The 72,089-nt window shown below is 40.3% G+C and overlaps 1 protein-coding gene and 1 pseudogene across 5 annotated transcripts; one reads left to right on the top strand and one right to left on the bottom strand.

The window, feature by feature from the left end:
- The first annotated feature begins 22,428 nt into the window (after positions 1-22,428).
- On the top strand, positions 22,429-70,927 carry YAE1 (YAE1 maturation factor of ABCE1). Of its 4 annotated transcripts, none has more exons than XM_003268968.3 (3): positions 22,429-22,594; positions 26,547-26,668; positions 28,324-28,928. In XM_003268968.3, exons 1-3 carry the CDS (start codon positions 22,466-22,468, stop codon positions 28,751-28,753), a joined length of 681 nt encoding a protein of 226 aa, XP_003269016.1. In that variant the 5' UTR covers positions 22,429-22,465; the 3' UTR covers positions 28,754-28,928. The 4 variants fall into 4 exon arrangements, 3 of the variants coding, with proteins under 3 accessions (XP_003269016.1, XP_012352143.1, XP_030652571.1); XM_012496689.2 differs by lacking the exon at positions 28,324-28,928 and adding an exon at positions 68,465-70,927 and having other exon boundaries at positions 22,435-22,594; XM_030796711.1 differs by lacking the exon at positions 22,429-22,594 and adding an exon at positions 23,085-23,461.
- LOC105737740 lies at positions 24,274-26,533 on the bottom strand (annotated as a pseudogene). Its single transcript, XR_001113432.2, has 2 exons — positions 26,518-26,533; positions 24,274-26,250 (listed from the first exon to the last, which is right to left on the bottom strand). The product of XR_001113432.2 is annotated as a thioredoxin-related transmembrane protein 1 pseudogene (transcript).
- Positions 70,928-72,089: the final 1,162 nt, after the last annotated feature.

Genomic DNA, 72,089 nt, shown 5'->3' with positions numbered 1-72,089 from the left:
GAGAGGGAAGGGTGCTCTGAGCTTGGGGAACAGCACAAGCAAAGGCCCTGGGGTGGGAGTAGGTATCATATGTGCTAAAAAGCAAGGAGGTCAGCATGGGTGAGCAAGTAAGGGGAAGACTCATAGAAGTTGGGTAGGTGGAGGCTGGGGTAGATCTGGCCAGGCATTGAAAGATGTTGGCTTTTACTCAGAATGATGAGAACTCCTGGAAAGGTTGTGCGCATAGGACAATTTTACGTCAGGGAATCCAGTTAAGTAAGAAAGATTTGCCAGAATCAGAGCGCACATGGTGAGAGCTCACACAAGGGGTGTGACAAGAGGTCAGAGATGTTTTGAAGGTAGCATTGACGACGTTTCCTAAGATTGGATGTAAAGACATCTCAGGTTTACGTAAATCACTAAGCAACAGAAGAGAGGTGTGTTGACTGTTGATCTCAGGAAGTGACCATCTATTCTGTGTGTTTTCCCATCACCCGCCTCCAGAAGTATTCATGTATCCAGGTGTTCTGTTCTGTACCAGTGCTCTCCAGCAGATCTTTCTGCCGTGGTGGAAAAGTTCATGTCTGTGCCATTCATTGTGATAGCCACCCACCACGTGTGGTTATCAAGCACTTGCAACATGGCCAGTGCAAATGAATAATTAAACTTCTAATGTCATTTAATTTTAATTAAGTTAAATTAATTTTAATTAAGTTAAATGTCCACATGTGACTAGTGGTTACTATTTTGGACAGTGTAAATATATATAATATCAAATGTCAAATTGTTCAATAATTGAATTAATATTTTGAAGGTCTTTTTTGTTCTTACATAAAACCTTAAAAAATATATTTCTTTTTGCTTTCCCAAATGATCTGGGTGCTCAGATAGGATTTCTCTGGGAGACTGTTCCTGCTGAGATCTTTTCCATACTTATGCTATGACACCAACCGAACTAAAGAACTGAAATAAATACCTACCTGATTCAAAAGGGAGAAGAAAAATCATTCAACAGAATAATAACGCAAAAGTTATGCCATGACCTAATGTATCAGTCACGGCTCTCTAGAGGGACAGGACTAATAGGATAGATGAATATATGAAGGGGAGTTTATAAGGACTATTGATTCACAAGATCATAAGGTGAAGTCCCACAATAGACCGTCTACAAGCTGAGGAGCAAGGAAGCCAGTTCAAGTCCTAAAACCTCAAAAGTAAGGAAGCCATCAGTGCAACCTTTAGTCTGTGGCCTAAGGCCCAAGAGCCCCTGGCAAACCACTGGTGTAGGTCCAAAAGTCCAAAAGCTAAAGAACATGGAGTCTGATGTTCAAGGGCAGGAAGGATCCAGCATGGGAGGAAAATGGAGGCCAGAAGACTCAGCCAGTCTAGTCCTTCCATGTTCCCCTGCCTGCTTTTATCCTAGCTGTGCTGGCAGCTGATTAGATGGTGCCCACCCAAATTAAGGGTGGGTCTGTCTCTCCCAGTCCACTGACTCAAATGTTAATCTCCTTGAAAACACTCTCACAGATACACCCAGGAACAATACTTTGCATCCTTTAATCCAATCGAGTTAACACTCAATATTAACCATCATACCTAAATTATAATATTTTTCTTTTTCAGGTTCACAGAGCATTTTTACCCTTGCTATCTTGAAAGATCTTCCAAACAACCCTATGAGGGGAGCAGATACTTCAGAGCAGAGAAAACTGGGGCAGAACTAAGGTGAGTGGACTGCCCAAAGCAAATGATGATCAGATGAGTACCAAGACCTCAGCTGCTGCCTTCTGCCTCCAGGCCTCACCCTCCCTCCCCAATGACATGTGCCGGCCCTCACTTCTCTTAGCTTGTGCTAAGACCTTTCCAAATGAGTTCCTGTGTTCTTTCAAACCAACTTACTGGTTCAGTTTGAAAACTACACTTTCCTCAGCCTTTTTATTTGTTTAATTTATCTAAAGGTTATTTTTGATGAAACTTACATTTGAGAAGCTGTCAATTGGATTTTATGGGGTTCTATCCCTAGCTTCAGTGTGCCTTAACTAATAAAAGAGGGAAAATTAAACATTATTCCACAGGAAGCAAAGAATTGAAACATGAGCTGGATAATTTTAAATATCAAACTAAATTAAGTTTAAAAATAAATAAATAAAAGTGGTCTCAAAATCAGGAGCTCAATGGAGCACATCCCTTGCTAAAAATAGATTGTTCTGCACTTTCAGGAATTGGTGATATCATTTCCATCAAAGGTTATTGTTCACACTTGGCAACATCTTCTTTAACCTTTCATCAGGATAAATGAACAAATTCATTCTAGATGATGAAAGGAAAGCATCTTTAGATCTTGAATGCATAATCTGGAAGAAAGGATTGGGGGTTAAGGTTAGAGATCCATACCTACACAAGCTCAACATCTAGTGAAGTGGGTCCCCTTCCAGTTCAAACTGGTTACAGCAGGTAGAGACATGGCCCACCTGTCGCCAATATTGGCCCACGGGTTTTCAATATGGTCTTCAATATTGGCCCATAGGTCTTCAATATTGAAATATAAAGGCGAGGAAGCGAATGCGAAACCAGAAGGGACATTTAATTATTCATCAAAATAGTGAGGCATAATTTTCAAATTCCTTTTGAAAGCAAAATATAGCTATTTAATTTTGAAATTACTTGCCAGAACATTCTAAATAATTTAAAATAAGACCTACTTTTGTTACTTCTAAATTAAAAGTAAGCTTGTCTATCACATTTCCTCCTTTAGCAGATATCAATAATTCTGTGCTGTCAGCCTCCTTTCTTTTTGCTTTGACTCTGAGCCTGACGTTGTCTCTGTTTGAAAGTATTCTTCACCAAAGTCATATATAAATAGGTTTGTTTTTTTTTTTTGAGACAAAGTCTCGCACTGTCGCCTGGGCTGGAGTGCAATGGAGCAATCTCGGCTCACTGCAACCTCCACCTCCCGGGTTCACATGATTCTCCTGCCTCAGCCTCCTGAGTAGCTGGAATTACAGGTGCACACCACCAAACCTGGCTAATTTTGTGTATTTTTAGTAGAGACAGGGTTTCACTATGTTGGCCAGACCGGTCTCAAACTCCTGACTTCGTGATCTGTCTGCCTCGGCCTCCCAAAGTGCTGGGATTACAGGCATGAGCCACAGTGCCCGGCCACACATAGGCTTTTTAAAAGTACACTGAGGCCAGGCACGGTGGCTCATGCCTGTAATCCCAGCACTTTGGGAGACTGAGGCAGGTAGATCATTTGAGGTCAGGAGTTTGAGACCAGACTGGCCAACATAGTGAAACCCCGTCTCTACTAAAAATACAAAAAAATTAGCTGGGCATGGTGGTACATCACTGTGGTCCCAGCTACTTGGGAGGCCGAGGCAGGAGAATCACTTGAACCTGGGGGCAGAGGTTGCAGTGAGCCGAGATTGTGCCACTATACTGCAGCCTGGGCAACAGAATGAGACTCTGTCTCAAAAAAAAAAAAAAAAATTACATTGAAAGAGTTCCCAGTCCAGTTACCTAACATTTGGCATCCATATACAACAGTTGAGATGGTGTTCTTACCACACTCCATAAATCAGCAAACTAAGGCAGGAAGAGATTAAATAACTACTGAATGACAAAATCAGAATTTGAGCCACATCTGTCTGACTCCAACTTATGTGTGTCTGTGTTTTAAATCTCTTTGGGTATAAAAGCTGGTTTCAGCATTATTTTCCCTAACTTTAAAAATATTTCCAATGTCTCAATAATGTACAATTGCCAATAAAAATCCCCCTAAGTCTCTGTTGTTCTTTGTAGGTAATTTGATTTTTCTCTCTGGTGACTTTCAGGATTTTCTCTTTATCCTTAATTCCCTGCCATCTCACCCTGCAGTTTCATTGTGATATGCCCTGTGGATTTTCAAATCCTACTCAGCACCCACAGGCCTTTTAAATACCTTGTTTTTTTTCCTTTCTTGAAAATGCTCAGTTATTGTATCTTTGAACAGTTCTTCTGCCATTCTCTTGACAATCTCACTCTGAAACTCCTATTAGACATATGTTGGAGCTTCTTATTCTGTATGTTTTGCCTGTGAATTCATCTTCCATGAAAATGTTGATCTGCGGAAGCTTTTTTCTTGAGTGCCTTAGACTGTAGAAGCCATGAGAGAGGCAGAAGGATTCTAAGTTTCCTCTGTCTGGGCCCTAGAGGATTTTTGAGACAAGGTCTTGCTCTGTTACCCAGGCTGGAGTGCACTGGCATGACCATGGCTCACTTCAGCCTTGACCTCCTAGACTCAATCAGTCCTCCCACCTCAGCCTCCCATGTAGCTGGGACTATAAGCACACACCACCATGCCTGGCTAATTTTTGTATTTTTAGTAGAGACAGGGTTTCGTCATGTTGCCCAGGCTGGTCTCAAACTCCTGGGCTCAAGCAACCTACCTGCCTCAGCCTCCCAATGTGCTGGGATTACAGGCATGAACCACTGGGCCTGGCCAGATTTGGTTTTTAATCTATCCTTCAGCTTGGGATTTCCACACTGCACCAGTGAGGACTCAGGGTTCCAATCTTTCAAATGACTTTTTCCATCCGTGTCTCAAGACAGACAGCAATCTTCTGGTCATAACTCAGTGCTGGGGGACAGGATATTCAGATGCCTTTTCACAAAAGATAACACATTTCTGCCTCCTGGTTCCATTAGGGAAATCCACTTCTGCTCATTCTGTGCAGGCCCTATATCCTCTCTTTTGATCCTTGCCTTTGTGTTGAAACTTCAACCCCTGGGGCCTACATTCAGTCCAGGTCCCTGTGCACCTCATGGTTTCTTCTGCCATTTACTACTGTGGGCTCCTTACCCACCCCTGAAACCTAAAGACTTTCCATATTGCTTTTGCACTTCACTTTTTTTTTAGTATTTTCATTTTTTAAACATAACTCATTAATGTACCTGGAATTTATTTTAGCATATAATAGGAACTCTTGATTTGTATTGATTTTTTCCACATAGCTAGATAAATTTCCCAAAACCATTAATTAATCTTTCTCAATGATATGTGATATTTCCTTTATCATATGTTAAGTTTTAAAGTTTGCTTCTAGGAAATATATTCCTTTCCATTGATCTATGGATCTATTCTTGAGCCACATTAACTAATTATTGTATTCTAAATATCCCGTAGAATTGGCCCTTCTCATTCCATTAATCTTCTCTTCATACTCTGCCCACTCTCTTTCTCATCTTTCTATTTTTGCAGGCAAGCTTTAGAATCAAAGGAGCAGTTCTCGACTTGCTGCTCCTTTGGGCTCTGCCTTAGTAGTAGTAGTAGTAGTAGTTATTTCCCCTTGACTGGAAATAAAGCCTATACCAGGTAACCACTTGGTAGGAAGGTGGGAGTGGAGAATCACTAAAAATAATTCTAAAGTTTCCTTCAATACTAGTTGTCTATTGACTACAAGGTTCCTTCTAACTCTACAGTTAGATTCTTGGCCAGTCAAGGTGGCTCACCCCTGTAATCCATACACTTTGGGAGGCCAAGGCAGGAGGATCACTTGAGCTCAGGAGTTCAAGACCAGCCTGGCCAACACGGCAAAACTCTGTCTCTACTAAAAATACAAAAATTAGCTGGGCATGGTGGCTCATGCCTATAATCCCAGCACTTTGGGAGGCCGAGGTGCCAGATCACCTGAGGTCAGGAGTTCAAGACCAGCCTGGCCAACATAGTGAAACCCTGTCTTTACTAAAGATATAAAAATTAGCTAGGCATGGTGGCACAAGCCTGTAGTCCCAGCTATTCAGGAGGCTGAGGCAGGAGAATCACTTGAACCCCGGGAGGTGGAGATTGCAGTGAACCAAGATCACGCCACTGCACTCCAGCCTGAGCAACAGAGTAAGACTCCATCTCAAAAAAAAAAAAAAAAAAAAAAAATTAGCCGGGCATGGTGGCTCATGCCTGTAATCCCAGCTACTCAGGTGGCTGAGGCACCCAGAGAATCACTTGAACTCAGGAGGCAGAGGTTGCAATGAGCTAAGATCGCACTGCTGCACCCCAGCCTGGGCGATAAAGTGAGACTCTATCTCAAAAAAAAAAAAAAAAAAAAAAAAAAGTGGCTGCACAGGACGATCACTCGAACCCAGGAGTCTGAGGCTACAGTGGGCTATGATCATGCCATTGTATTCCAGTCTGGGCAACAGAGTGAGAATCTGTCTCAAAATAAAATAAATAAAATCAGAGTTCCTTGAAACATTATTACCCACAACTATTTTGTTCTGTACTAGAGAGAGCAGAGGTTAGTGGTCAGATAGACTAATACACTGACCAATTAGTCAAATGACCTTAAGGAAGTAGTTTGACTTTTATGAACCTTACCTTCCTTATCTATAAAATGGAGAGGGTAAATCCAACCTCACAGGGCTGTCAGGAAAATTCAAAGAAATAATGGAGGTAAAGCACCCATGATGGGGCCCATACAGTGTTCTTGTTTTTTGTTTGTTTTCTTGTTTGTTTTTTTCTGAGATGGAATCTCACTCTGTCACCCAGGCTGGAGTGCAGTTGTGCGATCTCTGCTCACTGCAACACCTACTTCCCAGGTTCAAGTGATTCTCCTGCCTCAGCCTCCCAAGTAGCTGGGATTGCAGGCGCCCACCACCACACCCAGCTAATTTTTGTATATTCAGTACAGACAGGGTTTTGCCATGTTTGCCAGGCTGGTCTCAAACTCCTGGCCTCAGGTGATCTGCCTGCCTCGGCCTCCCAAAGTGCTGGGATTATAGGCTTGAGCCACCGCACCCAGCTTGGTGTTCTTTAACTGTTATCACCCAAGCCTTTTCCCTTTCAGGCAGCTTTCAGTCCTGAACTGCATCTTTGAAGGCATTAGGGTATCTTTGCAAAATAGATTCTAAGGTTAATTCCTTGGGGCTTCAAAGGATGTCTCACTGACTGGCCTCTTAGTCCTCTGTGAGAGGAAAGGAAAAGGTTAACCTTTAGTTTTGTGGAGTCCTGAGTTGGCATCTTTATTTGACTGTTCGGAGCATTCAGCTAAGTTTTTGCCTTCAAAGGTTCCTCTGCCAGCAGCAAAGAGAAAAGTGTGAACATTTTAAATGATTCAAGCCAGCTTGTCAGCATATTCTTCAAATCTTCCTTCACATATATTTACACTTTGTTAACAAGATGGATCATCCTTGGCCAGGCAGAGAAAGCAATTACTGTAGATGATTATCCCAGAATTGACACTAGCTTGGACTTAGCATAACTCCAATAGAAATTTTCTGTTAAAAAGAACAAGATATATATTTATGGTAAAGTGGTTTTCTCTTCTAACTTGCCTTCAGTTAAAGCCCAGACACCTCTAAGCAGGGCCAACATTGTGAAGCAGTCTTCAACAAAGTCACATCAACCCTGCCCCACCTCACCATCCCTGGCCTAAGTCCTCACCCTGTTCCAGAACAGCCACCAACCCATTCAACCTTGACCCCGTGTGTTATCTGTGGCTACCTCACAGCTCCACGCTGCTCCCACCACCATCACCCATGCCTGTGCTCGCTGTTGCCCTCCTTGGTAAAATTGTGAAGTAAATCGTTTCTGCCTCTGTGGTATAGTAAAACATAAATACAATTGACCTTCGAACTACATGGGTCTGACCTGTGCAGGTCCACTGATACACGGATTTTCTTCCACCTCTGCCACCCCTAAGATGCAAGACCAATAAACCCCCAACCCCCGCTTCCTCCTCTTCAGCCTACTGAATGTGAAGGGGATGAGGATGAAAACCTTTATGATGATCCACTTCCACTTAATGAAGAGTAAAGTCATTTCCTCTTCCTCATGATTTTCTTAGTAACATTTTCCTTCTCTAGCTGACTTTATTGTAAGAATGAAGCACATAATACATTTAACACACAAAATACTGGCTGGGCGAGGTGGCTCACACCTGTAATTGCAGCACTTTGGGAGGCTGAGGCGGGTGGATCACCTGAGGTCAGCAGTTTGAGACCAGCCTGGCAAACATGGCAAAACCCCATCTCTACTAAAAACACAAAAATTATCCAGGCGTGGTGGTGCGTGCCTGTAATTCCAGCTACTCAGGAGGCTGAGGCAAGAGAATCGTTTGAACCCAGGAGGCCAAGGTTGCAGTAAGCCGAGATCGCACCACTGCACTCCAGCCTGAGTGACAGAGAGACACTCTGTCTCAAAAAGAAAAGGAAGGAAGGAAGGAAGGAAGGAAGGAAGGAAGGAAGGAAGGAAGGAAGGAAGGAAGGAAGGAGAGAAAAGAAAACACACACAAAAAAATATATGTTAATCAACTATTATGTTATCAGTAAGGCTTTAGGTCAATAGTCAGCTATTGGTGGTTAAGTTTTGGGAGAGTTAAATGTTATACTCAGATTTTTTACTGCACAAGGGGTCAGTGCTCCTAACGCTTGCATTGTTCAAGGGTAAACTGTATTTGGTCTTTATACCCTGTTCCTGGCATAGAACTCCTAAAATCCCTGAAATTTATTGTCTTTCATATACTCATGAGCTGACCCACTGAAAGCTGGTCACCAGAAAAACCAGCCACATGAATGGAGGGTTAGAAATTTCAGTCTCCCTCCCCCACCTCATTCTGGGGAGTGGAGGAAGGCTGGAGATTGAGTTCGATCACCCATGGCAAATGATTAATCAATCATGCCTATGCATTGGCAATGAAACTTCCACAAAAACCACTAAATGACAAGATTTGAGGAGCTTCCAGGTTGGTGAGAACACGGGTGTGCTGGGAAGGTAGTACCTGGAGAGGATGTGGAAGCTCTGTACCCCCCAGCCCCAAACCTTGACTTAGGGATCTCTTCCATCTGGCCCTAAGTTGCATCCTTTATAATAAACTGTAATAGTAAGTAGAGTATTTTCTTGAGTTCATTCTAACAAATTATCTAGTTACCTTGGGCCATGCTAAGGCAAGGGTGAGGGTCATAGGAATCCCCAACTTTGTTGTCAGTTAGACAGAAGTGTGGGTCACTGGGGACCACACTGGTGGCTAGCAGCTGAAGTAGGGGCAGTCTTTTGGGACTGAGCCCTTTAACTTGTGGGATCTGACACTAACTCCAGGTAGATAGTGTCAGAATTGAACTGGACTATTGGATACCCAGTTGGTGTCAGAGAATTGGTGTGAAAAATATTCGGTGTCAATAAAAGACACACATTTGGTGTCAGAAGTGGTATCAGAAAACACTACACAGCCCCAGACTCCTTCCTCCTCCCCCTACCCCCTCCCCCCCTGCCCCCGAAGTGCCATCTATCCTTATTGTACTTCTTGGAGCCCCAAAAGTAGTTCATAAATCCCATAAGTCCTGGTTCCAAAATGGGCCTTAAACTACAGAATTGTCCCTTGCTCCTTCTCCCATCTCCTCCACCCACCACCACAAGAAATATAAACCTTCCTTGTCCAGTGTTTTTTCATGTTTATGTCTTTGTCCACCTGGAAAGTGTTTGCCTTCTGTTCCTATAAAGTTAAAGTTAAGCTCAAAAGCCTTCTCAAAGTCTTCTCTAATCTCTCCACCAAGCCTCATTTATCCCTGTTTAGAACAGTTCATCTCTACTTCTCTTTATCTGTATGCTTTATGGCATTTCAGTTTCTATCCATATTTTACTCTCGTGTTCATAATGTAGTTTCCCTACTAGACTCTAAACTCTTTGCTGGCAAGGAGGTCACAGTCAAATTAGAAAAATATGTTGTGATCCATGTTTGAATTATCTTTGTATTCACAACCTGGCATGGTATTTACAGAATGAATACATGAATGAATCAAGCAGTCCCACTACAGTGCTATGTGAAACCTACCAGCCTCAAGAGCAAAATTAATCCCTTAAGTGAACATGTGCAGAATCTGCTCAGTGAAGTAGAGCAGCTCCGTTCTTTTCTACACATGAGGTCATGGGGGAAATCGAACATATTTGACTGTGCTTGCCACCCAATTTCTTGTTTTGCCCAGAATCCTTGTTTCACCCAGAATCCTTGTTTCCAGGACCACAGCAATTTTTGAATTGGAATCAACCCACAAAGAATAAAAGAAATAGCTGGGGTCTTTCCTACTAATGAGATGAATATTGTTTAATACTGCTTTCCTGCCATTTGCTCCCAAATGTCAAAAGCCTCAGGCTGCCAGGTGCAGTGGTTCATGCCTGTAATCCCAGTACTTTGGGATTCAGAGGTAGGAGGATTGCTTGAGCCCAGGAGTTCAAGACCAGCCTGGGCAACAAAGTGAGACCCTATTCTCTACAGAAAAAAAAAAAATCAAACAATTAGCCGGGCATGGTGGCACATGCCTGTGGTCCCAGCTACACAGGAGGCTGAAGTGGGAAGATCACTTGGGCCTGGGAGGTCAAGGTGCAGTGAAACGTGTTTGTTCCACTGCACTCCAGCCTGGGTGACAGAGCCAGACCCTGTCATAAATAAATAAATAAATAAATAAACAAATAAATAAACAAACAAACAAACAAACAGCTTCGGGCCATTCAGAATTCTGAGAGTAATCATGAAGTGTTTTCTTGTACCTGCAAACCACAAACCAACTTGTGCAATTTAACAACTTCCATTATCCGATAGCTAATGATTTGGTAAGAAATAAAAACTTTGCCTTGACAATATTTTGTGATTTATTCTCTCCAAAAGAAGTTGAAAATAGAAAAATGTAGGTGCTTTCAAACAATAAAACGCTTGACAAGTTCTGCTCACACCTATCATTCTTGGAGATTGAAGGTAACCCCTCCCTTTCCCCACATGGAGAGCTGTTACAGCTCCAGGGAAATACTTTCCCCCAAACTCAACAGCTGATGAGAAACTAGAGATAAGAAACAAGAAGGAACCAAAAGGAAGAACTGAGCACTGATCTCCATTAAGCTGACTCAACTAAATAAATGGCGAGGCTCCACTGTTACACTTCACTTTGCTATGCAGGCGGACGCTTCCATTTTATTGCCATAGTAAATTCAGACCAGAAAGTGGCAGAACATTGGCATTTCAATCAAGGCAGTTCCAGATAGGCACGAAGCACAGACGCAGACTCAGGCAATCACACACTCACATACACTTTCCCTGCCCGGCCCACTCAGCTCTGTACGTTGAAAGCTTTATGAAAGAAAGGCTGGAGGATATCCAGAGATCGCTGACAAGATTCAAAGGGACGGAATTTTACAAATCCTTATAAAAGAACCAAGGGCCCTTCCTTGCCAATGGGAATTTGAAATACGTTCCTCTGCTTCTCTGGCTGTACAGAAGGAAAAAAAATCACAAACAACTTGCTGAGAATATACATTCCCACAGAATACATCACCCTCAAGCTAAATGCTCACTGTCCTCTCTTCTTCTTTAAGAACTAAGAATCAGTGATGTTACTGGGGTAATAGCAAGCTGTCTGGCACCTTCAATCATTTGGCAAATTGTAAAACAGGGCTATGTCACTTCAGCAACTGAAATAAGGAGGCAGACCGACATTATCAAATAAGCACGTGCAGTACAGGGTATAAGAAACAGAGCAATATTTCAAGCACTCAGGAAATGACAAATTTTATGTTGAGCCACATCTACTGCAAAGCATCATATGATATTTCTTCAGGTACAGACATTGCACAAGGGTAACCTGTTCTGTGCACATTTGTAAAGTATTTATAGTCCATCAGCTTTCTTGTCAGTAGAAAAATAATAGTGCTTCTTTGCACATATGCCAGATGAGTTTCATAATGGAAGCCATAGCTTGCTTCTAAGTAAATTATTAAATCATCAGCTCTTTAATGAAATGGAATTGTCTGCACTCATCTTTCAGATAAAAGATGCTCTTTTGTAGAAAACGACTGTCCCTAGAATAGAAAAAATAATTTAACCACAGGCTTCAGAAGATAGTGGAAAGGGAATGAAAGCAGCGTTTATTGAGAAAAGCCCCAGAAACTGAGTACGCACTTGCTATGTGATTTCACTAAATTCTAGTATTAACTTTACAAGAAAAGAACAATTATTCCCACATTAGAGATGAGCGCATTCAAAGAGGCTGGATCACTTGCCCAGCCATGAAATGCTAAGAAATGGTAAAAATATGATTTAAAAATGCAGCGCTTACTAAAACCTGAGCTTACTCATATATTGAATGCTAACTCTCAGTCTGGATAAAGTTGGCCTAGATACTCATGCCCTGGCTTTTCAAGCCAGAATTAAATATTCTGTTAATAAGTAAGCCAATTGGTCAACTAATATGTATTAAGATCCATATATGAGTAATTATATGTCACTCAACTATATTTCATATATATAGACTATGTGTCCTAATATAATTGCTGTTAGCAAAAAGGATTCACTAATCACAAGTATAGTCAGAACAATTTTTTAAAAGAGTTAAGTAGAGTGAAAACTAAGTCATCTAATCCATCCATCCATTAATTTATTCAACAAATATTTATTTGAGTGCTTATGTCCCATGTATTGTTCTAGACATTGGGGATACAGCAATGAACGAAACACATAGCATCTCTACTCTCATAGATTTTACATCCTAATGATGAAGACAGACAATAAGTAAGCAAATTGATAATATGTCATTAGTGCAATGATAAAAAAAATAAGGCAGGATTGAAAAGGGAGAGTGATTGGGGGTTCTGCTTTATATTAAAATAGGTAAAGCTCTCTCCGATAAGGCAACATTTGAACAGAGATCTGAAGGATGTGAGGGAGCAAGCCATGGGAGGAGGGAAAAATTGTTCCACAAAGAGAGAAGTACAAAGACCCTAGGGCAAGATCGTGCTCAGTATGTTCAAAGTCAGCAAGGAGGCAAGTGTAACTGGGGAGAAGGAAGTGAGGAGGAAAGACAATAGAATAAAAGAAACTAAAAAGACATGTCAGCTCCACATGTGTGGAGTGTTTAGGTTCTAATTCAAATAGAGGTAACTGAGACAATTAAGAAATTATTGGGGTGGGCAGAAATGGAGATGTAGGGGAAGGAAAGGGATGACAAATGCAGCGGGTGAAAGGGAAAGCGGTTAAGTTATTCAGGAGTCAAAAATCTCGGAGAGGACTCTGAAAATCCTTGAAGCATCTGATCTCAGCTCAGATAAAAGAAATAAACATAATTGCTAACATTTATTGAGCACTGCTTTTGTGTGGTTATTCTTTTAATCTTCTGATATCTATATTAAGGTAGTATTAGTAATATTCAATGTTACAGATGAGGAAACTGAGGCACAGACAGATCAAGTAACACACCCAAGACTACACAGTCAGTAAGTGGCAAAATAAACGTTCAAATCTATAAATTTGACCCCAGAGCCCTTGTTCCTAACCACTGGGCTCTACTTAGAGCATTTCTTACCAGATAATAATGTTTCCAAATAAATGTGAGATGAATATAATACTGTCCCTGACCACTAAGAGGCCATAAGTGAGTAGATTACTAGGTAGGTAAAATAGAGTTATGGGAGAATGTTAGTAAGCAGATGCAACCACAGAAGCAGGAACCCGTATGGGGGAGTAGGGAATGGCTCAGTCTCTGCAGAAAGGCAGGCAAAGGAATAGTCACAAAAATCCTCCTCCTCCAACAGAGGTGGGGTTTCCTTGAGGTTCCTAAGTAATGAAGAGAAGATCTGGCATGCAGAATCTGTCATGCAAGAAATGTTTATTGAGTCAACAAATATATTTTTAAATGTTCAACGTTACTAACCATCAGAGAAATGCAAATCAAAGCCACAGTGAGATGTCACTTCACCCAGTTAGAATGGCTGTTACCAAAAAGACGCAAAGTGCTGGTAAGAATTTAGAGAAAAGGGAACTCTTACATACTGTTACTGGGAATGTAAATTAGTACAGCCATTATGGAAAACAAAATAGGGGTTTCTCAAGAAAACTAAAAATAGATCTACCATATGATCCACCAATCCCACTACTGGATATTTATCCAAAGAAAAGAAGTCAGTATAATCAAAGGGATGCTTGCATTCCCATGTTTATCATAGCACTGTTCACAATAGCAAAGATAATGGAATCAACCTAAATGTCCCATCAACGGACAAAGAGAAAAAGAAAATGTTGTATACACAATGAAATACTATTCAGCCATTTAAAAAGAATGAAATCCTTCATTTGCAGTAACATGAGTGAGCTTGGAGGACATTATGTTAAGCAAAATAAGTCAGGCACCAAAAGATAAGAACCACATGTTTTCACTCATGTGAGAGCTAAGAAAAAAATTTTGAGCTTTTGGAAGTAGAGTGTAGGATTGTGGCTATTAGAGACTGAGAAGGGTAGGGACGAGGGGAAGATAGGGTGAGATTAGTTAAGAGATAAAATTACAGCTAGATAAGAAGAATGAATTCTGGTATTCTACAGCAATGTAGAGTGAATATGGTTAGCCATAATTTATTGTACATTTTCAAAAAGGTAGAAGAGAAGCTTTTGAATGAAAAAGGTAGAAGAGAAGCTTTTGAATGTTCACAACACAAATGATAAATGCTTGAGGTGATGGATATACTAATTAATCTATACGCACATGGAAATATCACTCAATATCCCATAAATGTGTACAATTATTACGTGTCAACTAAAAATAAAAGGGGCTGGGCCCAGTGATTCATGCCTGTAATCCCAGCACTTTGGGAGGCTGAGGCAGGAGGATTTCTTGAGTCCAGGAGTTTGATACCAGCCTAGGCAACATACTGAGATCTCATTATCTCATTTCAACAACAACAAAAATTTTTTAATTAGCTGGACATTGTGACATGCACCTGTAGTCCCAGCTACTTAGGAGGCTGAGGCAGGAGGATCATTTGAGCCTAGGAGGTCGAGGCTACAGTGAGCTATGATCATGCCACTGCACTCTGGACTGGGCAACAGAGCGAGAACTTGTCTCAAAAAATAACAATAATAAATACAAATAAAATAAAATAAAGGTAAAAAATCACCAAAAAAAGAAATATTTATTGGGTGTTCACTATGTGGCAGGGATTATGCTGAGAACTAGGGTTACAGAAGTAAGCAAGACAGTCAGGGAGGCACACAAGCAATTTTTAAAAATATAAACAAATAGATTAGCAAGATCTTTTTGTTTGTTTGTTTGTTTGTTTTTTGAGACGGAGTCTCGCTCTGTTGCCCAGGCTGGAGTGCTGTGGCACGATCTCAGCTCACTGCAACCTCAGCCTCCTGGATTCAAGCAATTCTCTCCTGCCTCAGCCTCCCAAAATGCTGGGATTACAGGCACCCGCCACCATGCCCAGCTAATTTGTGTGTGTGTGTGTGTGTGTGTGTGTGTGTGTGTGTGTGTGTGTGTGTGTGTGTGTGTTGAGACGGCGTTTCACCATGTTGGCAGGTCTGGTCTCAACCTCCTGACCTCAAGCTATCCGCCTGCCTCGGCCTCCCAAAGTGTTGGGATTACAGGCATGAGCCACCATGCCTGGCCAGCAAAATCCTTTTAAATATTTCTCTAAGTATCATTATACACGTAAAAAATAAAGGTACCTATAAATGGAGATGCTCCTTTAGGCTGAGTAGAAAGGGAAGCCCTCTTCAAGGAGATAGGATTTGTACTAAATGTATTAAAATCCACATGATTAAAAGGAGCCAATCGCTGGGCACTGTGGCTCACACCTGTAATCTCAGCTACTTGGGAGACTGAGGCAGTAGGATCACTTCAGTCCAAGCATCTGAGGCTGCAGTGAGCTGTGATCACACCACTGTACTTCCGTCTAGGTAACACAGCGAGACAAAAAAAAAAAAAAGGAGTCAGTCATGCTAATATCTGGAACAAAGCATTCTTGGCAGAAACATTAACTGCTGCAAATTGCTCTTGGGTGGGTACAACACTTATTGACCTTGTAAGGGGACACACCACCATTGACCTTGTAGAAGAAATCGTAGGCAACATACATGTGCTCCCCCAGCTTCTAGTGCAATAGCTAAAGTTCAACAAATAATTGTTGAATTATGCAAGTAAAACTCCACCAAAAAAATTTTTGATCTTTGGCAAGAGTATGAAATATTCTTCAGCTAAATCGAACTTAACAATGTCAAGGAAAATTTACAAAGAATAAAAACAATTTCAAATTCTTAAATTGGCTGGGTGCAGTGGCTCACACCTGTAATCCCAACACGCTGGGAGGCCAAAGTGAGAGAATCACTTGAACCCAGGAGTTCAAGACCAGCCTGGCCAACATAGCGAGACCCTTGTCTCTACAAAAAAAAAAAAAAGGTGTAATTAGCCAGATGTGGTGGTGTGCTAGTTACTCAGGAAGCTAAGGTGGGAGGATCGCTTGAGCCCAGGAGGTCAAGGCTGCAGTGAGCTGTGACTGTGCCACTGTACTCCAGTCTGGGCGACAGAGTGAGACCTGTCTCAAAGAAAAAAAGAGGAAGACAGATCACCTGTCTGACATTTCTACTTCATACTTCGTAATATTCAACAAACATTCTATATTGGAACTGGGGTCATCTACAGACTTTAAAAGAAAGGAGGCAAGTCTGCTCAGAATCGACCTACTATTCTTATTCCAAGGTCCTCTCTTAGAAGCTGTTTTTTGAATAATTTCCCATCTATTTTCACCACCAGCAAGAATTTTATTTTTCTAATACATATTACATAGTCTTGCAAACCTGATATAAGTAATTAAAAGACGGCAACCAAGGAGTTAGTTGCTGACTGCCACTAAGGATAGAACATACGAAAGTTTAGAAGGGACAAGGAAAAGTGGGAAAACGACTTCACTTGGCATATGGAAATCAGTCCTGCTGGCTGGTTGCCAAAGACAGAATGATTAAAGCCCCAGTGTGCTAGAAACTTTGAAGAGAAGTACAGAAAAGGTCTGTGCCCTCTTAGAGTTTATTATATCAACTACAAAAGAGCAGTTTGCAAAAGTCACAAATAAAGTTTTGAAGACTGAGATAAAGAATAAAACTTAGCAGGAGATTGGAAATAGAAGGACATAAAAAAGAATTGTTGAAGGCTTTGAAGGAAAAGACAAGGATGAACAATAAGCAGAAGAATGGGAAGAAAATACAATGAATCCTAAAGGTTGACCTGATCAGAGTATTTATATAAGAGGTACTGAGGTGTAAGATAAGTTTACTAAATACCCTGGAGTGAATTCACGTTGTGACATCAAAATTTACGCAGGGGATGTCATTGTTATTTACAGTTCACTTTTTTAAAAAGGAGGGAAAATGCTGTTTTGGAAACAATAGAATCACACACTTGAAAAGAACTTGAAAGATCGTCTGGTCCTTGAAGGCTTGGTTAGCTGTCAGCCTCCAGCTGTAAGCACCTACAGGATCTGCCTTCGATTTCTAGCTAAGACCACAGTCTTCCAGGGCATCCCCCAGCCAATGATTGAGCATAGCAGGAATATCAAGGTCTGGCTGTGTGTGCCTAATGCAGGAATCCTTTTGTTCTTTGCTCCAAAGTTCCTTTTTATGTTGGCCAAAGCTTTGTTGGATCTACACAGCAATCTGAGGCTCTCTTTGCCCTATCCTGCTTCTTCCTCCCTTCCCTATTACAGGAATCAGATCAACATCACTTTCTGAAGGCTTTCCCTGCCTAATCATGTTTCCTCCTCTTTTTATCTTTCACAGACATTATACTCCCCACCCACCTATAGACCTCATGCACTCCTGACTCTAACTCCATATCTGTCTCCTGCTGGATATAATAAATGCAAAGAACATAGTCATAAAACATGTATCCAACAAAAGACTTATGTCCAGAATATACAAAGAACCTTTAAACACAATAAGAAAACAACCTAATTTTTTACAGACAAAGATTTCACTTAAAAAATATACAAATTGGCCAGGCGCAGTGGCTCATGCCTGTAATCACAGCACGTTGAGAGGCCGAGGCGGGTGGATCATCTGAGGTCAGGAGTTCAAGACCAGCCTGGCCAATATGGTGAAACCTCGTCTCTACTAAAAATATGAAAATTAGCCTGGCGTGGTAGCAGGTGCCTGTAATCCCAGCTTCTCGGGAGGCTGAGGCAGAAGAATCGCTTGAACCTGAAAAGCAGGGGTTGCAGTGAGCTGAGATTACCCCACTGCACTTCAGACTGGGAAACAGAGCAAGATCCATCTCCAAAAAAAAGAAATACATACACAAATAACAAATAAGCACATGAAAGTGTGTTCAATATCGTAAGTCACCTGGAAAATGCAAATTAAAGCCACAGTAATAGATACTACTACACACTCATTAGAATAGCTGATGTTAAAAATACTGTCAATTCCAAGTGAGGTAGAGGAGGTGGATCAACTGACACTCATACATTGATGGTTGAAGTGTAAAGTGGTACCATCTCCTTGGAAACACAGCTTAACAGTTTCTTATTGTATTAGTCCATTCTCATGCTGCTACGGAGGACCGCTCCAGACTGGCTAATTTATACAGGAAAAAAAGTTTAATTGACTACAGTTCCGCAGGGCTGGGGTGGCCTCAGGAAACTTAAAATCATGGTGGAAGGGGAAGCAAACACATCCCTCTTCACATGATGGCAGGAAGGAGAAGTGCCGAGCATGAGGGGGAAAAGGCCCTTATAAAACCATCAGATCTCATGAGAACTCACTCACTATGACAAGAACAGCAACATGAGGGTAACCGCCCCTATGATTCAATTAACTCCCACCAGGTCCCTCTCATGACACATGGGGATTGTGAACTACAATTCAAGATGAGATGAGATTTCGGTGGGGACACAGCCAAACCATACCCCTTTTTTTTGAGACAGAGTCTTGCTCTGTCGCCCAGGCTGGAGTGCAGTGGTGTGATCTCAGCTCACTGCAACCTCTGCCTCCCGGGTTCAGGCGATTCTCCTGCCTCAGCCTGAGTAGCTGGGATTACAGGCGCGTGCCACCACGCTTGGCTAATTTTTGTATTTTTAGTAGAGATGGGGTTTCACCATGTTGGTCAGGCTGGTCTCAAACTCCTGATCTCACGATCTGCCCGCCTCAGCCTCCCAAAGTGCTGGGATTACAGGTGTGAGCCACCATGGACCATACCACTTATAATGTTAAATGTATACTTACTATATGACCAGCAATTCCACTTCTAGATATTTACCCAAGAGAAATGAAAATGTGTACACAAAATGGCACGTACAAAAATGTCCACAGCAGCTTTACGCATAATAGCCAAAAACTGGAAACAATCCAAATGTCCAAAAATGACTACATGGACAAATCATGGTATAGCCCTATAATGAAAATAGTACTTAGCAATAAAATAGATCAATCTACTGGTACATGCAATCAAATAAATGAATCTCAAAAACGTTGAGTCAAAGAAGCCAAATATATTAAAGGACTTATACAATTCCATTTCTATGAAATTCTAAACCGGCAAAACTAATCTAGTGATAAAAATTGGATCAAGGGTTGCCAGGGATGAGAGACTGACCACAAAGGAGCACGAGGAAATTCTCTGGGGTGATGGAATTTTTCTATATCTTCATAGGTGGTGTTTACACTCAAAATGTATGCATGTTACTGCATGATTTTAAAAATGTGTTCCTGACATTTACAAATATAGTACTAAACACTAAATAATAAACAAATATGTCATTACTATATTTAATAATATTTGTTGGTATTGCAAGTGGAATATTTATCTCATTTACATTTCTAGATGATTATTACCAGAAGAGGTTATTGGTATGTTTATTTTTCTTATATTCAGAGACTTTATCAAATTTCTTTATTCTGTTATTTTTTAAGCGAAGTCTTTTGAGTTTTCTAGGTATATAATCATATAATGACCAAAAGGAATATCTTAGGCTGGGCATGGTGGTTCACGCCTATAATCACAGCACTTTGAAAGGCTGAGGCAGAAGGATCACTTAAGGCCGGGAGTTCGAAACCAGCCTGGGCAACAAAGTGAGACCCCTGTCTCTACTAAAAATAATTTAAAAATTAGTTGGGCATTGTGGTGCGTGCCTGTAGTCCCAACTACTTGGGAAACTGAGGCAGGAGGATTGCTTGAACCCAAGTGTTTGAGGTTGCAGTGAGCTATGATTGCACCACTGCTTTCCAGCTTTGGTGGCAGAACACGATCCCGTCTCATTTTTTAAAAAGGAATATCTTCATCTTTTATTATCCAACATTTATACATGTTATTTTGTTTACTTCTCTTATTGCATGTGCTAGTGTGCTAGTCTCTAAAAGAATATTAAGTAATAATAGTGACTACCAGATGCCCTCTCCTTTCTATACGTTAAAGGAAATATCTGAACATCTAAGTGTTTAAAATACTACTCGTTGGAATTTTTGTAAAGTCTTTATCAATTTGTAGTTTCTATTTCTACTTTATTTTGTTAGAAATGATTTTTAAATTTTTTCAAATGACTTTTTAGCATTTATTAATATCACATGTTTTTTCCCCTTTATATTGTTGATGCAGGCTAGGCACAGTGGCTCATGCCTGTAATCCCAGCACTTTGGGAGGCTGACACAGGAGGATAGCTTGAGCTCAGAAGTTGGAGACCAGCCTAGGCAACATAGTGAGACTCCTGTCTCTACAAAAAAATAAAAAAGTTAGCCAGGTGCAGTGGTACATGCCTGTAGTCCTAGCTACTCAAGAGGTTGAGGCAGGAGGATAGCTCAAGCCCAGGAGATCGAGGATGCAGTGAGTTGTGATCTCACCACTGCACTCCAGCCTGGGTGACAGAGCAAGACGCTGTTTTTAAAAAAAAAAAATAGTCGATGCAATGAAATATTATTGATGTCCTAATATTGCAAAAGTTTGCTTTCCTGGTACAAAACTTCTTAAATTATTCTTTTGATAAAGTACTAATAGGTTGGTGCAAAAGTAATTGGGGTTTACTAGATTCCCTTTTGGATATATATTCACAAGCTAACTTGAACTTTGGGGTTTTTCTGGTACTATCTTTATGAAGTTACAGTAAGGCTGGTTTCATGAAATGATTTAAGGAGTTTCTTCTTTTTCTCTCCCCTAAAATGGTAAAAATAGTTTAAGACTCCATCATTCCTTAAAGATTGCAAAGGACTTAATGTGAAACTCCCAAGTCTCCATGACATTTTTAATAGTAGATATTTAATGTCCAATTTTTCTATGGTAATTAGTCTCTTCATGTTTTCTACTTGGGTCAATTTTTTTAGAAAGTCATTCATATCTCTCAGGTTTTTGAATATGTTGCTTTTGAGTTTTAGTTGGTAATTAATATTTTAATCTCCTTCTGCATCAGTGGTTATCTCATTTCTCATTCTTGTATAATTTTGTTCTCTTTAAAAATCTGGGTCATGACAGGATTATCTATCTTAATGGTGTTTTCAAATAATACAAAAAAGAATTGGACTTATTTATTCAAGTTTTGAGGTTTTCTATTTTATTGTTATCTTTATTGCTTACTACCATTTTGTTCCTAATAGATATATACATATATCTTAATATATTTACATTAATAAAATATACATATTTATAGTTTATGTATTTTTTATTTGTGGGATGCCAAATTCTCTCTGGAGATTTAAAATTGTAACATGAACCAACCACCCACTCCCACACACTCGTGGTTCTTACTGTGCTTATTTAAAAATTTTTTTCATAGCATTTATTTATGATCTTCTAACAAGCAGTATGTTACTTATATATTGCTTATTGTTTATCCTGTCAATTTTACATGACTATAAAGTCGACAAGGGTTGGGAACTTCTGTCTGTTCACTGATGTATCCCAAAGCCTAGAATGGTGCCTGACACAAAGTAGGTGTTCGATAAATTGTTAGATAAATAAATCATTATCACATGACTCATTTTACCCAGGCAAAGGGCAAAACAGGAATACTACAGGTGTTCATTCATTCACCAAGATCGAGTTCAGCATTTACTATGTGTCAGAATTGTCCTGGTGTTGACACAAGTCCCCACCCTTACCAAACCAACTGTTTACTTTAGGGCATATGAACAGGAATGGGAGGCAGAAGGATACTGTGAATCAATGAAAAAATATATTGGCTTTACAAATGTACTTTATATTTCTTACTAATCTGAAATTGGCTGCAGTATCTCACTTTTCGATCCTATTATCCTTTACTCCACAATCCTAACAGTTTAAAATGTCGGCTTGTCAAATCCTTTAAATGCAGAGGAGATTCCAAAAGAGACAAAGTATTTAGGTGGTAATCGCCCATCAACTTTACTACCTTTAATAGTTTACCAACGCGAGCGAATGTAAAATCCAGACCATGGTGGGACTACGGTGGAAATGGAAGGTGTCTCACTGAGGGTCCCGGTTGCCTTCTGCAAAGGTGAAGGTCGTGCCGGCCACGCGAGGAAATCTGCCTCGCTCACAACTAACAGGCGCACATCAACACTGCCAACCGAGGGAGTCCAAAATCACCACAAGCGAAAGGCTCTGGCGGCGGCCACGGTCCACAGCCAGCCTCCGCGCACGCGCAGCCCCTCCCGAGCCTCCACTCGCCGTCTTCGCCCCGCCTTCGGACCGGAAGGAGTTGTTGGCGCTTCCGGTGGCCTGCGACCCCGTAATTGCCTGGGTGATGTCGTGGGTTCAAGCAGCTTCCTTGATCCAGGGCCCCGGAGACAAAGGGGACGTGTTTGACGAGGAAGCAGATGAGTCGCTCCTGGCGCAGCGGGAATGGCAGAGTCACATGCAGAGACGAGTCAAAGTAAACGTGGTGTGGACGGCGCGGGGTGCTGGGTTGTGGGAAGAGGCGCGGAGTTGTGAAGAAGCTGGGTCCAGAGTGGCCCCAGCCTGGCCCGGTGCTGCTCTCTTTATCCCTGGGAACCCGGTCCGACCCGCGTCTTGCTAGGATTTCTCAATGTTTACTTGAAAGCGTGTAAAACAACAAGACGCATTCTTTGAGCGCTTACGGGATGCGTTAGAAACTGAGGACCGACCAGAATTAACTATGTGTAGACTTTGAACAGTTTGCAGTTTGTTGAGGATCACAGGGAAAGGAGCGGAAGAGAAACATACACTATACTAATTATGGCTGTCAAAGGACGTGTACGCAGTTTATATGGGTTGCTTGAATGGGTAGGGAGCCTAAAGTTAAGGAGTGGTGTTAATCAAGACATATTGAAAAGATGAACTTAAGCATGCTGTCAGAGGACAATAAGGGAAAGCCAATGTGGAATACTGGTGTCTAGGTAAGGGAATATTAAAGTTGGTTTCTTTTTTATTTGTTAGATGTAACTTTTTCATCTCTAATTTGTCTCACTATTCATTGAAACTAAGCTTAATTTCTGTGTGCAGCCTACAGAACCTATTTCTGGGTGAGGACCAAATAGTGAGGTCCACATCCACTTAATATATTTGCCAACCATTAAATTGGCGCTAAAGCTGCAGTTGGGAATCAGCCCTGTTTAATATTTCAGTAAAGTGGTATTTGCTTAGCCCAAAAACCATGTTGTCAATTACAAAAATGCGTTATGTGAGACTGGGGCTACACTAACAAGTATTGAGCATCTTTTAAATGCTGTGGCACCATGAGAGATGCAGAACGAAATCACTACCCACAGAGCTTTTGCAGGTTAGTTGAATGTAGGTATTATGCAAAATTTCTGAAACCAGACTTCTCATCATCCTTTTTTTTAAAACAATTTCCTCTCTCTGCTTTGCCCTGTCTCCTCACCCACCCACACCATTCCAATCAATTCGCAAGAGCCCAGATATGTAATTTTCCATATATCCTTTTTGTGAAGACATTGCTAACACTGGGTTTTGTTTTTTGTTTTTTTTAATCTTTTGAAGTGGTTAGAAAAGTTTATTTTGTGCTTAGGATATTTTTCTAAGGCATCACAAGTTTCACATCCAAACTCTTAAATGGTATAATATTTTATATTCTAAAGGAGAGGCCTTTAAAGAAAACTTGTACATTATGCTACTATAAGTCTAGTGGATTCACCTACCAACAGAGCCTAGAAAGAAGGGGACATTACAGAAATTGTCTGCTACATAATGGTCAGTTGATTCATTGTATTTATGGTTTTCCCCCTTCTTGTAAGGTGAAAACTATGTATTCTAGCTCTTTAAGGAGTAAAAATACACTAAGCATACCATCGTGTTGATTTCTACCTGTAAGATACCACACAATATTAGCAGTTAGGAAAGAACAGGAAAATATGAAGTTTGTCTCTTAAAAAATATAAAAATATATGGTGAAACCCCATCTCTACTAAAAATACAAAAATTAGCCGGGTGTGGTGGCATGCACCTGTAGTCCCAGCTACTTGGGAGGCTGAGGCAGAAGAATCACTTGAACCCAGGAGGTGGAGGTTGCAGTGAGCTGAGATCATGCCACTGCACTCCAGCCTGGGTGACAGAGCGAGACTCCATCTCAAATAATAATAATAATAATAATAAATATATATAATGATTTTGAAACATCAAGCATTACAGACTGTAAAATTAATTAAGAACTTTCTGTATATGAGGCCAAAGATACATTTAAAACATATACAAGAAGATGCTTTTTCCTGAATAGAATGCAAACTTTGTTTTTATTAAGCTTCTGTGAATTTTCAAAATGTAAAATACCAGGGCTTTTCCACATCAGACAAAAATCAGGAACGTTCACCTTCACATCCAAAAAGAAAAATTTTAAAAAACAATTTCAAGTAGTTCAGCAAGAATGATTTAAAATCTGAAATGAATGGCCAAAATTTTAAGTTATCAACAGACAGTTCAATTTGATGGATCTCTCAGTAAACTTCAGTTTGAAACAACGACAAAAAATACTGTTTACTAAAACATAAAAAATACTTCCAGGATATTATCCAATTTGAAAAATAAAAAAATGTAACCCACAGTAAATAAGAAAAATACAAGAGAAAATCAACCTTTATTGGAATCAACAGCATACCATGGACTTAAAAACTTCCTAAATCAGTAGCTTATCCTATATTACCATGTGTAGAAAACTGCTACTAATTAATGTAAGGTAGTTTTTATTAGTTGCATAACCTAAAAATACGAGGAAATTTTGGAATATATCTCTAAAAAGACCACGGAATTGTCACTGAAAGATATGTTTCTTGAGACAGCGGGCAAAGTTCCCATTTATGGGAAATACCTTCCTTTTTTCACACACATGAAACTGAGAAAAATTATATCAAATGAGAAATATTTTTCTCTAAAATAATCTTAAATACCCCAATAATGCAATACTTGGGAAATGTAAATTTTCAAAACTCAGACTTGAAACAGGTTATTATTAAACAAATATACATAAATCTTATTGTTTGGCATGATTTTTCAAAAATTAGAGAACTAGTTAAACCACCATACTGTCCTTAAATCGTATTTCAAACTTACATACCTAGTGTTTTTATGTTCTGAATGTAGAGTCTTCAATTTAATGTCAGTCTAGACTGAACCCTGTAATATACAAGCAAGTCACAGTTCACTTCAAACCAAAAGAAATAATCAGTCTTCTGTTTTTATCAAAATCATGATATTAAGATAACTATACAATTTAGGATTTATCTGTGGCCAGTGATGGACCGAGAGAGTATTGTCTTATGGCATTCTGTGGAAAGTCTTTGTTCCTTCTTTACTTTTGGCTTCTTCTGAAACATCTTCTTTATCCACCTCTTGTTCTTCCTCCAGTTTTTTCAAAGGTTGAGCAGATTCTGATAATAATTTTTTTGAAGGGTATAGCTGTGGTCTGTGCCTTTCTGAAGGACAAAGGCAATCTGCCGCAAATATCATACAGAGTCCTAGTAACAGTCCAGAGTGCAGAGTTGCTAAAGGAAAAACAGTGTATGATCCCCACACTGGCAATTCAAGGTCTTCAATAAAGTAGTTATGGCAAGTCCTGATCCACAGAGATAGCTGAAAGAGTGCTGACATACTACTCATCTGAACAGAACCTGGACCAAACCATGATGAAACAGGTTCAATACTCTTCCACTCTTTATCACTTATAAAGTTTATGAAGTCCTTCTTGGTCCTTGGACCCTGAGGATGCCTAAATTCACCATCTTTACAATGATAAATAATAGGAAGAGCAGTTATTGTAAACTGTCCAGTCAGTCCTGGCTGCTCTGTGACATCTACTTTCACAACATTAACCTCAGATCTTCTCCCCATTCAGCAAAACTTTCCCATTCCAGTTGAAGGTTTTGACAAGCAGGGCACCACGGGGCATAAAATTCTATCATCCAGTCTCCTTCCAGCAGCTTTCTCCAGTTCTTGTCTGTGATAATGCGTATGTTGCTCTGCCACCTGTGGGTCCAGGGAGCACCCCAAAGCAACAGTACCAGGACTGCAGGGGAACTGCAAGACTCCTGGAGGGCGCCGTGTCCACCGCTTGCCCACCTCACAGCAAGCGTGGTGGCCCAACACTACGTTTTTTAAAAACTGTGACTATCAGTGTTTTAAAAATTGCCCAGTAACTCTAGACTTCAAAAGTGGGGTAAGTAATGATAAACCAATAATAAACTTTTGAGAAGCATAATCTGCTTTAGTTATATTGTTATGCCATATTATGGTCAGTAATACAGTAAAGGCCTAATTCATCTGCTTTCTAAATTGGTTCTGTACTTTTCTAGAAAAGCCTACATGTATATACTTAGTGTTAGTTACAGCTGCAGTTCTCCATTACTTATTTTTAGGAAGGTTATAGAGATGGAATAGATGCTGGCAAAGCAGTTACTCTTCAACAGGGCTTCAATCAAGGTTATAAGGAAGGCGCAGAAGTCATTTTAAACTATGGACGACTCCGAGGAACATTGAGGTAATTTTTAAAGTCTAAATGCTGAATCATTTTAACCTCAGTACTACTGGAGGATGTTTCTGTATAAATAAAGTGTTTAAACTGAAGTGCTTTTCCTGGTGCTAAATATGCTAAAGTGTGTCACAGATCATAGAATTATATTGTCTTTAAAAAGTCAAAATCGTTATCAGCTCATCTGCTTTAATGTGTGAACTACATATTGTCTTTTTGTGCAAAGAAATGGTAAGAAGATGTATACTTCTGCTACCTGAACAATTATCTATATCATTGAAAGGTCTTCAGATTTTGAATAAAACTTTTAGTACTTCGACACAATATGACAGACCTCTAGACTAGAAGTACATGATGAAAATAGTTGGTAATTAAGAGAAAATTAATTTAATTTACTGTAGTCCTGAACATTGAATACTTGTCAGGATGCCATTGCAATAATGGCATATATCAGAGCCAAATGGTCAAATGATACACAGAGCCAGGAGCCTAGAAGCCTTGTCCTCTTTGATGCTTTATATCAAGCTTGTCCAACCAGTGGCCTGCGTATCACATGTGGCCCAGGACAGCTTTGAATATGGCCCAACACAAATTCATAAACTTTCTTAAAACAGTATGAGCATTATGAGATTTTTTTCATGATTTTTTTTCTTTTCTTTTTTTTTTTTTTTTTTAACTCATCAGGCTATCATTAGTGTTAGTGTATTTTATGTGTGACCCAAGACAGTTCTTCCAGTGTGGCCCAGGAAAGCCAAAAGATTGGACACCCCTGCTTTATACCCTTTAAACTGTCCTTGGTAGAGAAAAAAAAAAAGCTTCAAAGAATCGCTGATTTTAAAGAAGAGTAGATGATAAAAGTTACCAAAACAAAACGGAAAAATTTATTGTGTTTGGGGTTTTAGAAAATCCAACTGTTAGGAACCAGAATTTGTCTGCTATAGTAGGAAAATAGTCAATATTCACATCATCAAGTTGATGTTATATAACCTTAGAAAGCTACTGCTGAATCTTTTATATCAATGGATTCTATTTTTAAATACTTTTCATAATAATCATTATTTTATGACATGACTATAATATTAAATCTGTTAGAACTAGAAGAATTTTTACCTTTTTCAAGGAAATTGTTAGTAGTTCAGCAAACAATTTCTACTCTGTGACATAAGCCCAGGAAAGTGAAGTCTCTTGAAAACTTTTTTTCTCTAACCTTCATTCTTGATGGCAAGCAAATATATGCTTAGAACAATGGTTTTCAACTTTGGTTGCACCTTGAAATCAACTCTGAAACTTTAAAAAAAGATCACCCCTGGAGATTCTGATTTAATTGGTCTGGAATATAATCTGGGCCTTGATAGGTTTCAGAGCTCTTCAGGTGATTCTAATGTGCATCCATGATTGAGAATTGCTAGTTTAGAAGCTGTTTAATGTCCTTAAAGAAGAAACTAATTTTTCTTTTTCAGAGTTGTATTCATCTTCAACAGATATTACATAGTCATAAGAGAAAAATATAAAATCAGGAAAAGTGTATATAGAGTTGTGAAAGAGGGGTTATGAATTATAAACAGTTTTATGATTAAGTCCAATTGTTTGCTATTGAAAGATAAATAGTCTTATATTTTTAAGTCCTATTTTGCTATTTAACCCTTGTTTATATTTTTGTTCAGTGCTTTGCTCTCCTGGTGTCACCTTCATAATAATAATTCAACTTTGATCAATAAAATAAACAATCTTCTGGATGCAGTTGGCCAGTGTGAAGAGTATGTGCTCAAACATCTGAAATCAATGACTCCACCATCCCATGTTGTAGATTTATTGGACTCCATTGAGGATATGGACCTTTGTCGTGTAGTTCCAGCTGAGAAAAAAATTGATGAAGCTAAAGATGAAAGACAATGTGAAAATAATGCTGAGTTTAACAAAAACTGTAGCAAGAGCCATAGTGGGATAGATTATTCATATTTAGAATGTTGTAGAACACAGGAGCATGCACATTCAGAAAACCCAATCCCCACATGGATTTTGGAACAGACAACCGGTTTAGTTAGACAGCTAGGCCTATCAGTAGATGTATTACAACACCTCAAACAACTATGAAATTATCTTCCCTTTTCTAATGAAAATAATGTTCAGAACACTTGGTTTCCTAACAATCGAAATTTGTACTGGTTTCTGCATCAGACATCTCAACTGTAGGGTTATCCTTTATGGAAGTTTGAAATTAACACTATTGTCTTCAAAATTAACACTATTAAATGTAATATAAGCCTTTTTTCTTTGTCACTGGTAATTTTTATGTAGTTTTAAGATATGGTCAGAAATTTCCATTGTCATTGATATTTCCAAACTTGTGGTCAAAATGAAGTATTTTCAGACTCATTAGCAAAAGTGAACAAGAATTAAACGTATTTTTTAAGGACCTACTCCTACTTCTACCTCCTGTCATTATTAGGTGGTCAGGACCTTACCAAACCAAAGGTATAAAAATAACCTAATAGTTAACGTAGATATAGACACACAGACAGATATATAGATACAGATATGTAGATATATATTGAAATTAAGAGACTAAGAAACTGAGGCAGTGTTTATGCTGTTGATTAAATGATTAACAGCAAAATACTAAAATGTGTTTTAGTTTTGTGTTCATTAAAAGTAAGGACATTCAGTTTTATGAAAAATATAGAAAATATATTTTATGCTAAAGTCCAAGAAAATACCTACTTAGTTTTTCTAAGTAGTAAGGAGTTAGTAATGTTGCCTAACAATGTGCCAGATTATTTTAAACTGCAGTATTTTTCATATTCACATAGGAGTGAAACACTGAAACCACTGACTTCTGTATTACCTTGAGTCGATATTCTTAGTCTAGCGTGGACAAAATTAGATTCAGATTTTTGCTCCAGGACCTAAGCATATCGGAATCAGGAGAGGATTTCTCGTCACTTTTATTCACCTGAAACACAAGTTTATATGAGGTACCTGGCTTCAAAGGCACTGAAATAATTGTCCCTCATTGGTAGCCTTAATTGCTCTTTCACCCCTATTTATACCTACCATCTAAGCTGAAAGACAGGCATATTGAGATGAATCTGACAAAAGTTTGCCTTTTCAAGAGATTAAAAGTGTATTACTGTATTACGACCCCCCTCAAAGTTCACAGAAGAACATTAAGAAATTCAAGCAACAGATTTGAAAGCAGAAGCCGTATTAAGTTTCAGGATTTATTAAAACCTGCTGAACATAACAGTGCCATTTGGCAGCTGGCTAAAAAAAGCTCTTCTGTCTCTCCAGATGTAAAGACTGTTTCAGAGATTTACTAATTTGTCTTGTTATATATATCTTTCCATGTTTGTGGACACAGCCAAAATCTCAACTCCACATGGAATATGGGTATTATAAGCAGCCTCTAAAGTCTTAATGTTGCTGTGCCATGCATATACATATGAAATACTTACCTCTAATGATGCATCTCAAGGCCACCCTAAGTAAAAATGTCGAGAGTGTGGTAAATCGGGATTTTTAGGCTTTTCCTGATAAGATTCCCTGAAGATAACACCCATTGCCACCATTGGCTACATATGGTGTATTTGTACAGATTTTCATAGAAAATGAAATCAGGAGAATTAGCTAGTTAAGACTATTGGGTTGAAAACATCTCTTGAACTTGTTTTGCCTTTTGAAAAATACAGAAAGGGCCAGGCACAGTGACTCACACCTGTAATTTCAACACTGGGAGGTGAATGCAGGAGGATCACTTGAGTCCAAGAGTTCAAAACCAGGCTGGGCAACATAGTGAGACCTCTAGTAAAATGAAAAAAGTCCGCTGGGCGCAGTGGCTCAGGCTAACACTCTGGGAGGCCAAGGCAGGTGGATTACCTGAGCTCAGAAGTTCAAGACCAGCCTGGGCAACATGGTGAAACCCCATCTCTACAAAAAATGACCCAATCATGGTGGCGCATGCCTGTAATCCCAGCTACTGGGGAGGCTGAGTCACAAGGATTGCTTGAGCCCAGGAGGTGGAGGTTGCAGTGAGCTGAGATTGCGCTGCTACACTCCAGCCTGGGTGACAGAGCAAGACTCTGTCTCCAAAAAAATAAAAATAAAAATCCGACAGGGGTGGTGTTAAGTCCCTGTAGTCTTAGCTACTTGGGAAGCTGAGCTGGGAGGATCACTTGAGTGCAGGAGGTTGAGGCTGCAGTAAGCTAAGATCACCCCACTCTACTTCAGCCTGCGTAACAGAGCAATACCCTATCTCTAAAAATATGAAATACAGAAGTTCCTGGACTGCAGAGGAATGTTAATGCCATGCTCATTCTACCTGTGTTCCGTGAACATGAGCCTCTGTACTAGAACCAAGAATGAAGGGAAAGAGCTTACTTGCCTTGGGTCTCTTGCCTTGCCTCACATGTTGTAGGGCTGCCAGGTCTTTCCATGAGAATACACTGCATGAGCATAAATGAAAAACGGTAAAGCAAAATTGCCCCAGAGCTGGCACAGCCAGAGTTTCAAGGCCCAGAACCCAGACATTAGACTGAGTGGTGTGGCTTCCTTAGAAACAAATTTCATCTAAAATAAGTTACTTCTAGGTGCTGATGTATCTGCGGTTTTTAAAAAGGGTGGTAAGGAAGCCCGCAGAACCACACTTTTCTGACATTTCAGTTACTAGAACGGCTAAGGCCACCAAAAATTTTGTGATATGTAGAGGGAGTGGGCAGCTGAATACACGTACCTGCGTCCTTACCTAATATATACCCTTTACACTATTTATTAACTGCTTTGTGGGAAACTAAAATAAAAGCCTTCAGCCAAGTCTAAGTTGTGATTCTTACCCTCTTCCAACTAAGGTTAGAGCTTTGTTCTTAGAACTAAGGTTCCAGTCTAAGATACAGGAGAAAGAGAGAGAGAGAGGAGAGAGAGAGAGGAGAGGAGGGTGTGTGTGTGTGTGTGTGTGTGTGTGTGTGTGTGTGTGTGTAGAGAGAGTGATCCACCAATCAGGCTTCTTCTACAGAAATTCTCAAATCTCTATCATGAAGAGATACCACAATAGTTGCCTTTCTTGCTTCTGCCCCTACTTAATGCCTTTTCTGAACAAACATGCTGGAGCAGGAGTCTGCCATCACTGTCTCAAATTCTTAACTCCTCATGCACTCTCCAGTTTTAAACTACTTTTTGCTAAAGTCACTGATAGCTAGTCACACAACTGTCCATCACTGACTTGTTTTCAGTCCTACCATTTGTCTCCTCTCCATGATTGGACATGAACCATTCACTGCTAATACAATCCCTTCTCCTTGCCTTCTCCAGCAACAATTTTTTGTGTCCTGCTCATTACTGTTCCCTATCATTTTGCTAACTCCCCCCGACTCTGACTGCTGCTTAGATGTAGGGATTCCCCAGAGTTTCACTGTTGGACCTCTTTGTTTTTATACTCTGACCAGATGATCTCACCTATTAATGTCATCCATAGCTGGAAACATTTAAGTCTTCCTTTGCCTTTCCTTTGCCATCATACCCTACTTCCAATTGAGTTGCTGTACATCTCTCAAACAGTTTGAGGCTGGCCTCCTTTCATTCTAATCACCCAGATTTTAATTAATTGATGTACCAGCCTCATCACTAATGTCAGTACCTACAATCTAGCTGTCCATTCTCTCTCTTACCAATGTTATCTTTCCAAAACAGTTTACTTCCTTGACTTAAAACCTGGATTTATTCCCTTTTGCTTTTGTTTTCGTTTTCCTTTTTGTTTTCGTTTTCAGGTCTGGGCCCAAACCTGTGGAAGTGTTGGGCCCAAAAGAAGTGTTGTCCATCTTCTTTTCCCACCTGCCTCTTTCCACCCACCATGCACACTACACTTCTTTACAGGCATTACTACAATGCTTTATGGATACACTAGGCTTACTCCCAACTTAGATTTTTACTCATTGCTGACTCTTTTGCCTAGAATACCTTATTCCACGTCCTTTCCCAGCCAATTCCTGTCACCCTCCAATACCAGCTTAAATTTCAGCTTCATCAGGCAGAGCTGATTGCTCTTCCCAATATTTCCCCTGCATCACTTTGAGTGCCTCTTCACATTTCTCCAGGAAAATCCCTTATTTAGTGTTATATTCCCAGCATTCAGCATCATACCCTGTACATAGATGCATAGGTAGTGCTTGATGAGAGAAAAAAAAAATGAATCTACTAGCCAACATGGAAATATAACCAGAACAGGATTCCAAAATACATCGTGTTACATTCTTTTGTAAATCTTTATGTTGGCTTTTTTTTTTTTTTTTTTTTTGAGATGGAGTTTTACTCCTGTTGCCCAAGCTGGAGTGCAATGGTGCAATCTCGGCTCACTACAGCCTCCACCTCCTGGGTTCAAGCAATTCTCCTGCTTCAGCCTCCTGAGCAGCTGGGATTACAGGGGCCCGCCACCACACCCAGCCAATTTTTTGTATTTTTAGTAGAGATGGGGTTTCATCACGTTGGCCAGGCTGGTCTTGAACTCCTTACCTCAGGTGATCCACCCGCCTTGGCCTCCCAAAGTGCTGGGATTACAGGCTTGAGCCACCGCGCCTGCCTTATGTTTGCCTTTTTAAAAAATGTTTATCTTCATTTTGCATGTTAATAATAAAAATCCACATATCCAAACTGTGTCATCATCTTACAACAAGCTAAACAGTTACATTAAGATAATACCATTTACCAGTCATTACAAATTTGACAATGAATAAATTAATATTATAGCAAAATTTTAAAAGATACAACATTATGTTTTAGTATAGTTTTAGCTACTAAGAAAGAAAGGACAGAAAGAAACTACACAAAGGCAAAAACTAGGTGAAAACAAACCAAGATGCTAATTTCTAGCAGGATCCCTGGTGCATAGTTCTAATAACAGGAGCTGGAGGAAGAAGAGAGAGAAAGTAATGGCTAACGCAGACAGTGTTTACTATATATAGGCACTATATTCTAAAAGCTTTACATATATTAATTTCTTTAATCCTCATAATATCCCTCTGCTGCAGAGCTATTTTTATGCCCATCCTAGAGATTAAGAAATCGAGGCACCAAGAAGGCTAAAGTAACTGGTCCAGTTCATAGCTACTAAATGGCCCACTTGAGATTTAAACCAAGGCAAGCCTGGTTCCAGAGTGTGTACTCAGCATAGATGCTTACTAAATAATAACACAGTAGCAGTGACTGTGTTTAGTAGGGGGACTGTGAGCTATGTGTTTCCTTTGCTGTTAATTTCTATTTTTCTATGGGAGGCCGAGGTGGACGGGTCACTTGAGGTCAGGAGTTTGAGACCAGCCTGGCCCACATGGCAAAAACCCATCTCTACTAAAAATACAAAAACTAGTCGGGTGTGGTGGCAGGCGCCTGTAATCCCAGCTACTCAGGAGGCTGAGGCAGGAGAATTGCTGGAACCCGGGAGGTTGGGGTGCAGTGAGCTGAGATCGTGCCACTGCACTCCAGCCTGGACAACAGGGTGAGACTCTCTCTCTCTCAAAAAAAAAGTCCTACTTTTCTGCATTTTTCAAGTCTTCTCCAGTCAGCAAGTATTATTTTTATTTTAAAAGTGTATATAATAGCCGAGCTATGTGTATATAGCTCACACCTACAATCCCAGCACTTTGGGAGGCTGAGGTGGGAGGATCACTTGAGCCCAGGAGTTTGAGACCAGACCAGCCTGGGCAACCTGGCAAAAGCCTATCGCTACCAAAATAATAATAGTAATAGCCAGGCATGGTGGTGAGCACCTGTAGTCCCAGCCACCTAGGAGGCTGAAGTGGGAGGATCACCTGAGCCCAGGAGGTTGAGGCTGCAGTGAGCTGTGATTGCACCACTGCACTCTAGCCTAGGCAACAGAGTGAGACCCTGTGTCTAAAAAAACAAAAAAAGTATAATAACCAACAGTTATAAGGAATGAAAAATTTACCAGATTTGTTTGCTATACATGTAGAAAAAGAGAAGGTCCCTTGCCTACTGGGAGGGGAGAATATTATGTAGAAAGTGGTTTAGCGCATACACTAAAGGAGAAACTAAATTCTCCTCGGACTTCTTAGACTTGCTGTCCTCCAAACGGGAAGATAGTTTATGTCACTCATTTTGTGATGATGTGTCTAGCTTTTACATATTCCTATTCAACTCAAAAGAAGGGTGTTACCTCACCACTCACATATGTGCATACTGCTACAGATCTGCCAAAAAGAGCCAAGCGTCCTCAGTGTGTAACACTCCGTTTTCTTGCCGTATAAATAGTCTGCTCTTTCCAAAAAGAAGATCAAACTACTAATCAGAACTACCTACAGATTGAGTTCTGTGGAAGTTGAATCCTGGTGCTTTCATGCATGTGTATGCAACTCACCACTGAGAGAGGCCTTGGACCTTTGGATCCTCTTTCGAAGAAGCTGTTGAGTTAGTTCAAGGCCACTAGGTGGTGCTGGTGCATCCTGATAAATTAGCACGCGTTTCATTCCTTGGTAATGTGCCCTTTGCTTAGACCTCATGGTCACAAGTACAAGAAGCTAGTGATTATCCCTAAAGCTATGCCAGACAGATTGAGCCATTTGTGAAATTGGGTGGATGAGGAGGGCTTTTGGGGTATGTCAACAAATAAGAAATTAGAATCCTCCTGTTCTTGTTTAAATTCTAGGCTAAGAATTTTTCTAAATCAAGATAACCGATCATAAGAAAACCTGTTCAAAAGAAAAAAGCACCTTTTTTCCAAAGCTCTGAGGCCTAAAAGTAAACACCTAGAACCCAAAGCATGCAACCTTCAATCAGAAGCGATGTAAAATTCTAACCTCACCTGCAGGAAGCATCTCTACTTGCCAAGCAGGACTGCACCTAAACTGTTTCAAACAACACTTTCAGTTCACCTCTTGATCTCACTCTCTAGCTCTGTTTCTCTCATACACACAAACGCAACTTTTCAGGATGTAAACATAGGGAGAGACAACAACTTTGTTAACCTACTCAAATATATCACAACTCTTCTCTTTTTAGTCAACAAATTGACAACCAACTAGGTTTTCCTCTCATCAAATACAACTCTAGAATAGTTGAGCCGGTTTTCTTATTAATGACACAGTCATCGTTATCTATGTAACATGGCTTTGTTATTTATAAAAGAAGTATATGGTTCTAGATAGATTTTTAAACACGAAACAAATGAGTTGTCATATCTCTTGTAATAATGAAATATGAGTGATTTGACAATAGTATAATGATAGCTTTTGCCAATAAAGCAAAATGACTGAAATTGGGGTATAATGTAAATAACCTGAAAATAAAATATCTTCTTTTTCTTATTTGGAGGCATTGCAAAACACCTCTTTTCCAAAATCAGATTCTGAAATAACCAAAAACTCTCTAACTTGTAATTAAAAATTATACCATGGAACAGCAAATTATTTGCTTATTAACAACTAACCACCCTGGCACGGTGGCTCATGCCTATAATCCCAGCACTTTGGGAGGCTGAGACAGGTGGATCGCTTGAACCCAAGAGTTCAAGACCAGCATGGGAAACATAGGGAGACCCCATCTCTACAAAAAATACAAAATTAACCAGGCATGGTAGCACACACCTGTGGTCCCAACTACTTGGAAGGCTGAGGCAGAAGGATGGTTTGAGCCCAGGAGTTCAAGGCTGCAGTGAGCCATGATCCTGCCACTGCACTTCAGCCTGGGTAACAGAGTGAGACCCAGTCTCAGGAAAATAAAAAACAAGAAAATAACCATAAAAATCCTTTTTAAAAAGTAAAAGTTAATTTTCTATTTTTTTTTTTTTTAAGAGTTGGAGCCTCACTCTGTCACTCAGGCTGAAGTGCAATGGTACAGTTACAGCTCATGGCAGCCTCAATCTCCTGGGCTCAAGCAATCCTCCTGCCTCAGCCTCCCAAGTAGCTGGGACTACAGGCACTACAGCAGCTTCTGAGAACTGTATCTGTAGGTCGTTCTAATTAGTACTTTGGTGATATTCTTTCTGGAAAGATCAGACTGTTGATAGGACTATACCATGCCTGGCTAATTTTGTTGCTGTTGTTTTTGTTGTTGTTGCCGTTGTTGTTGTTGTCGTTGTTGTTGAGATAGGGCCTCACTCTGTTGCCTAGGCTAGTCTAGAACTCCTGGGCTCAAGCGATCCTCCTCCCTTGGCCTCCCAAAGTGCCTGAATTCTTGGCATGAGTCACCATGCCCAGCCAAAAATAAAATTAACTAAAAATAGTTATTTTAACTAACCATATAATTTTAATCTATCAGCTGTTTAGAAATTACTGCAATAGAATTGATTGTAGAAGGAAACTCATTTAATTCATTTGTAGAAGCTAATTAAAGTATTTTCATTTAAAGTCACGTTGTTTTGTCATTCAAGCTGCCAAACGATATATTATTAGTCTGTGGTTTTTATCTTATAGGCCATTATGAGGTCTGTATGATGTCTGAAATCTGTCACAATGTTCACTTATGACCCACCCCATTTGTCAGCTTAGAGAGCATTTTTATTTCTGTCAGTGTGCTGGAACAAAGGATGGCCTTCATGAAAGGTAGCAGAAGCACTGAGGTCAGAGATGGGATTTCACTCAGCTACTCATCAGAGGCCTTGCCTCTTTAGTGTGAACATGATACTTCTGACCTCATCACAGGTTGCTTTTGTCTCCAAGGAAGTAACCAGGGACAACTTGAGAAAGTCAGGCAAAGTAACTTGCCATTGACAGATGGTGTTCAGCTGATAGAAAGAATGAATGGAGAAGCTGACAGAGAAAGATGCCGAAGATCGGTATAGCTTTTCATTCGGTATAGCAGAAGATGTATCAAATCAAAGCCATTTATATACATTTACCTAAAAATCCCACTTCTAGGAATTTAGTTAAAGGAATTATAAAGGTGATTTTAAAAACTTGCAGTGCAAAGCTATTTGTTGCTGCATTCAATCTAGAGTAAAGAAAAATTAGAATAACCCAAATGATCAACAATTTAAAAAATTGAATAAATTATTATAACATCCACTCAAAGAAATGTTATGCACCCATTAAAAGTTATCATTATGAGAACTATAGAACCTAGGAATATGTTATATTTTTAAGTGAAAGTCATATAAAATGTTATGTATACATGTGGACATATTATGCAAAATGTATATTTTGCAGATAAAACTCTGGAAGTGCCTGCTCTTAACAAAATAAAGTTCTTTATTGCATTTGTCACAATATTGCTTCTGTTTTAAAAGAGAAAGACCAGTTTGCAAAACAGGGGAAACTCTTAGCCCAATTGAGTTATTTTTCATTAACTCCAGGGGAAAATCAAAATCATACTCATAAGTCACTTCTCCACAATATCCAATAAGATACTCAGGCAGAACCTCAGAAAATCCTATGAGAAGTGACTGATCTTTAACTTAACATAGATTTGAAAGAGAATGTGATATTTACAGAATTTATTTTGTTCTCCACATTGATTTGATTGTGGCAATACTTTTGGCCTTGTTTGCCATTATTTTGTACATGTTAATAACAGTGTGCCTATAAGCCATGTATTTCCCAGGAGATTTGAGCCTCCTACTTTCCAAATGTGTAAGATCTATAAAATGGAGGTAATGGTAGTGACGTTATTGTTTCTGTGGGGATTGCATGCAATAATGTAGGTAAAGCACTTGTTTGTGATTGCTTTGAAGCACAGCTTCATCATTTACAGGTCAGTTCACTTTCCTGCGCCTGTTTCTTCATCTGTCAGAGCCTACCTCCTAGGGCTATTGTAAAGAATCGGCATATGTGGAGCACTTAGGACAGTGCCTGCTACATGTTCAGAACTCACTAGACATCAGCTATTATTATATTTTCTCCTGAACATCATACCTGCAATTTGAATAAATTGCAAGAATTTGAATAAGCTGCAAAAGGTTTAACTGTCTTTACACAACAGCTTTCGTGAAACTTTGCCATGGCTCAGACGCAGCCAAGCTTCCCTCTGGCAGAACTAAAGGTAATTAGCATGATTTCTCCTCACCACCCCCCACCCCATTATTATTTTAAAAGAAAACTAAGGAAGGAGGAAAAATAAGAAAACCTTCTAAACATTTGCAAAGTTCATATAAAATTATACTTTAAAGTGGTGGTGATCAACAAGAAAGTTTTTGGAAACTCTCAGGGCATATTTTTTGTTTGTTTCCCAGAGTGATGGAAAGGGGGTACTACTAGCAATAGTTATGGGAAGAGATGCTGTTTGTCCTGCAATGTCCAGGCCAATAGTGCACAAAAAAGAATTGCCCTGCATCCTTCATGACTTTCAAATGCCCCAGGAGATGTTCATATAAATGAAAAATCTGTTTATAAGTATCAAAGCCTATAATTAACTATATTTTAAATATAAACAGTATTTTTTGCCTTATTCTAATTTATTGCCTTTCCATATTATAAAATAATTAGGGTCTATTGTGCTGACCCCTATTGACTCCTGTAGGGATGGCACTGTGTCCAAGAGGCCAAAGAACAGACCTGGTGCCAGCAAATGAGATGTAGAGTTTATTGAGGACTTTTATACAGGGGTGGTCCAGTGGCAGTGGGCTGGACAGGAAGACTGCTATCATTTGTAAAAAGCATGTAGTTTGGCCAGGCATGGTGACTCTGGCCAGTAATCCCAGTACTATGGGAGGCCAGGTCGGGAGGATCGTTTGAGGCCAGGAGTTTGAGATCAGCATGGGCAACAAAGTAAGACCCCATCTCAACAAAAGCAACAAAAATCATGAATTTATATAGTATTTTCACTTAGCACCCTCCACCTAATAACCTCCACTTAGCAACCTCCACCTAGCAACCTCCATTTAACTCAAAACAAAGTGCCTCAGTTCCTTGCATGTCCTGCATTACAGGGAATGGCCCAGAGGTTCAAATGTCCTTCATAGATAAGGAGTGAGTCTCCAAGTTGGCCACTCACAATTTCTTATGTGGAGACTGACCAACACATTCTTCTTAGACCATAGAGTCATTCTCAGGCTATGCTTCAGTTATTACTATCAGGTATGTCTGCCATACGGGCTCCTAGTAAAATATTTAGATATTCAGAAACATTGTAGAAAATATTATTTAGGAAAAATGAATATTTCATAATCCCACATTTTATGGACTGAATTGTGTCCCCTCAAAATCCATGTTGAAGCCCCGGTCCTCAGTACCTCAGAAGGTGACTGTATTTGAAGATAGGAGTGTGCCCTAACCCAGACTGACCAGTATCCTTTTAAGAAGAGGTAACTTGGACACACAAAGAAATACCAGGGATGCTCATATATGGAGGAAAAAACCATGTGAGAACACAAGGAAAGTGGCCATCTGCAAGCCAAGGAGAGGGGCCTCAGAAAAAAAACCAGCTGACACCTTGATCTTGGACCTCTCGCCTCCAGAACGGTGAGAAAATAAATGTCTGTTCATCCCACCCGGTCTGTAGTACCTTGTTATTGCAGCCCTGGCAAGCTCATACACTACTCCTCCAGATTCTGCCAGATTTTTTCTATGTGCAGACTAGCAAATGGCACAATTTCCTTTTATAGAAATGTATTTCTTCAACAGATATTTATTAAATACCTACTATCTTCAGGAGGAATAGTTATACTGGTGAACAAAAAGTTCCTTCTGAAATGAAATCATACCAAATGTACAAAAACTGCTTGCTCTTTTCACTTAAAAAATATATCTTGATGGGAGCGGTGGCTCACGCCTGTAATACCAGCACTTTGGGAGGCCAAGGCAGGTGGATCACTTGAGCTCAGAAGTTAGAGACTAGCCCGGGCAAGATGGCGAAACCTCGTCTCTACAAAAAAATACAAAAATTAGGCGTGGTGATGTGCACCTGTGGTCCCAGCCACTTGGGAAGCCGAGGTGGAAGGATCACTGTAACCTTGGAGGTCAAGGCTGCTGCGAGCCGTGATGGCACCACCGCGCTCCAGCCTGGGTGACAGAGCAAGACCCTATCTCAAAGAAATATATATATCCTAGGTATCAGTCTATGTCAGTAATGATAACTACCATTTCCTTTTCTTTTTTGTTTTTTCTTTTTTTAGAGATGGAGTCTCACTCTGTCGCCCAGGCTGGAGTGCAGTGGCACGCCCTCTGCTCACTGCAACCTCCACCTCCTGGGTTCACGCCATTTTCCTGCCTCAGCCTCTCGAGTAACTGGGACTACAGGCACCCCCCACCGCGCCTGCCACCACGCCCAGCTAATTTTTTGTATTTTTAGTAGAGACGGGGTTTCACCGTGTTAGCCAGGATGGTCTCGATCTCCTGACCTCGTGATCCGCCTGCCTCGGCATCCTAAGGTGCTGGGATTACAGGAGTGAGCTACCACGCCTGGCCAGTAATGATAACTATCATTTCTCTCTTTCTTTCCTTTCCTTTCTCCTCCCTTTCTTCCTTCCTTCCTTCCTTTCTTTCTTTCTTTTTTTTTTTAGAAGAAGTCTTGCTCTGTCACCCAGGCTGGAGTGCAGTGGCGCAATCTCGGCTCACTGCAAGCTCCGCCTCCCAGGTTGATGCCATTCTCCTGCCTCAGCCTCCCAAGTAGCTGGGACTACAGGTGCCCGCCACGCCTGGCTAAGTTTTTGTATTTTTAGTAGAGACGGGGTTTCACCATGTTAGCCAGGATGGTCTCCATCTCCTGACCTCGTGATCGGCTCGCCTCGGCCTCCCGAAGTGCTGGGATTACAGGCGTGAGCCACTGCGCTCCGCGGAAAACTATCATTTCTTGAGGGCTTTGTATGTTCTAGGGACTGGGATAAACACTTTGCTTACGTTGCCTTGGAGTACTCATCTTACAGATGAGATGATAGACTTGCAAGCCCTGTGGGAACACTAAAGCTCAAGTGAAATACAAAGGGGTTTCTCCCCACAGCTGCAGGTCATGGGTTCACCACGAGCCTGAAGCCAGGAAAGAGTCTTTTTTCTTTCTTTTTTTTTTTTCAGATGGAATCTCACTCTGTGGCCCAGACTGGAGTGCAGTGGTGTGATCTTGGCTCACTGCAACCTCCACCTCCCAGGATGAAGTGATTCTCCCCCGTCAGCGTCCCAAGCAGCTGTTATTACAGGCATGCACCATCACACCCAACTAATTTTGTATTTTTAGTAGAAACGGGATTACGCCATGCTGCCCAGGCTGGTCTCGAACTCCTGACCTCAAGTGATTCACCCATCTCATCCTCCCAATATGCTGGGATTACAGGCTGTTGCTCCAGCCTGGGCAACAGAGCGAGACTCTGGCACAAAAAAAAAAAAAAAGAAAGAAAGAAAGAAAAAGAAAAAAAGAAATCAAGTGTCCTGACTTTCAGTTAATCTTTACCACCCTTGTACTATTACACCTATATATGTATATATAATTTTATGTACAGTTTAATATACACTGAATTTTCCAGGGATATGACTAATGTCTAAACAGAAGGAATGTTGCACCCTGTTGTACCATGTTGTATTTGGAATTTACCAAGTGACAGCAGCACTGCTCTGGGTCCTGAGTCACCCATGCAACACACCTGCCACATCCCCTGCTTTGGGCTCCTTTATGATGCCTTAATGGGGTTGTGTACAAACACTTATGTATCAAAATACATATTTTGCTGTTGAGTATCTTCCTTTTATTTATTTTCTATATTACAAGCAAGGCCTTATAACTTTATAAAAATCATGTGTGTAGGTAAGTTATATTGCCTATAAATTTCACTTCAAGGCAGTACAGGGAGCATTACAATACATTCGTTATGAAAAGGGGTGCTGTGTCTAAAAACCCTGCTTTAAAGATAACTTAGAATAAAATTTAGAAAACAAAAACTTTTGTATGTATCCTTACTACTTTTTAGTTTTTTAAAATCACGATTTAATCTCATTTAGTTTTCTTGGCCAATTGGCTCCAATTCATTCTTAGTCTCTGCTGGTTTCTGGGACTTGTTAATAACAGTCGCTTCCAACCCCTATATAGTTGTCACTTTGAGGTGTTAAAATTTCTCCAATCTTCCTTTTGCTCCTGCCTGAAATTTTAATTAACATATTTCTGTGGACTATTTAGTTCTGAAAAGCTAGTATTACTTAGTCCTTCTTTGTACATGTTTAGGCTTGAAAGCTTGACAAAGTTTAGAAGAAGGAAAAATGGGCCGGCCGTGGTGGCTCACGCCTGTAATCCCAACACTTTGGGAGGCTGAGGCGGGCGGATCACCTGAGGTCAGGAGCTCGAGAACAGCCTGGCCAACATGGTGAAACCCCATTTCTACTAAAAATACAAAAATTAGCTGGGAGTGGTGGCATGTGCCTGAAATCCCAGCTACTCAGGTGGCTGAGGCAGGAGATCGCTTGTTGCAGTGCAACGAGATCTCATCATTCATCATTGTACTCCAGCCAGGGCAACAAGAGGGAGACTCCATCTCAAAAAAAAAAAAAAGATTAAGAAGAAGGGAAAAATGGCAGCTAACCCCCACACACTGCACAGCAGTAGCAGGAAACTCCACAGGGTTTCTTTCCTAGTAATGAAAGTTCCCTCTCAAAGGAGAAGGCTTTGACACGTATATCAAGTATGTGGATATTTGCTTAGTACTAACATTGTTTACATCCACTTACTTGGTCTTATTAACAGATTAAGCAAAGCTTCCTGTTTATTCCCTTGCCTGCTTCCTTCTGAGTTTTAAAGAAATCACACTTGATTTTAGAATTTACTTTAAAAATGTAAACAATATATAATTTTAGGTTTTTTTTTTTCTTTTTTTGGAGACAGAGTTTTTATCTGTCGCCCAAGCTGGAGTGCAGTGGCATGATCTCAGCTCACTGCAACCTCCGTCTTCCGGGTTCAACAATTCTCCTGCCTCAGCCTCCTGAATAGCTTGGATTACAGGCATGCATTACCACACCAGGATTATTTTTGTATTTTTAGTAGAGACAGGTTTCGCCATGTTAGCCAGGCTGGTCTCGAACTCCTGGCCTCAAGCTGTCCACCTGCCTTGGCCTCCCAAAGTGCTGGGATTACAGGTGTGAGCCACCACACCTAGCCAATTTTAGTTTTAATTTAAAACAAAGGCTTTTTTATTATAAAATAAGTCACATACTAACTTTAGAAATTATTCATTTACCTTACAGATTGATAAAGTTTTGAAAAACAATGTCAATAAATAAAAATTTTTACTATGTAGCTTTCTATATAGATATTTCAGTGCCCTCATGAACACATGTGTTTTAGAATATGAACTCTAAAGTTTAAAAAGCTTCATTGGCTGGGCATGGTGGCTTACACCTGTTATCCCAGCACTTTAGGAGGCCGAGGCAATCAGATTGCTTGAGCTCAGGAATTTGAGACCAGCCTGGGCAACATGGTGAAAGCCCGTCTCTACAAACATTACAAAACTGAGCTGAGTGTGGTGGTGTGTGACCGTAGTTCTAGCTACTAGAGAGGCTGAGATGGGAGGATCTCTTGAGCCAGGAGGTCAAGGCTGAAGTGAGCCATGATTACACCACTGCACTCTGGCCTGGGTGACACAGCAAGGAGACCCTGTCTCAAAAAAGAAAGGAAAAAGAAAAGGAAGCTTCATTGACTGCTTAGGAAGGATATTCTTTTTATTATCATTATTTTTTGTAGAGAGAAGATCTCACCATGTCGCCCAGGCTGGTCTCGAATTCCTGTGATTAACAGATCCTCCTGCCTCGGCCTCCCAAATTGCTAGGATTACCAGCATGAGCTACCGTGCCTGGCAAACCTAGTTCTTAACTGTGCAAGAAGCCTATTTTCTTCTCCATAGTTTTTAAGAACCAGCATGATCTAATATTTCTCCCTTATCAGTACCGAACTTTTGAGGAATCCTGGTATAATCAAAGACCTCAGTTTCCTACTACCTGGTTAGGCGATTGTTAGACTTCAATATTTAATAGGTAGATTTAATATTATTATAGTCTATTCCCTCTTAAAGTCTTGTCAGTGATTTAGATTATCTCCTGAACGCCACTAGGCAGACAGAAATCTAATGTCTAATAAGAGAGAAACATACCAAGTAGTTTGCTGATTGTTCAGATGGTTTTGAGGAAAAGGAGCATCCATGCAAAAATATTTGTTGGTGTATGTCCAACACTGTCCTTCAAAAAGGTTTTCTTTAGCTAAACACTCACTCATGCTCAGGGCCTGCTGTAAAATCCCACAGATCTGAACTTCTACTGACTTAATTCAGACCTTCATCAATTTTTGCCTGGCCTATTGGAGTAACCCTCCTATCTTCCTTCCTTTACTTCCCATAGCTCCCCTGTCCTCCACAACATTGCCAGAAGGATTTTTCTAAAACATGAGTTTGATCATATTGTTCTTTTCCTTGTCTCTCCATGGCTCTGAAACCAGTTCCAGCCTTCCTTTCCAACATCATCTCCTATCAGTACAACCAAAGGGCCTCATACATCACTGATAGTTAACACTTGCTGTTTCCTAAATACTCTATGTCCTTGTAAGTATTGGTTGCTGAGGCTTGAATGAATTTTTTCCACTATCTGTCCTTTACAGTTCAACTAAAATACCACCTTTAGGAAGCCATTACTCATTCTCCAGGTCACCACTTTCTCCTCTGTTTATCTAATATCTCCTACATTCCCCCCCTCCCCAATGTATTATAACGATTCCTCAGTGTTGCCCCATCAGATTGTGAGCTATTTGAGGGTTTGAACTGATTTTATTCAAATCTGGATCCTCAGCACTTAGTACAGTCCTAGGCACACAGTAAGTGCTCAACACGCATGTTTTAAATGAACAGCTTTCCACAGGATAATTCTTTCAGCTCCTCTCCCACAGTCTAGATGAAGACCTCCTTAAATTCATCCAAGTCCCTTCTTTTTTTTCCTGACAGTCTTGCTCTATTGCCCAGGCTGGAGTGCAATGGCATGATCTTGGCTCACTACAGCCTCTAACTCCCAGGTTCAAGTGATTCTCCTGCCTCAGCCTCCCTGGTAGCTGGGATTACAGGCACACACCACCACATCTGGCTAATTTTTTGTATTTTTAGTAGAGACAGGGTTTCACCATGTTGGCCAGGCTGGTCTCAAAATCCTGGCCTCAAGTCATCTGCCCACCTCGGCCTCCCAAAGTGCAGGATTACAGACGTGAGCCACCGTGCCCTGCCCCAAGTCCCTTTTTATCTGGAGGAAGGTATCCAGAATATCTGTGAGGATTTTGTATTAATGAATAAAGTGACATAAACAGTCTGGCTTGTTTATGTAAGAGTTAAAGAGGAAAGAAACACAAAAAGCAGCTCAACAGTCAAAGACAGGTTTATTTTGGAGAATAAACCTGAGAGGGGCTTCCAGCCGATTTTTGGTCAGGAGCACTCTCTCTTACAGACTATTTAAGGGTTTTAGGGTGAGAGAGCTTATCACAGGCTTGGAATGTTTCTGTGTGGAGGAGAAGTTTATTGCAGGGTCAGATGTCTCTTGTTGGAGGGGTGGTTATCTTGGGACTGCCATCTCTCCAGCCAGAGGGGAGGTTATCTCAGGGCTGGCATGTCTCTGGTCAGGGATGGGTTTATCTTAGGGTTGGAACGTTTCTGGTCAGAAATGTCATTTGTGGTTTACAGTCATGCTGACCTTAGCCATTAGGCTGATGCCCTTTGGATTTAGGTGGTTTTTGATCAAGGGAAACTTTAAAATGGCGTTGCATGTCCAAGATGGCAATGCTCCTGCTCTGTCAATTTAGGTCTCTTCTGTCTTTAGTTTACATGGCCCACTCTGCCAGAACATGATTGCTCTGATTGTGCAAAAGAAACAGAATTCCTTATTTCAGGTTTACGAGAGGAATTAAAAAAACGCAAATAAAATAAAAATAAAATAAATAGAATTTCTGAATACATAGTAAGTGGCTATCAAGCATCCAAGGGACCTCATCAAGATATATACCTTGTCAAAGCATTCAGATGGTTGTTTGATTTTCTCTCGTCTTAACTTTTATTTTATTCTGTCTCTGGAATCTTGTCTCACTGGATCTGATGGATTTATAGATCAGTTTGGCATTACTTGTGGATACATTAAGTTTAACATTTTTAAATGGCTGACATTGACTACTCTGCTCATCATCATCATTTTCAAGGTAGTTTTCTTAGCTATCTGTAAAGCATGTTTGTTTCTATTTTTATTTGAGATGGGGTCCCATTCTGTCACCGAGTTGGAGTGCAGAGGCACAATCTTGGCTCACTGCAACCTCTGCCTCCCACGTTGAAATGATCCTCCCACCTCGGCCTCCCTAGTAGCTGGGACCACAGGTGTGCATCACCATGCCTGGCTAATTTTTGTATTTTTGGTAGAGACATGGTTTTGCCATGTTGCCCAGGCTGGTCTCGAACTCCTGAGCTCAAGTGATCTGCCCAGCTTGAATTCTCAAACTGCTGGGATTACAGTAAAGTAGGCCACTACACGCTGCCTGTTTCTATTTTTAACTTTGTTTTTGGTAAATAATCTCCTGTATTGAAAATAATGTGGCTATCCCTGACTCAGCATGTGGGGTTTGATTCATGGTTTCTTTGACATTCACTCAACTTAAGGAGTTGTTTTTGCTCATCATTCTTTCTAGATATTTTGTTTCTTGAAATATTTTTTTCAAATGTGATGCTACTAATTTTTTTTCTTGTCTTTTACTCACAGCTATAACTTTAGCATCTAGACCGGTGCGTGGTGATACTTGGTGCTTAATAAACATCTGTTCAAATAGTGAGTGAACATTGTAAATCAAATTTTTTTTTTTTTAGTCTCTCAACTCCTGGTGTGTCTGGAATTGGTTCCTTCCCGTTGGTTCTTGGTCTGGCTGACTTCAAGAATGAAGCGGCAGACACGGTGAGTGGTACAGTTCTTAAAGATGGTGTGTCCAGAGTTTGTTCCTTCAGATGTTCACATATGTCCACAGTTTCTTCCTCCTGCTAGGTTCATGGTCTTGCTGACTTCAAGAGTGAAGCCGCAGACCTTCGCAGTGAGTGTTACAGCTCTTAAAAGTAGTGCTGCCGGAGTTGTTCCTTCCTCCCAGTAGGTTCGTGGTCTCGCTGGCTTCAGGAGTGCAGCCGCAGACCTCCACAGTGATGGTTACAATTCTTAAAGATGGCGCTGACCCAAAAACTGAGCAGCAGCAAGATGCATTGCTAAGAGCAAGAGGTGTTTGTATTGCTGCTGACAGCTCTGGTGGCCAGCTTTTATTCCCTTATTTGGCCCCACCTACATCCTGCTGATTGGTCCATTTCACAGAGAGCTGACTGGTCCATTTTACAGAGAGCTGATTGGTCCATTTTACAGAGTGCTGATTGGTCCGTTTTTACAGAGTGCTCATTGGTGAGTTTACAAATCTTTAGCTAGACACGGAGTGCTGATTGGTGCATTTACAATCCTTTACCTGGACAGAAAAGTTCTCCAAGTCCCACCCGACCCAGAAGCCCAGCCGGCTTCACCTCTCACTAGTACTGGTTATAATATACATATAAATTGATTTTTTCTTTTCTTGAAATCAGTAAAATTCTTAACATGCTTATAATCCAATAAAACTATTACAAATGTGTTTTTAACATTTTCTTAAAGAATAAACTTTTTAAAAAGTAAATCGTCTTTCTCATACCCAGTTACATAATCTGAGAGTTGTTTTCATGTTTTATTTTTGAGACAGGATCTCTGTCACCCAGGCTGGAGTGCAGTGGTGCGACCCCCTTAGGCTCAAGCGTTTCTCCCGCCTCCGCCTCCCAAGTAGCTGGGACTACAGGCATGCACCACCACGCCTGGCTAATTTTTTAAATTTTTGTAGAGACAGGGTTTCACTAGGCTGGTCTCAAACTCCTGAGCTCAAGCAATCCTCCCACCTTGGCCTCTCACAGAGTTGGGATTACAGGTGTCAGCCACTGCACCCAGCCTGAGATTGTATTTTTCAATGTGAAGGTAGGAGTTCTGTATTTAAATTTGTATTTCTTCTAACTATTACTAATAGAAAGATAATCCATTAATCCATTTTGAGTACTAGTTCTGTTCTGAGCTTTTGTGCTTTCCGTAATTAAAGGTAATTTGCTTAAGTATCTGACATCTCCATTACAAAATGCTCTCCAGTTCCCAGGAGGCCCCAGGAGGCCTATGAAGGACAATTCCAGGAATGCGGCTGCAGCAAAACCAACGGAGCTGCAGGCAGTCGCATTTAGGGAACTGTGGTCTTATTTCAAGAAACAATGCTTAGAGGCAGTAGACAGATGATAAGGTCACACACTTCACCACAAGAGATGGAGACTATGACTCACCAAAAGTCCCTTTCCAAAAACCTTGGGACTTAGAGGAAGAAAACACCTGACATGTGTCATAATAAAATATGTTTGTGTTATAGTTTACAGTGTGTGATTGCAGAAATAGGAAAATACAGAACACAAGGGAATGTAATTTGAGTACAGCCCAGCCATATCAATAGGAAAATCATAAGTGTGTATAAATAAATCATTACTGAATGCATGCTATATATTTAAGTATTTAGTACATTAAGTATTTACTAAGCCATTGCACTAAACATAATACACCAAAATAATACCGTTAAGATTCCCAACACAACTTAAATGGTAATCTTTTTAATTAATGGAGAGATTTTAAAACAGATAATCATTTACTCTAATCTTAGAGTTGTCACGAAATTAAATGATTTTTTTAAAGATGCTTATTGCGTACTTAAGATATGTCAGATAATTGCTAAGGGTTTTATATGGACTATGTTATTTTATTCTCATAAAGTGGCAATATTATCCCTATTGTACAGATAAAGAGCTAAGAGGATAAACCCATATCTGCCTGACTCCAGTGCTGTTGAGTATCACTTACCCAAAATGCTTAGGACCAGAAATTCAGAATTCAGATTTTCTTTTTTAATGTAGGGATATTTGCATAAACACAATGAGATAGAGATATTTCATTATGTTGGACCCAAGTCTAAACATGACATTCATTTATGTTTCATATGTGCCTTATACACATAACTTTAAGGCCATTTTATACACTTTTAAATAATTTTGTACATGAAACAAAGTTTTGACTACCACCCATCACATGAGGTCAGGTCTGGAACTTTCCACCTGTGGCATCGTATTGGCACTGAAAAGCTTTCAGATTTTGGAGAATTTTGGATTTCAGATTTTTGGATTAGAGACACTCAGCCTGTAATAACATCTTACCTTGGCTGCCCTTCTTTCCCTTTCTTCCTTTCCTACTTTTCTATCACTTCCTGAGATCACCTACTGTATTAGTTTGCTAGGGCTGTCATAACAAAAACTGCAGACTGGGTGGCTGGGTGGCTTAAACGATAGAATTTATTTTCTCACAGTTCTGGAGGCTGGGAAGTCCAAGATGATGGTGTTGGCAGGCTTGGTTCCTTCTGAGGCTTCTCTCCTTGACTTACAGTCAGCTGCCTTCTTGTGTCTTCACATGATCATCTCTTTGTGTGCACATGTGTTGGGGTGTCTCTTTCTGTGTCCAAACTCCTCTTCTTACAAGAATACCAGTCAGACTGGATTAAGGCCCACGACTGGACTAAGGCCCACCCTAAGGACCTCATTTTAACTTAGTAACCTTTTAGAAGACCTTTGGGTCTTCAATTTATTGGTGGGGGGGGACACAATTCAGTGCAAAACACCTATCAAACCACCTCACTTGAAATTTTGTTTCAGCATTGGCCTGGGAAACACAAGATAAAACATGGAGGATACTGTTTGACACATAGTACTAAATACTTTTTAAGCATTTTTTGTGGGTCTGGTCCACTGACAGTGTATTCTCTTAGTTTTCATTTATCTTAAAATGCCTTTTATTTCCCTTTTATTCTTTTTTTATTCCCTTTTGTTCTTGAAGGATTTTTAAAAAGAGACTTTATTTTTTAGAGAAGTTTAAGTTCACAGTAAAATTGAACAGAAGATACAGAGTTCCCAGATACCTCCTGCCCCCACACATACATAGACTCCCCCATTATCAACATCCCCCATCGGATGGGTACATATGTTACAATTACTGAACTTACATTGATACATTATTATCTCCGACAGTCCACAGTTTACATTAGCATTCACTTGGTGGTGTACATTCTATAGGTTTTGACAAATGTATAATGACATGTATCTACCATCATAGTATCACGCAGAGTATTTCCACTGCCCTAAAAAATGCTCTGTTTTCTACCTATTCATCCCTGCCTCCCTACCTAATTCCTGGCAACCACTGATCTTTTTATGCTTCTGTATTTTTGCCTTTTCCGGAATGTCATATACTGTAGTTGGAATCATACATTATGTAGCCTTTCAGATTAGCTTCTTTCACTTGGCAATATGCATTTAAGTTTTCTCCATATCTTTATATGGCTTGATAGCTCATTTCTTTTTAGCACTGAATATTTCATAGTTGATATTTCACAGTCATTTTATCCATTCACCTACTAAAGGACTTATTGGTTTCTTCCCGTTTTCAGCAATTATGAGTAAAGCTGCAATAAACATCTTTGTGCATGTTTTTGCATGAACATAGTTTTCAACTCCTTTGGGTAAATATCGAAAAGTACAGTTGCTGGATCATATGGTAAGAGTATGTTTAGACTTTAAAGAAACCACCAAACTGTCTTCCAGAGTTGCTCTACCATTTTGCATTCTTACAAGCAATAAATGAAAGTTCCTGTGGCTTCATATTCTCATCAGTATTTAGTGTCATCTATTTGTAGTAGTAACTCATTGTTTTAATTGGCATTTCCTTAGGGATATTCTTGCTATATGTAAAATGTGAGATACAGGTGCTCCTCAACTTACCGTGGAGTTATAAACCCATGATAAATTTATCTGTGATGGATTTAACCCATGGCAAACCCATTACAAATCAAAAATATCACAAGTCAAAAATGCATGTACTACTACCCAATAAAGCCATAGTAAAGTCAAAGAATCACAAGTTGAAACATCATATGTAGGCAACCATATGCACTTTTACTAGATATGAAATAGATACAGAATTCTAAGTTTCATCCTTTTAGTGCTTTAAACATATGATTCATTACCTTGTGGCTTCTAGTAAGAAGTCAGCTGTTTATGTGTCATTGTTATCCTGTCTACAATGTGCTGCTTTTCCTGGCTCTTTTAAAGACTTTTTACTTTTGTTTTCAGTAGTTTCATTACAATGTGCCTAGATGTAGTTCTCTTTGCACTTATCCTGCTTAGAGTTTGCCAAAATCATATATTTCACCAAATTCAGAAAACACTTTGGCCATTATCTCTTTAAATGTTTGGTCATTCTCTCTCTACTGGGACTCCAGTTACACATATTTAAACTTCTTAATGTTGTTTAATAAGTCACTGGGACCCTGCTCATTTTCTCCCAGGTTTTCTTCTCTGTTTTTTTCAGATTGGATAATTTCTATTGATCTATTTTCAAGGGTACTAGTTCTTTCTTCTTTTATCTCCAATCTGCAGTTAAGCCTATCTAGTGAATTTTTAAATATCAGATACTTTAATATCTAGCTCTATAATTTCCATTTGGTTATTTCTTTTTTTTTTTGAGACAGAGTCTTGCTCTGTCACCCAGGCTGCAGTGCAGTGGCACAATCTTGGCTCACTGCCACCTCTAAGTCCTGGGTTTAAGCAAGTCCTGTGCCTCAGCCTTCCAAGTAGCTGGAATTGCAGGTGCCTGCCACCATGCCCAGCTAATTGTTGTATTTTTAGTAGAGACGGGGTTTTACCATGTAGGCCAGTGCCACCAGACCCAGCTAATTTTTGTATTTTTAGTAGAGATGGGGTTTCACCATGTAGGCCAGTCTGGTCTTGAACTCCTGGCCTCAAGTGATCCGCCTGCCTTGGCCTCCCAAGGTGCTGAGCCAGTGTGCCTGGCCTTTTATGGGTGCAAGAAATCCTCCTGCCTCAGCCCCCAAGTAGCTGGGACTACAGTCATGCACCACCATGCCTAGCTAATTTTTTGTATTTTTAGTAGAGACAGGGTTTTGCCACGTTGCCCAGTCTGGTCTCAAACTTCTGAGCTTAAGCAATCTGCCCACCCCAGCCTCCCAAAGTACTGGGAATTACAGGCATGAGCCACTGCATCCGGCCTGGTTATTTCTTTATGGTTTGTTTCTCTGCTGAGATTTCCTATATGTTCATTCATTTAAATTATGTTTTCTTGTACATCCTTAGGTATAGTTATAATAACTGCCTTAAAATCCTTGCTAATTACAATATATGAAGCATTCTGTGGTTGGTCTCTAGTGATTGTCTTTTCCTTAGAGTGTTGGTCATATTTTCCTCTTTCTTCTTATGTCTAGTAATTTGGGGTTGTATCCTGGACATGGTCAGTGAATGATAAATTGGAGAAACTCTGAACTCTGTTATGTTCTTCTCAAGAGTATTAATTTTTGTTGTAGTAGACAGATAACTTGGCAGAACTCAAACTCCAAACTCTACCCCCTCTATGTTGGGCAGTAGCTGAAATCTTTGTTCCGTTCTTTTAGCCATGTATGGGCTTCTCAGGTTCTGCCCTGCACAGGGATAGTGCAGGAGTCAGCCAGATTTTCAAGTAGATTTTATATTCACAAACTGGGGCTCCTCCTCTATGGCTCTCTCCTTTCTAGAATCTTCTCCATCACATTCCAGCTGTGGTTGCTCCAAACTCTGACTCTTAATATATAACCTGTATGATTATGAGTCTGTGAGCATTAGCTACCCGGTGCAAGCCTTGCCCACCCTTAGGTAAAGAGTCACAAGAAAGGGAAAAACACACCCAATGACTTTCTTTTCCTCTAAATTTGAATCCTTTCCATTTTCTGCCTACTTTGGTCCCTTCTCAATGCCTTCATATTGTTTTTTTTTAAATGCTTTGTTCAGAGTTTGTAACTATTACTTGTGGAGTGGTTGCTCTGATACATGCTACTCTCCCATTAATGGAAGTAGAACCTCATTTTTTTTTTTTTTTTTTGAGACAGTCTCACTCTTGTTGCCCAGGCTGGAGTACAATGGTGTAATCTCGGTTCACTGCAACCTCCCGGGTTCAAGCGATTCTCCCGCCTCAGCCTTCCAAGTAGCTAGAATTACATGTGCTCGCCACCATGCTTGGCTAGTTTTTTGTATTTTTAGTAGAGATGGGCTTTCACCATGTTGGCCAGGCTGATCTCGAACTTCTGAGCTCAAGCAATCCACCTGCCTTGGCCTCCCAAAGTGCTGGGATTATAGGTGTGAGCCACCGCGCCTGGCCAGAACCTTGTTTTTTTAACCAAGAAAAGTCTGCTCTGTATTTAGACATTTGTATCATATTTATATATTTAAATCAACCTGATTGCTCCAGGTTATGATGTTATGCTTTGGTTTTTTTGTTTTTGTTTTTAATCTTTTAGAGATAAACTTTTTGAAAGGAGGACTATGTTCCCCCTCATGTTGTGGTGTTCTTTTCTAACTTCTTTGCTGGAAAAAGTAACCAGGTAACCTCTTCTCCAGAACCTCCACACTAATAGGACTTTTACTTGTTCTGATTTACCCTTCAATTCTATTTCTGTGGATAAGCAAGTAGAAACATTATAGACTAGATATTTTTTTTTCCAAGGTTAAGGACATTGCTGGGAACATTTCCAAGCATCACATTCAATTATTCTCTTTTTATTGATGAGGATTTTGTCCAGCGTTTTTCTGGAGGTTTGAACAGTAAGTTTCTGAGTTAAGGGGATTTGAGTTCACATCCAGTGTCATAATCTGAAAGGAAAAAGGATTGTCGTTCTGGGACATATGCCAGAGGAGCTGGTAAACACTGCAGAGGGACCCAACCAGGCCACATAGTCAACTCAGTCAAGAAGCCTTTATGTGCCAAACTATGCTGGCCTAGGGGAAAAGACATTACAGTATACTACAAATGGCTTTTAAAAAACAGTTTTATTAAGATATAATTTACATATCAAATTATATATTTTTGAACAATGAATAATATCTGAATGAATGAATAAAGAGCTCTTTAAACAACTCTCTCAGTAACTACTCAATTGCAGATAAAGAGGGAAATGGTGCCTTCATCTCCTCCTCCCAAGTACAATGATTGGAGATGCCCTTGTACATATTCAAAGTCTGTGGTGGCATACAACATGGGTGAGTTTCAAGCCTAGAATGATGAGTTTAAAAATGAAAAGAATAGAGATTCAGCACTCAAGGAACTCATTTGGAAGCTGCCTTTCATCAAGCCTTCTTCAGATGAGAAGAAATCATCTCTGCTTTTTTTCTGGTCAAGTCTATATACAGCAGATATATACAGCAGTTATTTCTCTAACTCCAGCAGCTAAATTCCAGACCTAATCATTAATTTTCTCCATTGCTATGCCTTTTTCTTGATATCTGGTCTTAACAATAGAGCTACAAGAGACAAAGGCAGTCACACATGGTTGAATTCTCCATCATCAAACTAATTTTATTTTAGAGTTTGCAAAACAGAGGCATTTATCACGTGGAACATTTGAAAAGTAACAAAATAAAATCTTACCAGATTTGGCAATCTGTAAGTCACTTATTTTTTTTCTTTTTTTGGAGATGGAGTCTCACTCTGTCGCTCAGGCTGGAGTGCAGTAGCGTGATCTCGGCTCACTGCAACCTCTGCCTACCAATTGATCCAATTTGGTTCAAGCAATTCTCCTTCCTCAGCCTCTCAATTCTCCTGCCTCAGCCTCCCAGCCTCCCAAGTAGCTGGGATTACAGGCGCCAGTCACCACACCCAGCTAATTTTTGTATTTTTAGTAAAGATGAAGTTTCACCATGTTGGCCAGGCTGGTCCTGAACTCCTTACCTCAGGTGATCTGCTCGCCTTAGCCTCCCAAAGTGCTGGGATTACAGGCATGAGCCACCGTGCCCGGCTTTAAGTCACTTCCAATAATAATTATTCCTCATTATGTAGCTTAAATGTTTCCTTCTCCTTAACAACTTTCCTAACCCTGTTCACCTCACTCCCTGACTCAGGCACCATTTTCTGTGCTCCCTGTGCATATTTACTTTAGATTACTTATGACATTACATGAAAAGTGCCTATTTACTTACCTCTTTTCCCCATTAGACAATCTGCTCCTTGAGGATATACTCTGTTTCTCACTTGACTTTGTATCTTGGCCCTTAGGTCAGTACCTGGAATAAAATATATACTCAACACATGCTTGTTGAATAAATAAATGAATACAAGACACGACTAATATAGGAACATTAACTAACATGTTAAGTACACAGACCATGTCCACAAAAATGTCAAGGGAAAGATTTTAGAAGCAAATATGATTTGACATCTCTGAAACCGACTTTCTTTCTCTTGTAATTTGTGCTTGCAATTAAAATTTGTACCTGGACTTTTAAAAGACATTTCTGTGATAAGTCATGATGACTATGGCATTTGCCATCATTTAACAGATTAGAAATGCAAGGCTTGTCCCTTAAAGGAAATCATTTTTGAACTGTGGCTTCTTCATAGTAAAAAAAAGATTCTACTAAAATCTTTAGAAATGTAAAAGAAAATATTTAGTCTAGTAACCCTTTCTCTAATTATTCATGATGTGCTACATAATCAACTCTATTCATTTCTCTCTCAGAATGTTGTCACTGATTAGAAAAGAGAGAGGTTGAGGCCAGGCACAGTGGCTCACACCTGTAATCCCAGCACTTTGGGAGGTGGAAGTGAGAGGACTGCTTGAGCCCAGGAGTTTGAGACCAGCCTGGGCAACATAGTGAGAGTCCATCTCTATTAAAAAAAATTTTTTTTAAAGAGGGGTTGGAATGTATGACTGGGAACCTGTTTAACTTACTATGAGGTTAATATTGGATACTTCTGATAATTCGCTGGTCTCAGTTATTACATCTCACTTTTCCTCATAGCAGTGCCATTCCTAAGTTATGTTTTGCTTTAGACTCCAGGGAAAGATATACTTCTGCTCATCCAGCAAACCTCTATCTACTGTCACCATGTCAATGTAAAACCAGTGTCAGCAGCAGGGCTGAGAAGCTGGGTTTTTAATAGTAGTGGTAGTGGTGGGGCCAATAGATACGGCCTGAAAATAGGATTATTTTCCTTTCTGGAAAGAACTTAACCCCATCCTTTCACTTCCCAAAAGGTTTACTTTTAAAAGCGAGATGCTGGTTTTTGTCCCAGAATAGTAAGCCAACCACTTCCCACTCAATTTCCCAGCAGATAATTCTGTATTACCAGCATGTTCTGTGGAGGAAATTCAGTTTCTGGGTAGAAAGGGAAGTCCTCTAAGAAAATGGGGAGGAAAGACGTGAGATAAGAAAAATCTTTCTTTTTTTTCTTTCTTTCTTTTTTTTTTTATTAAATAGGGACAGGGACTCACTATGTTGCCCAGACTGGTCTCGAACTCCTAGGCTCAGGAGATCCTCCTTCTTTGGTGTCCTAAAGTCCTGGGATTACAGGCATGAGCCACCATGCCCTGCCAAGTTTGTTTGTTTGCAATGGAGCCTCACTCTGTCACCCAGGCTGGAGTACAGTGGCACGATCTTAGCTCACTGCAACTTCTGCCTCCCAGGTTCAAGTGATTCTCCTGCCTCAGCCTCCAGAGTAGCTGGAATTACATGTGCAAGCCACCATGCCAAGCTAATTTTTGTATTTTTAGTAGAGATGGGGTTTCACTATGTTGGCCAGGCTGGTCTTGAACTCCTGACCTCAAGTGATCCACCTGCCTCGCCTTCCAGAGTACTGGGATTACAGGCATGAGCCACCGCACCTGGGCCAAGTTTTTTTTTTTTTTTTTTTTTTTTAAGGAAGTGTTGATGGAAGAAACAAATGAAGTTGTAAATGTTGGCAAGTAAAAAAGAAAGCAACAGGCAAGGTGCAGTGGCTCACACCTATAATCCCAGCACTTCGGTAGGCCAAGAAGGGTGGATCACTTGAGCTCAGGAGTGTGAAACCAGCCTGGGCAACATAGCAAAACTCTATCTCCACCAAAAATACAAAAATTAGCTGGGTGTGGTGGCTCATGCCTATAGTCCCAGCTACTTGTGGGGCTAAGGCAGGAGGATCGCTTGAACCCAGGAGGTCAAGGATGCAGTGAGCTATGACCATGCCACAGCACTCTAGCCTAGATGACAAAGTGAGACCCTGAGGTCCTGTCCCCCCCCCCAAAAAAAAAAAAAAGGAAGATGAAGAAGGCAACAAAGAGAAGGAGAAGAAATTAGATGATAGGTATTATGTTCCATAAACTGTTTAAAGATAAGGGAAAGACATTTTTTTTTTTTTTTTTTTTTTTTTTTTGAGACGGAGTCTCGCTCTGTCCCAGCTGGAGTGCAGTGGGCGATCTCGCTCACTGCAAGCTCCGCCCCGGTTCACGCCATTCCTGCTCACTCTCCGAGTACTGGATACAGGCCCCCACCCGCTATTTTTTTTTTTTTTTAGTAGAGGTTCACCGTGTCTCGCTCCTACCTCATGATCCCCGCCTCGCCTCCAAAGTGCTGGATACAACGTGAGCCCCGCCCCCGGAAACATTTTTCAGTTCTCCCCACCATTAGAAGATGTATAATGTAGGGGTTCTATAGCAATGGTATCTAGCTCAGGTGCCAGGCCATCTTAGGTTTAAATCCTCACTCTGTTGGGAGGCCCAGGCAGGCAGTTCACTTGACAGGAGCTTGAGACCAGCCTGGCCAACACGGTGAAACCCCATCTCTACTAAAAATACAAAAACTGGCCAGGCGTGGTGGTGCATGGCTATAATCCCAGCTCCTAGAGAGGCTGAGGCACGAGAATCACTTGAACCCGGGAGGCACAGGTTGCAGTGAGCCGAGATCGTGCCATTACACTCCAGCCTGGGTGACAGAGAGACATGGTCTCAAAAAAATAATAATAATAAATAAATAAATCCTCACTCTGCCACTTGCTAGGCTTCTCAGAGCCTCAGTTTCTTCATTCGTAAATGGGGTGATAATAGTAGTTTCTACTTTGAAGTGTTTTTTGGTTTTGTTTTTTTGGTTTTTTTTTTTTTTTTTTAAATGGAGTCTCGCTCTGTTGCCCAGGCTGGAATGCAGTGGCACAGTCTCGGCTCACTGCAACCTCCGCCTCCCGAGTTCAAGAAATTCTCCTGCCTCAGCCTCTTGAGTAGCTGGGACTATAGGCATGCGCCACCACGCCCAGCTAATTTTTGTATTTTTAGGAGACATGTGGTTTCACCATGTTGGCCAGGCTGCTCTCGAACTCCTGACCTCAGGTGATCCACCCACCTCGGCCTCCCAAAGTGCTGGGATTACAGGCGTCAGCCAGCGTGCCCGGCCTGAAGTGTTGTTTTAAAGATTAAATGAGATAATTTACATGATGATATTTGCATAGTATTCAACAAATATTGGCCATTATTATTGTTTTTAGGTATTCTCCCATGTGGTCCTTAAACATTGATAGTCCCCTTTTTATTTCATTTCCTTGGAAGTGAAAAGATTGTAAAGGAAGAGGCACAAATCCATGAACTGAAGTTTCTTGAGAGTAAGGACCGTATCTAATTTATTATTGTATTTCCATTACCTAGCATAGTGCTTAGCAGACAGTAAATATTTGTTAAGGAAATGGAAGAACCAGTAATATAAAACATAACTTTGATTATAAGTGTTATGGTTGAATTGTGTCCCCTCAAATTCCTATGTTGAAGTTCCTGCCTCCAGTACTTCAGAATGTGACCTTGTTTGGAAATAGGGTTATTGATATAATTAAGGTAAGGTCATGCTAGAATAGGATGGGCCCCTAATCTAATATGACTGGTGTTTTTATTTATTTTATTTATTTTGTATTTATTTATTTATTTATTTTTGGGATGGAGTCTTCCTCTGTCGCCCAGGCTGGAGTGCAGTGGCACTACCTCGGCTCACCACAACCTCCGCCGCACAGGTTCAAGCGATTCTCCTGCCTCAGCCTCCCGAGTAGCTGGGATTACAGGCATGTGCTGCCACACCTGGCTAATTTTGTGTTTTAGTAGAGACAGGGTTTCGCCATGTTGGTCAGGCTGGTCTCGAACTCCTGACCTCAGGTGATCCACCTGCCTCGGTCTCCCAAAGTGTTGGGATTACAGGTGTGAGCCACCACCCCTGGCCTGCTGTTTTTATTAAAAGGGGAAATTTGGGGACAAACATGCACACTAGAGAGAACGCCACGTGAAGATGGAGGCAGAAGGTAATGCATCTGCAAGCCAAGAAAGAGGGAAAGATTGTCAACAAAGCACAAGGAGCTAAGGGAGAGGCATGAAGCAAATTCTTTCTCACAGCCCTCAGAAGAAACAAACCCTGTCAACACCTTGATCTTGAACTTCTAGCCTCCAGAACTATGAGACAAACTATTTCTGTTGTTTAAGCGACCCAGTTTGTGATACTTTGTTATGGCAACCCTACCAAACTAAGACAAGTCAGTACTATCATCATCTTCATATGCTGTGATTTTGACTGGTTTAAATCTAGTCTGAAAGAGAAGATTTTGTCTGTATTATTTTATATAAGCAGGCATTATTCAAACCAAACAAAAGCAAGCATAAAGCGAGAATGCTCTTTGGTTAGGCACAATTCTAAAAAGTTATCTAAGTAAGCTTTTTGGGGACCAGCATCATATTACTAAGTTCTGTGCCAGGAACATGCTTAATTCCTGACATAAATGCTAAATTGGTAGATACAGCAAGCAGACTGAGAACAACAACAGAACAGTTTTCATTGTTTAATTTTACTCGAGTCAAAATTCTGTAACCACCTTTAATACTATTACAAAAATATTGTAAAAGGTTTACAGGGCAGCTAACACAAGTAAACAAAGCTTCTGATTATGGCAGTATTTCCTTTTAATTCTTAAGAATAACAGACTATAAATGTGACAATAAACTACAAAGGGCCGGGCACAGTGGTTCACACCTGTAATCCCAGCACTTTGGGAGGCCGAGGTGGGTGGATCACCTGAGGTCAGGAGTTCGAGACCAGCTTGGCCAACATGGTGAAACCCCATCTCTACTAAAAATACAAAAATTAGCCGGGCATGGTGGCGGGCGCCTGTAGTCCAGCTGCTCGGGAGGCTGAGGCAGGAGAATCACTTGAACTCAGGAGGCAGAGGTTGCAGTGAGCTGAGATGGAGCCACTGCACTCCAGCCTGGATGACAGAGCCAGACTCCATCTCAAAAAAAAAAAAAAAACTATAAAGAACAGTCTAACTTTTTGACTTAATCCTTTTGTTGCATTGAACCGCATTTGAATTAAGCAGATGCTTGGGTAGAGCATTATATAGATTTGACATTGATATGAAATTAGAAAAGTTAAAGTATTTTCATGAATATTCTAACTTCAAGGGGCATAATGCCGAAGAGTGCCCAGCAAGTGGTTATCTATAGAAGACAGTCAATAGGTACTGAATGAATGAATGAAAAAAATGAATGGATTAAGAGAGCAGATTACTTTAGAAAAAACTGTGTTACCTAGGAGTAATTAACAGGAATTTTTGTGGAGTAATAATTGTCCTGGAATCAGGTTTGTTATTTCCATCCTTTTTAGGGAAAACTAGAGGACTCAAAGAGACAGCCAGTCAGAAAGAACATAAGAAACTTAAGAGAACATCTGGTTAGAGATGCATTATTAAATTCAGCACTAATTCTATAGAATCTATCATTGAAAAATCATCAAACTGTTAATGCTGGAAAGGTAGAATATTCCAGCCCAGTGCAGCCGATAGACTGCTGAAACAAACACAGTGACACAGTGTGGCTTCCTTAATATCTAAGAGACCTGCAGAGCTAGTTAGACAATAAGTTTCTGAGATTTAAAACAAGTCTTACCATGAATAGAAACTCATAATGAAATGATGGATTTCCGTGTTGTAGAACTCTTTAGCATCAGAAAAAGATTCAAAGTTTCTGAGAAGATTCACTTTGCAAATATTTTAGCACAATTACTCATTATATTAGCATTCTTGTCTATCATAGAAAAACATGTGTTATTTAAAACCCAGAATGACTATAGCTGCTTCATCCTTCTAAGGTGGAGTGGCTGAATTCTATCAATGGGAAAATTCCTCTCTACGTTGTTTCTTTCCATTTGCAGAGGCAGGTAGAAGAAGAAGAAAACAGAGATTGAAATTTCAAAGTTTGGTTTTTTGTTTGCTTGTTTGTTTTGAGACAGAGTCTCACTCTGTCATCCAGGCTGGAGTGCAGTGGCGCAATCTCAGTTCACTGCAGCCTCTGCCTCCCACGTTCAAGCAATTCTCGTGCCTCAGTCTCCCAGGTAGCTGGGATTACAGGCGTGCGCCACCACACCTGGCTAATTTTTTTTATTTTTAATAGACATGAGGTTTCACAATGTTGGTCAAGCTGGTCTCAAACTCCTGGCCTCAAATAATCTGCCCACCTTGGCCTTCCAAAGTGCTGGGATTACAGGCGTTTAGCCACTGTGCCGGGTCTAAATTTCTGCCAATAATTCTGTGCCCCAGAAAAGTAAGACCCAAAGTAGATGGCCTCTAATTTAGCAGAGCATGTGATGAGTTTGTTTGTTTGTTTGTTTGTTTTTGAGACGGAGTCTCGCTCTGTCACCCAGGCTGGAGTGCAGTGGCGTGATCTCGGCTCCGCCTCCAGGGTTCACGCCATTCTCCTGCGTCAGCCTCCCGAGTAGCTGGGACTACAGGCGCCCACCACCACGCCGGGCTAATTTTTTGAATTTTTTAGTAGAGACGGAGTTTCACCGTGTTAGCCAGGATGGTCTCAATCTCCTGACCTCGTGATCCGACTGCCTCGGCCTCCCAAAGTTCTGGGATTACCGGCATGAGCCACCGCGCCCGGCTCATGTGATGAGTTTTGATATGCAAAAGTAAACCAGAGTCCCTAAGTAGGTGGAAAACTAAATTAATTAGAAAAATAAGCTGTGAGAATTGTGATGAAGTGCTTTTTCCTGAAGATATTAGCCTGGAGAATGAAACCAGAGATTGACGACCATGGAAGATGACCAGTAAAAAATTCCAGTAGATGGAATTGCTGAGGATGTCAAAAACAAGAATGTTTAATGATTCATTTTAAGATGTTTCACCAGAGTAATATAAAATCTATTCCCTAAGTCTGAATCTTCAATAAAATTTAACACACACAAAGTTTAGTGTGTATTATGGGAGTGGATTTTTTTTAAATAAATTGAGATAAAGAAGTCATGTTCCACAGCTGGATCTGCACAATGTTCAAGAGTTCAGTATCAGGAAGTTGGATTTGGAGAAAGTCATTCTGAGGAAATTCAAAGAAATATCAAAAGGATATTAGATCTTCTGCCAACTGTGAGATGAGGGTTAACTCAGTTTTTGATATGTTCAAGGGCAGAATCTATCAATTAAGATGACTTTGGTTGCAAGTAACAGAAAACCTTAATTCAACTTGACTTAAATAATAAGAGAGTTTAATATCTTCATAACAGGAAGTATGGAAGAAGGGCAGGAAATATGGAGGAAGGGTTGATTGACGTCAAGGACACAGATTCTTTCAATATGTTCCTCTGACATTTCCAGCTGAGAGCAAAATGTCTACAGCTGTGCCTGTCAACACATCCACATAGAACATCCAGAGGAAGGAAAGAGGCCATTTATTAACATCTCCTTTTGAAAAATGTGGAAAACTTTTCAAGAAGCAACTCAACAGAGTTTCTTACACATCTAATTGGCCAGAGCTATATCACATGCCTGCCATTAAACCATTCTTTTGGCAAGAGGGATTGCTCCTATTCTGAAACACCTTAATTGTCTTAGACCAATCAGGATTTACTTCTTAGTGTCACCTTTACCTGAGTCACAAGGGGGATAAGTCGATACCTAACAAAATCAGGGTTTTAGGTATGTAGTGTGACCTCCACTGATATTTGAGTCTCAAGGAAAACAATACATTGCAGGATGATTGTGTTAATATATATGTGAAATATTGTGTATTTATCTTAGAGGAATTTTGGAAAGCATTTATGTAAACTACTTGGATTGGACAACTTGAAATAATATTAAGGCTAGTTTTATTAGTAGTTATATAGTCATAAATAATGGTTTCAGTGGTTTTTTCAACAGAAAACTTCTTTTATTTATATGAAAATAAGAGAAACAGAGCCTCAAAGTTGATTTTTCCCTAGTATAAAGGAGTTAGAACACATTTAAAATGTGTTCAGTTTAAGATATCACATTTTATGAAAACTGACAAAACTAGAATGTGTCACAGAAATCATATACTATGAGGATTAGAAAAATAAGCTGGAAATGTTTAACTTGGGAAAAAAGTGTTTGGAAGAATATAAGAGAATCTTCATTTGTTTGAAGAGTTGGTGTGTGGAATAGAATATAGACTTATTCTGAGTAGCTCCAAAGGTTAGAAGAAGGACAAATGTCTGGAAATTACAGTGAGATATTCTTCAGTTCAAAATAACATAGACCTATCTAAAATAATTAAAGCTGCCCCTGAGTTTTCTCATAAAATATTGATTTCCCCATTGGAAATTTCCAAGAAGACCCTATATGGCCATCTAGCAGCAATGTTGTTGAGAGATTCTTGCTTTGGGTGGGAAACCAGACCAGGTCAAAGTGACTTTGTAAGCATGGTCTGCAACCTACTATGAGGTAGGTTGTGGTTAACCTATGAGCTGTGATGGTTAATTTTATGTGTCATCTTGACTGAGCCAAAAAGTGCCCAAACAGTTGGTTGATTATTATTCTGGGTGTGTCTGTGAGGTTGGTGCTGGATGAGATTAACATTTGAATCAGAAGACTGAATAAAGCAAGTTGTCCTATCTACTATGGGTAGCCCTTGTCCAAACAGTTGAAGGCCTGAATAGAACAGAAGACTGACCCTCCCTCAAGTAAGAGGGAACTCCTGTCTGACTGCTTTGAACTGGGACATTAATCTTTCCTCTTCTAGTCTTGAATAGAAACATTGGCTGTTTTTGGGTCTTGAGCCAGCTGTTTTTCAGACTGGAACTTACGCCATCGGCTCTCCTGGTTCTCAGGCTCTCAGGCTCAGACAAACTACACATTGGCTCTCCTGGGTCTCCAGCTCATTACCTGCAGATCTCGGGACTTCTCAGCCTCAATTATTGCATGAGCCAATCTTTTTTCCTCTCTCTCTCTATTGGTTCTGTTTCTCTGCAGAACCCTATGACATGGGCTGAGAACTTCTTCCAAAGCAAGTTCTTTCTTCAGTTCTTATAGATAAACTGAGTATGTTCTCTAGATTATTGTTTTTACTTCCTGCGGGGCTTTGAGAATGACCAGAATTACGGCTCTACTTCAATTTTTATTATTTCATTCATCATCACAGAATTCTTTTTACCAGAAAATTGAAACAGGTAAGCTACAGGGTCTTTTGCCCTACCCCCAAGAATCATGGTAAACAATTTTTTTTTTAGAAATTCTCTCAAGAAAACCACTTCGAAAGTCTCCTACAACTTTAAAATCTCATTATTACATTTACTTATTGCTTCCAATTGTTTTTCTTCCTTTGGGACTTCTAGCTGTATTTTTTGTGCTCAAAAAAAATAAAAAAGCTTAAGCACAAAGAGTCAGAAGTAGAATAGAAGGAACAGAGTTACAGATTGTATTTTTAAACAACAATAAAATGGTTATTTTTAAATAACCATTTCAAAAATACAGAGACATTTTGGATTTTGACTTCAAGTTTCATTTAATAAAATTTAGCAAATAAAAGAATGCTAGTGTATTAAACACCTACGTGTAGTTAAATTTTTAGTTTAACATTGAGAAACCTCATGTACATTCAAAAGGAACAGACAATTCTAATCTCATTCTCTTTGACAGTGATTAGTTTGTGGCTCATAGCAAGAACAAAGGCGAAAATGAAACTATTATTCTGTGCTGTATAAATCTACTCCACCCTGATGACTTCTGCTGAGCATGGAGGTGGAACCGGGTGAATGGTGGTACACAGATAACATTCCAGTTGCTATATTTGTGCACACACTCAAGGGTGTGCCCACAATTTTCTATCTAGGTTTAAAGGCAAATTAGAAGATTCCAGACTTAATACCAAAAAAGCACTAAAAAAAATCAAAATCCAAGATAGAATTATGCAGTACTTATGAGATGCCATACGGAATGAACTATTGAATAAGTTAAAATCCAAATTTCATCAAATTGTATAACTGCAGAATATAATCATTTTGTAAACTGTATTGAGCTTTAAAAATACATACTTTCTTGTTTCAGGGTGATTTGCATAGAGTTGCCTACTGTCATTATTTTAAGTTTGAGTCTTTCAGGAGAAAAATAAAATTTTTATTCCTTTCTAAAATGTTGGTATTTATACCAGTGCAAATTGACTCTAGTGGTTTGCTTTCTATCAACAATTACGTGACATACCCAAGTTCTTCTCAGCCTCATACTCTATGAAAATGTCAAGTATTCGCTACATCATGGGCTATACTGTCTTCAGTCCTTCTCTGTTATCTTCTACATCTCCAAATTATGAGGTTTACTTAATGTCATAATTTTTCCCTTCTTTGGGATTGTCAGGATCCTCTCCTTTGTTCACTGCGGTGGATAGAATAATGTCTGTTGCCTTCCTCAATGTTGTCTATGTCCTACTCCCTGGAACCTGAGACTATGTTAGATTATATAGGAAAGGAATGAATGTTGGAAATGGAATTAAGGTTGATAATCAGCTGACTTTAAAATAGGAAGTTATCCTGGATTATCCTATAATCACAAGAATCCTTAAAAGTGGAAGAGGGAATTGGAGAACCAGAGAAGTGGCAGCATGGGAAGGGCTTGTATTGGCCTAGTATTGCTGGATTTGAAAGTGAAGGAAGGAGGCCATGAGCCAAGGAAATCAGGCAGCCTCTAGGCTACACCCTGCTGACACTGATCTGAGCCCAGTAAGATCCATGTTGGACTTTTTAATTCAATAAAGAACTCTAAGATAATACCCTTTTTGTTGTTTTAAGCCATTAAGTTTGTAGTAATTGATCACAGCAGCAATAGAAAACTAATATATTTGGTTTTTGTTGTTATTGTTTGTTTGTTTTTTAAGATGTAGTCTTGCTCTGTTGCCCAGGCTGGAGTGCAATGGCACAATCTTGGCTCACTGCCACCTCTGCCTCCCGGGTTCAAGCAATTCTCCTGCCTCAGCATTCTCAGTAGCTGGGACTACAGACGCGTGCCACCATGCCTGGCTAATTTTCGTATTTTTAGTAGAGACAGAGTTTTACCATGTTCACCAGGCTGGTCCCAAACTCTTGACCTCATGTGATCCACCTGTCTTGGCCTCCCAAAGTGTTGGGATTACAGGAGTGAGCCAGGGCGCCTGGCCCTAATATATTTGTTTTGTTTTTGGCCTTTCCTCTACACTGATTCCTCTTCTACTGAAATCCTTAATAGCCTTCAGGCCAAATCCAAGGATCATAGAACATGTTCACCCTCCCTTGACTCCTTTATTTCTGTCAAAAAAATTAATTAAGGAAACTACTGAATAACCCTGAAATCAACAAAGGTGCCATTGTTATAAAGGTACATAGGTATGCAACTTTTAAAAATTGACCTAGAAACAAGGACATAAGTGAAATGCCATTTGCCTATAGTTCTAAAGCCTTTCAATAATTTATTTAATGCCTATAAAATATTCAGCACAGCACCCTAGGGAAGTTAAAAATTGGGACAATACATATGGCAAAGTTCTTGGGAATACACAAAAGGCACCTGTGTTGATCAAGTGACTGCTGACAAGAGAAGACATAGGGATTGAGAGAGACAGGAAGTGAAGAGCAGATGGAGCAGGAGTTAGAGGAAGTTTAAGGGATGATTTTTGGGAAAGAAGAAAAAGAAAAGGATAGAAAACGAAGAGAGGAAGAGAATGTGGCAAAGATAAGATCTCTCAGGAGATCTGGTCTCTTGACCATAATAAGCACCCAACAAGTATTTACAGAATGACTGATTTGAGGGACTCTGATTTCTTCCAAGAGGAAAGACAGGAAATAAGCTAATTCTATTCGACATACGTTTTAGACATGATTACAGTCTAAACAAAATTTTACATTTTCTAGAATTTCATTCTATATTACAGAAGTTTATTAATTCTGTACGAATTCTCAGTAACTACCGATAAGGGTTTCCAATGCTTTCCCTCAGAAAGCATTCAGATTTGGAGTGTAAACAAATGCTTTTAATTACTCTTTGACTCATTACATAAAAGACTTTGGGCTTGTAACTGAAGAAGTTATATAATTAAAACAACCAATACTCATTCTGAGTATTACTTGATTGTCAGAAATACTGAGTCAGGGTTCATTTTATACCAAAGTCAAGCCTGCCATGAGCTTAATGATTAAGTCAGATTTAAAAATCCTTCCCATCACTGCAGAACATATAGACAATTTCAGTCCAACATGTCAGAAATCTCACTTTCAGAAAAGTTGTCACCTTTTCTTTGCACTCCAGCCCTCCAGCCCCTTTAATGTGCTATCCAAGAAAGCAGTGAAGGAGAATCACAGGATAATTGTGCTGTAGACGGGGAGAATAACCAGGCCAGAGATCAGGAGGACTGGAGGCCCCCAGGGGAAGAGCTGTAGGAAAAGGGAGACCCCATAGATAATATGATGAAATATTTGGAAAGCATTAGGAACATCTGGATAGAAAATTAGATAAGTCAAACAATAAGGCAGATACCAAAGCCAAACAAAAATCTTTAAAAGGAAATGCAGTCATACTTCTCTATTAAGCTGTGCAGTGAATCATATTTACATCACCATCAGGTGGGAACACTGGTTATTATTTTATCAGAAAATAATGATGTTATCCAATTGGGATAATGGGGAAAGTTGTGGGGACAGTGATAACAGAGCCAAATCTCTGTCTATCCAATTGTCTATCGAAACAGGAAATCAACGGATTGGAGCCTACTGGGCTTGAGAGCCCCGCTGAGGAGTCCGGAGGAGGTTGAGACGCAACTACGGCCATGTCCCCTCCCGGTCCCCGGCCACATGGCGAGCAGGGCGACGCTGAAGCAGCCCACGGAGCTCGAGGCGACGCTGCTGAGCCTGGTTCCCCAAAGCGGCCGCGCCACTCCCCGCTTCCCCGCCCGGCTCCGGGCCCCATGCCCTGGGACGCAGAGCCACCGCCGCCGCTTCAGACGCAGACCCCACCGCGACCCTGCAGCAGCCTGCCCCGCCTGGCCGCCAGAGGCACCTTCCAACTCCGAAGCACATTTTTCAACACATAATAGAATAATTATCAGAGGTGGACACATTTAGAAGTTGTTCTTAATCAGAGGGCAGCTTGTGCTTAGGGAAGCCAGCTTCAGTCCTCAGCACTCAGCACCCAGTGCTCCAGGTTTCTCCCGGGTGAAGATGAACCAGCCCCACTTTGGCCCTCCGGCAAGTTGGAACAATATGTACACATCTCTTAAACTATGAAGAGAAGATTTGGGAGGAGTATGAGCAAATCCTCAATACCAAACTAGCAGAGCAATACGAGTCGTTTGTGAAATTCACACATGATCAGATTATGCGACCATGTGGGACAAGCCCAACAAACTATGTGTCTTGAAGCTTTTTGTTGCAGATCTTGGTACCAGGTTTGACCTGAAGGCATGGTTGCTATACATTTTTTGCAACTGTTTGATATCACATTTCAGCTCCAACTTTGCATCCTGAGAACATCCAACGTTTCTGCAGGTCCATTTTATACGACTTGAAAGACCTTAAAGCTTTCTGGTTGCCACAAGTATATCTTTCTTTTCTGTTCATCCAGTAAATAGTCATACCCTACTGTGACAGATTTTTCCAAACAAAAATACCTGGAGCAGCAGTGTAGCAAAATATGCCTTCAGTGGCACTCAACAAACGGAGTTTCCCCAAGCACAGTTCTGTAAGAAGTGTGTATGAGAGTGTGTATGTGTCTGTACATGTACTTTAGATTATGGTTTGTATTGTGCAAATTTTTTTGATCTGGGGATTCTGGCTGTGGATTTGATGCAGAAAATTATGGTTAAAAACTTATGGTCTACAGAAGATCCTTAACGCTTTGTGACTGTATACATTGTAACAGTGGATTGTTTTATGTGTAGGTATTATTGTTAAATATGGGGACTGTTTCCAGGCACAAAATAGGAATCATAAATTAGGATGCAGGCTGGGTAAGGTGGCTCATGCCTGTAATCCCAGCACTTTGGGAGGAGGCCGAGCTGGACGGATCGCTTGAGGAGAGTTCGTGACCAGCCTGGCCTACGTGGAGAAACCCTGTCCCTACTAAAAATACAAAAATTAGCTAGACATGGTGGCGAGTGCCTGTAATCCCAGCTTCTCGAGAGGCTGAGGCAGGAGATCACTTGAACCAGGGAGGCAGAGGTTGCATTGAGCCCAGATTGTGCCACTGCACTCCACCCTGGGTGACAGAGTAAGATTCCATCTCAAAAAAAAAAAAAAGTGAGGATGGCCATTGGCTGTGGTTGTGACAATACAGTGAAAGTCTGTTGTCTTAGATATACAAATACATAGGAGAAATTAGAACAAACTGGAGACCGGCCTTTGACACATGGACTCTGCCTAGCTGTGTTAGAAAAATATTTAACTCCAAGCCTTAAAATTCCCAAATGGAGTTGGCGCTTACCTCATTCACACAATCAAAGAGTTCACTGGGTCCTGAACCTCTAAAGGGAAAAGGTCTCCCCTGGAGCAGGAGCATCAGGGTGTGCTCGGGGGCATAACAGAGGTGAGTGCTGGGCTGAGGCAGGCTCCCCTGGCACTGCTAGTTGCAGGAGCACTTTACCTTTGTATCAGTTATTAAAAACAAAATTTGAATCCTTTGGTCAGGTTCCCCCAAATTATTTCGAGGTAGCCATGTTTAAGTGCTTGAGCTTTTGTGTTGGCAACCCCCTGCCCAAGGTTGCTAATAGGGTATTCTGCCCCTCAGCTGAGGCACAGAAAGTAGCCTCTTTTGTGCGGACTTGGGAGTTAAGTATACATTTATTTTTTTTACCATGATTTGTTCAGGACCACATTTTACAAGATACCTTGTTTCCTTTATTATTGTTTCTGGAAAGTCCTATTCATATTATTTTATTTGAATATAGAATATAGTTTTTTTTTTTTTAATGAGGGATTATTTTTGAAAATTCTGAGCTTAATTCAAATTCATGCCAATACCTTCCCAAATAAGGTAATAGTCAAAGACAGATGTTCTGATCAAATGGCTTAGAGATAGTCCTGGAAAATTCACATTCAAAGATTCCTTATTAATGAATGTCTTTAACTTAAATCTACCCAATAATTGCAACATGGTTCTTTGTACATTTTCATTATATGGTGTTAACAAGCTTCACTGCAAACAAATAAATTACTTATTTGTTTACTTTGTCTTCTTAAAAAAACAGAAAGTCAACATATGATGTCTAAAATTGATAAAATAGGCTGGGCGCCACGGTGCATGCCTGCAGTCCCAGCGCTGTGGGAGGCCGAGGCAGGTGGATTGCTTGAACCCAGGAGTTTGAGACCAGCCTGGGCAACATGGCTAAACTTTGTCTCTACAAAAAGTACAAAAAATTAGCCAGATGTGGTAGTGTGTGCCCGTAGCTCCAGGTACTTGGAAGGCTAGGATGGGAGGACTGCTTGAGTCCGGGAGGTGGAGGTTGCAGTGAGCCAAGACCGCACCACTGCACTCCATCCTGGGCAATGGAGTGAGACCGTCTCAAAAATAAAATAAAACTGGTAAAATAAGAAATGACCATGTAAGCCTATTATTGAGAAGGATGAAGAAAAATACTAGAAGAAACAGATACAAAAGGTAAAAATACTTGCCTTGGAGAGAGGGATTTTTCAATAGTATTTGATTTTTTAATTTATGTATATCAATTTGATAATGATAATTATTTATTACAATAGGCTGAACAATGAATACCCTCACCTAAAGATGTTTATGTCCTAAGGCCCAGGGCCTGTGAATATATTACTTTAAAGGCAAAAGGATTTGGCACATGTGATTAAGTTACAGATTTTGAGATGGGGAAATTCTCTTGGACCATTTGGTAAACCCAGTGTAATCACAAGAGACCTTCTATGAGGGAGGCAAGACAGTCAGAGTTGGAAAGGAGATATGATGATGGAAGCAGAAGATGGAGTGATGAGACTGCTGGCTTTGGATATGGAAGAGGGCCACAAGTCGAGGACTGAGCAGCCTCTAGAAGCTGGAAGAAGCAAAGAATAGTATTCTCCCCTAGAGCAGTGGTCCCCAACCTTTTTGGCATCAGGAGCTGGTTTTGTGGAAGAAAATTTTTCCATGGACGGGTGGCTAGCGGGGATAGTTTTGGGATGAAACTGTTCCACCTTAGATCATCAGGCATTAGTTAGATTCTCACAAGGAGTACACAACTTAGATCCCTCGCATGCCCAGTTCACAATAGGGTTTTGCTCCTATGAGAATCTAATGCCACTGCTAAACTGATGGAAGGTGGAGCTCTGGTGGTAATAATGCTGGCTAGCCCGCCGCTCACTTCCTGCTGTACCACC

The sequence above is a fragment of the Nomascus leucogenys genome, chromosome 17, assembly GCF_006542625.1.
Source record: "Nomascus leucogenys isolate Asia chromosome 17, Asia_NLE_v1, whole genome shotgun sequence".
Lineage (NCBI taxonomy): Eukaryota > Metazoa > Chordata > Mammalia > Primates > Hylobatidae > Nomascus > Nomascus leucogenys.
The sequence above is the reverse complement of the archived record's forward strand: the minus strand, read 5'-3'. Positions and strand labels throughout refer to the sequence as shown.

Coding starts and splice junctions, on each gene's coding strand:
- YAE1 (XM_003268968.3), top strand. CDS start 22,466: ATGTCGTGGGTTCAAGCAGCTTCCTTGATCCAGGGCCCCGGAGACAAA. Junction 22,595..26,546: donor ACATGCAGAGACGAGTCAAA/GTAAACGTGGTG, acceptor ACTTATTTTTAG/GAAGGTTATAGAGATGGAAT. Junction 26,669..28,323: donor CGACTCCGAGGAACATTGAG/GTAATTTTTAAA, acceptor ATTTTTGTTCAG/TGCTTTGCTCTCCTGGTGTC.